The sequence below is a fragment of the Lissotriton helveticus genome, chromosome 2_2, assembly GCF_964261635.1.
Source record: "Lissotriton helveticus chromosome 2_2, aLisHel1.1, whole genome shotgun sequence".
Lineage (NCBI taxonomy): Eukaryota > Metazoa > Chordata > Amphibia > Caudata > Salamandridae > Lissotriton > Lissotriton helveticus.
Genome location: NC_136060.1, coordinates 2631943 through 2704031, shown reverse-complemented (window position 1 = coordinate 2704031; position 72089 = coordinate 2631943).

Genomic DNA, 72089 nt, shown 5'->3' with positions numbered 1-72089 from the left:
CAAAGCTCAACTCATTGAAATACATCTGCATGAAATGCAAACACATGAATAATGCATGTTGATATTACAGAGAGCTATGACTTCAAACTGCCTGACACACATACAAACACAGCCACCTGTTCTCGCTTATTATCATATGTTTTCCTTGACATTCCCTTTTTGATTGCCACTTTTTCAGTTTGAGAAAATAGGGGCACCTGGCTCATAATTTAAGAACACGAATCCCTACCGTTCTGTCACACACAATACTGCTGAAATTAATGATCATTAAAAAACAAACGTTGAGCATTTGGTAAATATGTGTAGTGGAAAACCCACTGCACAATCGTGGATGAGTGTATGAGTGTATGTTTAAATAGACCTTGAATACCTTTGTACACTTCATCTTAGTTTCGCAGTTTTGCAGTAGATGGCAGAAATGAGTGGAATATATTAACCTTCTACCCACCATTTCACCATTTTCGGGGTGGTGCTAATTTGCACCTTTGTACTTTTCATGTTTCGGCATTGTGAGTTGCAAGCACAATTAAGAGGACATATTATCGGTTGTTGAGAAGAATCCCTCTATAGGCAGTACGTGTATGAATGTCAAAATGTTGCAGGGTGGTACAAGTGTGCATATGGTCCAACAGTGGTAGTAAGATGGCACAATTATTCATCATTCAAACTCATATTCATAAGAAGTCACTGATAGATTTCATAGATGTCTTGCTGTCTGAATTGTGATAGACTTAATTGACATAAGAACAAGCCTCATAATTATTGAGAAGTGCAGCGGGAGACGACAGGAGAAAGTGCTACAGATAGGGACATCAAGCATGGAATGCATGGGTTACTTCTGTCTTCTTGGAGTTGGGCTGCAGGCAGCTGGATCGCATCCTGTCTGCTACCATATGCATGCAGTTGGAAACGTTGGTTCTGGTGGTGGTTGTCTTGTCCCTCAAGGAGAAGATGAGTTGGGTGTGATCGGCGCAGGAGATGTCGGTGAGGTGTTCTGATCGGATGATGATGGTGAGCGGTGCCATGTATATGTTGAAAACGATGTGGCCGAGAGACTATCACTGTGGGACTGTGTGGTAGATGTCCTCTCCACTGTTCTCCTCTGGATAGACTGTACTGTAATATCTGTGACATCATAGAATGCCTGGGTGTCCCTCTGGCTCACTGTGCCTTTCTATAACTGGCTGTGGCAGTTAGTCATCTGAAGCTGAGCTACTAACAACTGGCTCCTGGTGGGGTCTACTCTTGTACTTATTATCTTGGAAGGAACTTACAATAAAAAATCCTAATTAATTAAGTGGACTCTGCACCTTTCCTTTACTACAATTTGGCGACGTTTTTAAGAGGATGAACCTGCGTGTGGACTAAAGCAACTCTACAAGGAAAAGAACTTAACGGATTTTGGGATTACTTCTACAAGAAAAGAAACTAAAGACATTTTAACATAAAGATAATGCCCAGCTGACCCCACCAGTGTCCTGTTTCATCTTGGACAGCCTGCACCTGGGCATTTGATTGTGAAGGAACTAATTAAAGTGAAAGTACTCTTTATCATCTTGCAGTCATGTGGATTGTCTCCAGCAACAAAGGCGTCTGAAACTTAGTTGGCCTGATCACCCTTCTACGTTTCTTTGACTTTTTGGAGCCCTTTACAGTCCACAGTATCTGCATGGTTGGGTACCCCAAGAACATGTTATGAGCTTACTTCACAGATTTACCCAATACTAGCATTTTCCTTCACAACTGCTAGTATCTGTAAGTGTTTCGACAGTAAGTCAAGGATCATTCCTTCTGTTTGCCACGTATTTCAGCATATCACTCTGAAGGTGAGCTAATTTGTATTTTTGGTTGAAACCGGACTACATATTAACTATACATCGAGGACATTTCAGTCCCCAACCGACACCATTTACTTGTGTAGGACGTCAGCGCCAACATTTACAGAGGTTCCTAACTTGTTTCGGTGCTCACAAACTTCTCTTACCTCATTGAGCGCCGTTGACAGTTAACCGACTGTTGACCTACTGTGATCTTCTGTGTTCCTCTGCTGCCGTCCGAGTGATGACGTCTTTGGAATACTCGTGGGAGTTGGCGAAAATCTTCGTGTTCTAATTCTTTCTTCTAGTGACGTTTTCCTACAGAAACACGTCGGACACATCATTACGCCGCCTCTTCCTGGTAAACATTTTGCACTAGACGTCTTCGCCGTGAACCATCCGGTGCAAGCGTAACAACGTGCTGCCATCTTGGATCCTTCCTGTGCTATTCAAGCAATGTTTACGAGCGTGTTTGGTGTCGCAGTTCACGTCTCTATGTCAGTAGCATTCATGTGGAGTGCTACTTCCAGTGTAACGATCGTAACTGCTTCGTCTATAAGCCCTTGTGCACCAGGCTGAACAAAGGTAGACCCGTTTGAGGAATTATCAACCATGAGCAACGCGTAGAAATCATCACTTTTCCAGTGTTTCTTACAACACTGCTTTAGGGACAAAGATAGCGTACCCACTAGTGGATGGTTCCCAAAGTCAATTTCACTCAAGACCTCGGGTGAGAGATCGCTCACCGGAGCTGATTTTATCTATTATTTATTTTCACTTGTATCTCTTAACTCACGGCATACTTTGTTTTTGCCGTATGTTTGGAGTGTGCTGATGTTTTGGTTCGTGTTGGACCAAGTCGTGAAGTATTGTGTGAATTTGGTATGAAAGGTTAACACGAGTCTTACCGTTCATCTTTGTCTGCAATGCCTTCTTTCTTATGTTTTATGTGTAGAGAGAAGGTACATCCATTGAGAGAAAATTTGAGAATACTATTTCATTGTTTTCACAATGCCTTTTTGACCTCGTTTGTCAGTTAGATGTGGGAGCACTCATTGTTTGTTGTTGATTCTTATGTGGGCTGTTAGTATTCTTAGGTCACTGTTGTCCTGGTTTACCCTATTATTGGTGAGCTGACTACATGTGGGTAGTCAATACCCATGGTTGTGTCCTAGGGTCATGCAGAACCTTATGGTGTACCCTATCTAGGGGATGTAATTATTTTGAGTTCCAAGGGTGTATATCCTTAGTTGTGCTCTTATTGGATGTAGTTATGTATTTGTGAGTAGTCAACGCCCCATTTCAGTTCCCAGGTTTACAAGCCTGCGGAGTACCCTACTTAGGGGAGGTGGTGTATTTGTGTATAGTCAGTACCCATTTATGTTCCCAGGTTCATTATCCTGAAGTGTACCCTCCATAGGTGAGGTAGTGTATTTGTGGGTAGTCAATGCCCATTTCAGTTCCCAGGTTTACTATCCTGCAGTGTACCCTACATAGGGGAAGTTGTGTATTAGAAAGGTAGTGTATTTGTGGGTAGTCAATGCCCCATTCCAGTTCCCAGGTTTACTATCCTGCGGTGTACCCTATTTAGGGGAAGTTGTATTTTTGTGGGTAGTCAATGCCCGTTTCAGTTCCCAGGTTTACTATCCTGCGGTGTACCCTACGTAGGGGAAGTTCTGTATTAGGTAAGTGGTGTATTTGTGGGTAGTCAATGCCCCATTCCAGTTCCATGGTTTACTATCCTGTGGTATACCCTACTTAAGGGAAGTTGTATTTTTTGTGGGTAGTCAATTCCCTATTTCCAATCCCAAGTTAACTATCCTGTGGTATACCCTACTTAGGGGAGGTTGTGATTTTAAAGGATTAGTACCCTGTGTTATTCCTTAATCTTGTTGGAGATTGTTAAACATCATTTCTTTTTGACACTCTACTTCTGTCAAAGTCTACCTGCCTGAGATTCGTGGCCAAGGGTTTCATGTCGGTGGGACTTTGTGAGAAGTAATCACAATTTTATCTGTCAACTTGTTTTTGACAATTTGAGCTTGTAAAGTGTCTGTGTCTACGCTCGCCTTTGTTTATCAAGGTGTTCACCCTCTGGTGTACCCATTTGTGAGCGTGACCACCTTTCTTTGCTACTTTGGTCCTCTTTCATCTAAACCATGCTTTTACCCTAAGGGAAGGGGATGTGACATATAGTAGCATTTAATTGTTTTTGTTCATTTAAAGTCTAGCATGTCATTATATTTCTGTTCATGCTAATTATATCTCATGCAGTACTTGTTACCTGTGAAGTAATTTACCAATTGTTTCTTTATTCTATTCTTATTCCATAAGGGAAGAGGATGTGTAGTAGATGTCCTCTCCACTGTTCTCCTCTGGATAGACTGTACTGTAATATCTGTGACATCATAGAATGCCTGGGTGTCCCTCTGGCTCACTGTGCCTTTCTATAACTGGCTGTGGCAGTTAGTCATCTGAAGCTGAGCTACTAACAACTGGCTCCTGGTGGGGTCTAATCTTGTACTTATTATCTTGGAAGGAACTTACAATGAAAAATCCTAATTAATTAAGTGGACTCTGCACCTTTCCTTTACTACAGACTCCTCATATCAATTTTTTGGGTCTTTGATGTGAAGGGTGTCATCCTGAACTTTTTAGTTGTTCATGTGATTAAGGAATAGATCCATTTGAGAGCGCATTCTTGTCTGGCAGTCATGTGGAGTCTTATGATTATTAACATTATGGAAGACAGTGTCGAAAGCTGCAGAGAGGTCGAGCAGGATTAAGGAGGCTGTTTCTCCTCAAACCAAGATGACTTGAATATTGTTGGTGGCAGCAATGAGTGGTTTTTCGGTGCTGTGGTTCTTTCCGAATCCTGATTGCGTTTTGTCAAGAAGATGTGGAGTTTGAGGTGGGTTGCAAGTTGCTTGTTGATGTTAACTAAATCTAATTTTATTTCCTACTGGTTGTATGGTCTTTGTAGTGAGCAGTTACAATATTTCCAATGTCTAAAAAACATCTGTACTCTTCTGCAGTACAACACAAGGCCTTGAATTCAATGGATTGAAAAGGAAGTGCAAATTAAATAATAAGACTAACTCTTACAAATAAAGTCTATGAATTGATTCTGTACAAAAGGTCTGTTCAGTCTTATTCAAGTGTATAGAGGTCATATGTCTGGTGTGATTGAACTATAATTGAGGCTGGCATTGCCCAAGTTTAAGTTAAATCCTGCCTCTTTTATGACTGCGTTTCGCTTCATTTTCCATTCTACCTGGACATGACCAGGAGCAATTTTGAGTGTGTCAATCCTTGCTCATCATTCTGTGGGAATATGAAGAAATGTGGTTCCAGCCATCAAGTCCACCACCAATATTTGCTTATGACAACATCGTTTTTGAATCTTTGCTCTGGGAGAGTCTTGTGACCTGAGTCTGACTCACAGAAAATTCATGGCAATTGGACTGAGTGTGTTTACCACCAATGCTGCCTTTTAAAAGAAAAAATTGCAAAAACAACAAGTGATGGACTGAATGTGGATCAATGTCACACACTCCCCCAGTCAAAAGATCTGGGCCCAAATCCATCGTTTTTTTGCACTCCACACCACCCTGGGTTAGACAATGGCGATATGCAAATCAGCTCTGACCCTGTTGCCCCATGGGAACAGTCCAGTCCGAACTACTAAAGCCATGTCTTTCCCAGAACGGAATCAAGCATCCGAGGACCGGACCGGTTTCGAGGTAACACCTCTCTTCAGCCCGGCTAGCTTGACTCCAAGTGGTGCGGAGTGCCTGGGACCCACGTCTGGGCATCCCCAGCGCACTTAGGGCGGCAATTGCAAAAACAACAAGTGATGGACTGAATGTGGATCAATGTCACACACTCCCCCAGTCAAAAGATCTGGGCCCAAATCCATCGTTTTTTTGCACTCCACACCACCCTGGGTTAGACAATGGCGATATGCAAATCAGCTCTGACCCTGTTGCCCCATGGGAACAGTCCAGTCCGAACTACTAAAGCCATGTCTTTCCCAGAACGGAATCAAGCATCCGAGGACCGGACCGGTTTCGAGGTAACACCTCTCTTCAGCCCGGCTAGCTTGACTCCAAGTGGTGCGGAGTGCCTGGGACCCACGTCTGGGCATCCCCAGCGCACTTAGGGCGGCAATTGCAAAAACAACAAGTGATGGACTGAATGTGGATCAATGTCACACACTCCCCCAGTCAAAAGATCTGGGCCCAAATCCATCGTTTTTTTGCACTCCACACCACCCTGGGTTAGACAATGGCGATATGCAAATCAGCTCTGACCCTGTTGCCCCATGGGAACAGTCCAGTCCGAACTACTAAAGCCATGTCTTTCCCAGAACGGAATCAAGCATCCGAGGACCGGACCGGTTTCGAGGTAACACCTCTCTTCAGCCCGGCTAGCTTGACTCCAAGTGGTGCGGAGTGCCTGGGACCCACGTCTGGGCATCCCCAGCGCACTTAGGGCGGCAATTGCAAAAACAACAAGTGATGGACTGAATGTGGATCAATGTCACACACTCCCCCAGTCAAAAGATCTGGGCCCAAATCCATCGTTTTTTTGCACTCCACACCACCCTGGGTTAGACAATGGCGATATGCAAATCAGCTCTGACCCTGTTGCCCCATGGGAACAGTCCAGTCCGAACTACTAAAGCCATGTCTTTCCCAGAACGGAATCAAGCATCCGAGGACCGGACCGGTTTCGAGGTAACACCTCTCTTCAGCCCGGCTAGCTTGACTCCAAGTGGTGCGGAGTGCCTGGGACCCACGTCTGGGCATCCCCAGCGCACTTAGGGCGGCAATTGCAAAAACAACAAGTGATGGACTGAATGTGGATCAATGTCACACACTCCCCCAGTCAAAAGATCTGGGCCCAAATCCATCGTTTTTTTGCACTCCACACCACCCTGGGTTAGACAATGGCGATATGCAAATCAGCTCTGACCCTGTTGCCCCATGGGAACAGTCCAGTCCGAACTACTAAAGCCATGTCTTTCCCAGAACGGAATCAAGCATCCGAGGACCGGACCGGTTTCGAGGTAACACCTCTCTTCAGCCCGGCTAGCTTGACTCCAAGTGGTGCGGAGTGCCTGGGACCCACGTCTGGGCATCCCCAGCGCACTTAGGGCGGCAATTGCAAAAACAACAAGTGATGGACTGAATGTGGATCAATGTCACACACTCCCCCAGTCAAAAGATCTGGGCCCAAATCCATCGTTTTTTTGCACTCCACACCACCCTGGGTTAGACAATGGCGATATGCAAATCAGCTCTGACCCTGTTGCCCCATGGGAACAGTCCAGTCCGAACTACTAAAGCCATGTCTTTCCCAGAACGGAATCAAGCTTCCGAGGACCGGACCGGTTTCGAGGTAACACCTCTCTTCAGCCCGGCTAGCTTGACTCCAAGTGGTGCGGAGTGCCTGGGACCCACGTCTGGGCATCCCCAGCGCACTTAGGGCGGCAATTGCAAAAACAACAAGTGATGGACTGAATGTGGATCAATGTCACACACTCCCCCAGTCAAAAGATCTGGGCCCAAATCCATCGTTTTTTTGCACTCCACACCACCCTGGGTTAGACAATGGCGATATGCAAATCAGCTCTGACCCTGTTGCCCCATGGGAACAGTCCAGTCCGAACTACTAAAGCCATGTCTTTCCCAGAACGGAATCAAGCATCCGAGGACCGGACCGGTTTCGAGGTAACACCTCTCTTCAGCCCGGCTAGCTTGACTCCAAGTGGTGCGGAGTGCCTGGGACCCACGTCTGGGCATCCCCAGCGCACTTAGGGCGGCAATTGCAAAAACAACAAGTGATGGACTGAATGTGGATCAATGTCACACACTCCCCCAGTCAAAAGATCTGGGCCCAAATCCATCGTTTTTTTGCACTCCACACCACCCTGGGTTAGACAATGGCGATATGCAAATCAGCTCTGACCCTGTTGCCCCATGGGAACAGTCCAGTCCGAACTACTAAAGCCATGTCTTTCCCAGAACGGAATCAAGCATCCGAGGACCGGACCGGTTTCGAGGTAACACCTCTCTTCAGCCCGGCTAGCTTGACTCCAAGTGGTGCGGAGTGCCTGGGACCCACGTCTGGGCATCCCCAGCGCACTTAGGGCGGCAATTGCAAAAACAACAAGTGATGGACTGAATGTGGATCAATGTCACACACTCCCCCAGTCAAAAGATCTGGGCCCAAATCCATCGTTTTTTTGCACTCCACACCACCCTGGGTTAGACAATGGCGATATGCAAATCAGCTCTGACCCTGTTGCCCCATGGGAACAGTCCAGTCCGAACTACTAAAGCCATGTCTTTCCCAGAACGGAATCAAGCATCCGAGGACCGGACCGGTTTCGAGGTAACACCTCTCTTCAGCCCGGCTAGCTTGACTCCAAGTGGTGCGGAGTGCCTGGGACCCACGTCTGGGCATCCCCAGCGCACTTAGGGCGGCAATTGCAAAAACAACAAGTGATGGACTGAATGTGGATCAATGTCACACACTCCCCCAGTCAAAAGATCTGGGCCCAAATCCATCGTTTTTTTGCACTCCACACCACCCTGGGTTAGACAATGGCGATATGCAAATCAGCTCTGACCCTGTTGCCCCATGGGAACAGTCCAGTCCGAACTACTAAAGCCATGTCTTTCCCAGAACGGAATCAAGCATCCGAGGACCGGACCGGTTTCGAGGTAACACCTCTCTTCAGCCCGGCTAGCTTGACTCCAAGTGGTGCGGAGTGCCTGGGACCCACGTCTGGGCATCCCCAGCGCACTTAGGGCGGCAATTGCAAAAACAACAAGTGATGGACTGAATGTGGATCAATGTCACACACTCCCCCAGTCAAAAGATCTGGGCCCAAATCCATCGTTTTTTTGCACTCCACACCACCCTGGGTTAGACAATGGCGATATGCAAATCAGCTCTGACCCTGTTGCCCCATGGGAACAGTCCAGTCCGAACTACTAAAGCCATGTCTTTCCCAGAACGGAATCAAGCATCCGAGGACCGGACCGGTTTCGAGGTAACACCTCTCTTCAGCCCGGCTAGCTTGACTCCAAGTGGTGCGGAGTGCCTGGGACCCACGTCTGGGCATCCCCAGCGCACTTAGGGCGGCAATTGCAAAAACAACAAGTGATGGACTGAATGTGGATCAATGTCACACACTCCCCCAGTCAAAAGATCTGGGCCCAAATCCATCGTTTTTTTGCACTCCACACCACCCTGGGTTAGACAATGGCGATATGCAAATCAGCTCTGACCCTGTTGCCCCATGGGAACAGTCCAGTCCGAACTACTAAAGCCATGTCTTTCCCAGAACGGAATCAAGTAGTTCGGACTGGACTGTTCCCATGGGGCAACAGGGTCAGAGCTGATTTGCATATCGCCATTGTCTAACCCAGGGTGGTGTGGAGTGCAAAAAAACGATGGATTTGGGCCCAGATCTTTTGACTGGGGGAGTGTGTGACATTGATCCACATTCAGTCCATCACTTGTTGTTTTTGCAATTGCCGCCCTAAGTGCGCTGGGGATGCCCAGACGTGGGTCCCAGGCACTCCACACCACTGGAATCAAGCTAGCCGGGCTGAAGAGAGGTGTTACCTCGAAACCGGTCCGGTCCTCGGATGCTTGTTTCCGTTCTGGGAAGGACATGGCTTTTGTAGTTCGGACTGGACTGTTCCCATGGGGCAACAGGGTCAGAGCTGATTTGCATATCGCCATTGTCTAACCCAGGGTGGTGTGGAGTGCAAAAAAACGATGGATTTGGGCCCAGATCTTTTGACTGGGGGAGTGTGTGACATTGATCCACATTCAGTCCATCACTTGTTGTTTTTGCAATTGCCGCCCTAAGTGCGCTGGGGATGCCCAGACGTGGGTCCCAGGCACTCCACACCACTGGAATCAAGCTAGCCGGGCTGAAGAGAGGTGTTACCTCGAAACCGGTCCGGTCCTCGGATGCTTGTTTCCGTTCTGGGAAGGACATGGCTTTTGTAGTTCGGACTGGACTGTTCCCATGGGGCAACAGGGTCAGAGCTGATTTGCATATCGCCATTGTCTAACCCAGGGTGGTGTGGAGTGCAAAAAAACGATGGATTTGGGCCCAGATCTTTTGACTGGGGGAGTGTGTGACATTGATCCACATTCAGTCCATCACTTGTTGTTTTTGCAATTGCCGCCCTAAGTGCGCTGGGGATGCCCAGACGTGGGTCCCAGGCACTCCACACCACTGGAATCAAGCTAGCCGGGCTGAAGAGAGGTGTTACCTCGAAACCGGTCCGGTCCTCGGATGCTTGTTTCCGTTCTGGGAAGGACATGGCTTTTGTAGTTCGGACTGGACTGTTCCCATGGGGCAACAGGGTCAGAGCTGATTTGCATATCGCCATTGTCTAACCCAGGGTGGTGTGGAGTGCAAAAAAACGATGGATTTGGGCCCAGATCTTTTGACTGGGGGAGTGTGTGACATTGATCCACATTCAGTCCATCACTTGTTGTTTTTGCCTTTTAAAAGAAGGCAGCTGCAGCACGGCTATGGTAAGGATCGCTGGACTGATTCTACAAACACATTTGTGTAGGCTGTGCACACACGACTACTTTCGTGTGCAGCCCTGTAATTGCCCCCCCCAAACTTTGTACCCCATTTGAGACCCCTGGTTGTTAGTTTTCTGACTCTGAGAGTGCCCTAGGCTCTACTGGGCAGGGCAGTTCTGTGTTGAACAAACAGTGAAAACACATACATGAGGGTACACTTATAATTGGCATGATCTTGCCTATAAGTACTCTGTACACCTGAGATGTACTACCCAATACCCACTCTTTAGAAAGGCCTTAAAGACATTTTTATTCACCAAAGCCTTCCCCCAATAAATTATCGTCCATCCCCCTCCCATTTTTCTTGTCTTCGAGGACTTTGTTTATCATAGCGCCATGAAACCGTTCCGGTGAACGCGCGCTTTATAAATACTTTAAAACTCAAACTCAAACTACATAATAAGGCAGGGGGATTACAACTACATTTAAGTCCCTAGTATATAATAGGGCATGGAAGTTCAGAGGCCAGCTCCCCTTTCTGCACTTGCATGTTTGTGGTACTGAAAGTCTGATGGCATTTGAAAAGCAGCCCTGTGTAGCAGCACTGCTTTTAAATGAAAATTGTGCTCAAACTCAACTTTGGTGGTAGGGGCACTTAGAAAGTGATGCACTACAATAAGTTTGCATATTAGGTGCCCACAGGGTGTCCCACAGGTGCCCCAGGGGTGGGTGGCCTGTAATTATTAGGAGGGCCCATATAAAAAGCGATTGTATATGCTCTGGGTATACAAAATTGCACATTTCACTTCCCCATTGTAGTAAAGTACACCCCAAAATCGACTTTTTTGCTAGGAGTGCTGTGTAGTGAGGAACTACACTTTTCATGCATATTCTGGACCCCATAAAGTCTCCCCTAGGTGTCCAAGGGGTAGGAAGTCCTGTAACTATAAGCAAAGTCCAAATAAAATATGTTTTATATGCCCCGGTGTTGGAGAAATTGCACATTTCATTTTCCTCATTGTAGACCCCCAGCCACATGGGTTAACATGGCAATATTTGTTAAAACATAACTATCGCTAAGAATTCACAAAAAGTATCATTCAAGGACTTTGAAGAATGGTATTGATAAGTCCAACAATATGCTATTGTTGAAGTTATCCTAAATGATAGAGAAAACCAGTTATAAGACTTTCTTGTTTGTAAGCCAAAATTCTGCCTTCCTGTGGTCACCCCTGATTGGTCAGAGTTAACAGGATTAGCCAGGCTGCTTTGATGAAGGGAGAAGTGACTCACCCAGGGAGAGTGTATCTTAGAGAAAGCTCTGCTACACAGGAATGCAGAGCAGGGGGGAAGGGTCACAAAGCATGAGCTTTAAAGGGGTATAGGACAGGCAGAGAATACCAGGTCCATCTACCTACCCCGTCCCTCTGACCCAGCCATTTGGCAGGCTTAAGGTAGGAATTTGCAGATGGTAGGTGGAGGAAAGCTATGTAAATGAGCGATACTGGAGGTTGGTTTAACTAGTTCTTGCTCCTCTGTTGAGAATTCAGCCATACTGAATGTTGCAGAACTAGTGCTTTGCAGGAGAAAGTGGTCATGCTCTGTTGTGTTGACCTAAACCTCATTGGACAGGAGTTAAATCCTACCTAACCCCATAGAACATTGAATAAATATGTGAGAGGTTCAGTACCTCTCAGATCTGCTGCTTGAAACTAAGAGAAGAAGAAGGCTTACAAACCTGGAAACTTGATTTGCAACACCAGACCCAGCATTCTGACTGACTGCACCTGCTGCATTATCTGGAACTACAGCCCTTTTGTGTACCTTGCTTCAAGAGGAAACACAAGCATACTCTCGGCAAGGTTAACAGAGCTGTCACTACCACGAATTCCCAGTCTGCACTGGGTCCAGTGGATTTGTAAGGGTTTTGTCCAAGTTTCATTTTGGGAACTGATGTCCCAAACTTTCAAGGACCATCTTAAAGATTCCAGACCCTTAAATTGTGTTTTGGACACTTTGGACCCTCAAGAGAAACTTCAGGAAAAAGTTCCAGAAGTTTGAAGAAGTTTGGAGCAACTTTGGAAAAAAACTCAAGAGGGTGGCTCACTCAACCGCGAGCGCCAAGCTGGCGACCTTCCTGCCCTGCTAGTTTGTCCCACTGAAAAACTCTGGAAGTCCAACTTCCAGAGTTTAAATAGGAGCTCCCTGAAAATCAAGCCAATAACCCTCACTCCGTCAAGGTCGGCCTGAAACTTTGACTTTGTCCCGGACAAGTGTGACCAGATGTCTCAATATGGTGCTATAGGTTTGTAAGTGCAATATACTGCCAAATCTATAAACATTCATATCACTGGTTCCCTACATTGAATTTTTGTTGTTTTGGTGTCATTTTAAAGATACATATATATCCTATTTTTATAAATCTGTGTGGCATTTTTACTGTGTTTTGTGTCTTAATTATTTACTGAATTTGTGGTTTTAAATGCTTTATATACCTATCTCCTATGTTAAGCTTGCCTGCTAGCAGTCAATCAACCAAAGGTTAAGCATGGGAATAATTTATTGAGACCTGTACTAAGCCCTAGACTGTGTCTGTGGCCTTATTGCCAGTGGTTCATGCATTCTTACCACTGCTAATAACCCACTTTCCAACACTAGCGCAGAAGTAACACAGCAAGGAAGGTGCTGAACTGGTGTAGGCATTATATTATAAGTGGGAATTCATAGACAAGTCAGTAGGATGTATTGGAATATCTGGATTGCTGTCCCGATATTATACATATAAGTGAACTCTGCCTTTAAGTGCACTTTTGCTCCACAAAGGCCTACACCAGGAGTCTATATCTGAGTAGCTCACTTGTGTTTAGCCCAACTTATTAAATTAGTAAGCATTTGCCTGGTTGAATTATGAAATCACTAACATGGCCACGGGGAGGGAGCATTGAAATCAAGCTCCCGGGCACTGAAAATACCGCTGAAGGGTGTATCCACCACCACCCCTTCCAATGAAGAACGAATACTCACCGGATTATTCCCCGAGTCGGACAAGCCTGGATCGACCTCACACCACCACCAAGTGAAGAAGTTACAAGGATCGGCGCCGCAACACCCTCAGGATTGAGACTGACACCTCAATGGTGATCGGCGGCTTGCAGGCCTCTATTGATCCCAAGACACTTCATCTTGGACCAGCGAGAGTGCCAACAGCCCCGGACATGGACCGTTCCCCGCACCTGGACATCGCAAAGACTTTATCCAAAAATGGAGCGCAAGCTCTTCCTATGCTCCGTAACACATGACCGTAAAATGGCCACGCAATCAGGACAGCTTTGAAGAAAACTCTCGGCTAATGGGCTGCAGGCAATTCGATGACACCCTGCAGCAGGCCCGAGAGAGCCTCTACCCTCCCTGATCTCCAATCTGGCACAATGTGGGCCTCAGGCAGCTGTATTGGAGGTACTGCAGAGCTCTGCAGCTCCTGTCCATAAAATGGCCACCCCGTCAACACAGCACCGATTACCCGAACCACGGATCAACAGCTCACTCCTTAAGGACACCTCTCAGACCCGTGAGAGTTCCGATAGCCCCAGACACAGACCGTTCCCCTCACATTGGTCAACAAGAGGAGTACTATTCTGAAATCGGACCTTAAATCAGCCGCACAGTTAGGTCACTAATTGGAAAACTCCCGGGAAACTGATGGCAAGCAATTTGTTGACACGCTGCCGGGGCTCATGAGACCCTCAATCCTCTCTGACGCTCAATCTGACACTAAGGGGACCTCAGGTAGCCGTCTTTGAGCTACTGCAGAGTTCTACAGCGCCTGTCCATAAAATGGCTGCCCTGTTGACACAGCGATAACCTGAACCATTGAACAGATGGCTCACAGCTCAAGGGCACCCTACAGAGGTCCCAAGAGAGCCTAGACAGTCAAGGCCATCAAGCACCACCAGGCTGATACCAAAGAAACCTGAAAAGTGCAATACGAACTACTTAGAGCTTCACAACGTTCAGACTGCGCCGGTGAGTCCCCTTCACCCTGAATGCCCCTTGTTCCTGTGGATTCACCTCACCTTAATACAAATCTGCCCCCCCCCGACTATGAGATACCTCTTTCCACTCAGATACCGTAGCGCTACCCTTTCTTGTAAACCCCACAGAAGAGCCAATGACCAACCCCTAATAACGGTCTGGTCCACCAAAATCTGCGGCCAGGCTCATTATTCTGTAACCCAAAGTTAGCATTGCTGCGACGTTATCCCACCGCATCCTTTCCTTGCAGCTCCCTTCTATTCATTCGGCCTGACCTCCTGGAGGCTATCCCAATAAGCACTGATGTGTTACATAACTCATAATTCAACCTCTGGACAACAGAAACTAGCTCACACCCCTCCAGAAACTAAATTGACACAAGCCCCACCGCTCTTAATCTTTCCCAGCCCCCACAGACCGTGTATAAGCAGCCAACCAACCCAACCCATATAGAAGCGGTCTGAGCTAGTTAGCAGTCCTGTCCTCCACTACAACTCCCGACGCCTGTGCTAACATACCGCACCTAGCCCGAAAGGAACTAGCCCACTGCCAACTTAGATAAAATGCCGCCTACCATGTCAACCTACCCCAATCCCCTCACCTTGCCCTATGTAAAACTGCATGGCCCAAACTCCTTCCTGATCAGTCTCCCCTTCAACCTCTCACCCAAAGTGAAAAAACACCTCAAACACAAACTGATCAGGTAATACCCTGAATCACTATTTCCTGACATATATCATCACTCCTCCAAAGGCCAAGTAAAAATGGACCTTATCTTTCACACGGAAAGGCCTGACTAGTGGAATTCCATCCTTAGAGCACAACTCCACATTACCAAAACCACCATTACTCTCCATTGCTTCAAACTATAATTCTCTATCCCTAATCGCACTGCACGCTGTGGAATTATCTCTGTGACCATCTACTCCAACGGCACAGTCAATCTAACAATGTCAAACTTGAGTCATTTGATCTCCTCTTTCCCTCTCTGAGGACTAACGCCATTCACACACAGCCCCCCTGCCATCGCTCCCCTTCTACCCAGACAACCAGTCTCCCCAGCAGAACACCCACACCATTCTTGCACCCGCTATCACTAACCCCTACGCTCCACCTCAAACCACCTCCAGCACCTCTACCATCAAGAACAAGGAGCCCCTCCTGCACTGGTCCGTCCCCTCGAACAGCCCCCTGTGCATAACCTCCTTCAAGCATTACCGGTCGACCTCAATACTCACTCCAAGTCTCCCAATCACCCTCCTATACCCACCTGCAAAATAAAACAACGACCACAACATGACCCTCCTCACCCCGTGCCTAATCCCATAACCCTAACTGACAACACAACAACTCCCAAAAGAAAACACAACATTGTCAGATCTTCGCCCATCCGAGAACACCCCACCCAGAATCCACCCACTCCCCCCAAGAAGAGACGGGACGCCGGCTCTCCCTGATTGAAAGCCAAGTGGCTATTATAATACAGGGCCTGAATGACATTCTAAGAAACCTCGCTACATTCCATAAGTCCCCCTTAAACCTCCACTCTACTCCTATCATCTCCAACCACACTCACCAAAGGCTCCTCAAGGCTCCGCGACCCAGCTGGACCTCATCCCCCCGTCTCGAACCATATACCAAGACCTAATTGAACTATGGAAGCCATGTCTTCTGATGAAGCAATTGAGCTGGCCTCCTCGTACACCACCCCCTCTACTCACACCCCCCAATCCTCGATTCAGACAATCACTGGATTCAGAAGTGATCACTCCATTCCGAAACCCACTATACACCCACCCTCCCTCATCAATATCCCTACTGCCCCCCTTACAAAGGAACCAAAAAAAGAGACACCCCTTACCAACTAAAATGCTCATAAACTGCAGATTAGCCACTAAACGTGCCACAGAGCTAGCTGAGTCCATCCTCAACTATGACATTGATAAAGCATTCATCACAGAGACCTGGCTAAATGACACCTCTCCTCCAATCATGGATATGCTCGTACCCCCGGGCTTCTCTATCATCAACAAAGATAGAAAAGACCAAAAAGGTGGGGGTTTAGCAATCATTCACAACAACAACCTGACCGTGACCGAAATCGATACTTTCAACTATAACTCCTTCGAATGCCTAACCGCCAACATTAACACCAGAAACAATAAACCACTACACTGTCATCTCCTATACCATCCTCCAGGAAACACCTTCACGTTCACGGCACACCTCTCAGACCTGGTTGCTCACTGCTCTCTACGAGATAGCAACAACCTAATTCTGGGCGCTCTCAACCTGCACTGGAATGATAAAAACAGCGCACCAATACAAAACTTGAACAAGCTATTACATTCCAACAACCTAACCCAATACTGCTTAAAAGAAACTCATAGCAAAGGGGGAACCCTAGATGCCATCTTTGCCCAACATGCCGCAATCACAATAGACCACATCCTACCGGGTGATTGGTCAGACCACCACTTAATCCTATTCCGCATCTCACAACCGATCATGTGCCAACCTCTCATGCAAGACCCCCCACATGGACAAGAAACCTAACCCAGATCAACATAGCCGAATTAGAAGAAAATATAAGCACCCTCCTGCCCATCTCCCCTGACGGTCTCTCAACAACAGAACTCACATCCCACTACAACACAACTATGTCCTCCATCCTAGACCAACTAGCCCCCCTGAAACTGAAAAAATCCAGGAACATTCCCTCCAGATCCTGGTTCAGCAAGGACATTAACAATGAAAGGAGGCAACTCAGAGCCATAGAACGTCTGTGGAGAAAGAATCCCTCTTCTAGCCTCTGCGAGAAAGTCAAAACAGCAAGAAGAAAGTACAAAAAACATATCAATAATGAAAAAAACTATTTTTTCTGCACCACTCTTGACAACGTGAAAAACAGGCCAAAAGAACTCTTTAACATCATCAAGCAACAAACTTCCAAGTCCTCTGCAACCCCAGCCCAGGCCTCCAAAGACCAATGTGACAACTTCACAAACTTCTTCAACTACAAAATCATCAATATTGAGCTATCACTCGACATCATCCTCAATCCCGCCTCCAAAAACTTAGCCCCAGCAATCGGAATCACCTCTTGCTTGTGCCCCATGAAAGCCCTCATCCCACATCCTTGACCCTGTACCCACCCAAATGACCAAAAAGCTAAAACTCTCCCTTGCACCACCATGGTGTGAAATCATGAACAGCTCCTTAAAAACCGGCATCATACCAGACTGCCTCAAAGTCAGCCAAGTCGCACTACTATTCAAAAAGCCAGGCCTAGACACCGACGAGGTGAACAACTTCAGACCGGTTTCCAATCTCCCCTTTCTAGCCAAAATCCTCGAAAAATGCGTTCTCCGCCAACTGAATCAGCACATTGACAATATCAACCTGCTAGACCACCACCAATCGGGCTTCAGAAAAGACTGTAGCACCAAAACCGTGATCGTTATCATCGTTGATGACATCCTCAAGTCCCTTGACACTGACAAAGGCTGCCTGCTCATCCTCCTAGACCTTTCGGCAGCCATTGACATGGTGGATCACAATCTTCTCATCAAGGCTCTCAAAGACCGAGTAGGTGGAGATGAGGTGGTCCTTCAATGGTTCTCCTCCTTCTTTCACAATCACGCACAAAGGATAAAAATCAAATACTTTAGGTCCGACCTATTCCCCGTCAACAGAGGTGTCCCCCTAGGACTAGTACTCTCCCCTCAAGTGTTCAACATATACGTTGAACCCCTCGACACCATTCTAAAAAAAGTCAACATCCCCTTCCACCTATAGGCAGACGACACCCAGATCTACTTGGAAACCTCCTCTGTTAACGACATTATAAGACTCAACAACACTCATAAAGAAGTTCAACAATGGCTGTCAACAAACCACCTTAAACTCAATCAAGATAAAACTGAAATCCTTCTCATCTCCAACAAAGATGAAAACCCGCAAATCGTAGAGTGACTGAAAACAATCGATGCTCTCAACAGTAATCTCACCCTGGCTAACTCGGTAAAATCTCTAGGAACCACCCTCGACCAAAAACTAAGCATGACCAAACACATTAAGATCTCCGCGAAGAGTGCCTTTTTCAATCTGGACCTCAAATAAGCCACCTAATCACTTGTGTTATCTAGGCTGGACTATGGGAATGCAGTTCTCTCCGGTACAGCTCTCCCCCACTTAGCACCACTCAAAACAACTCTCAATGTTGCTGCCAGAATGGTCACCCGAGTCAAAAAATATGACCACTCAGAGAACTAAAATGGCTCCCAGTGGAAATGCGTGCCAGCTTTAGAACTGCCTGCCTCACACACAAAGCCCTGCACATAGGGAAACTGGAACACCTGGCCTCCAAACTCGAGAAAGCCGTCCAGTCAAGAAATCTCAGAAGCTCCAACACCCTCTTACTCATCCCTCTGAAAACTCGCAAGCAAAAAACTGCGTCACGTTCCTTCATAGGAAACGGACCCAAAATCTGGAACTCCATCCCTGCTGATATCAGGACTTTTCCCTCCTTCATGAAATTCAAAAGACTCCTCAAAGACCTCTACCTCAACCGTGCCTTCCCAAACTGAAATGCGAAACACACAAACCTCCACTCTGCAGCCACTAGGCAATGCTCCATCACTCTCTACCTCATCCCCGTCCCCGTCCCCTAACCCCCTCCTCGTGCATCACCTCTCGGAGGAAGACTTAGCCCAAGCCTTTGTCTACGCTTTGAGACTACCTCTGGACCTCTCTACCTCAATGCGCACCTCGGATGCACAGCACACTGGAACATTTGAACACTTATGTTTACTTTTGTCTCTTTTTTTATTTCTCTTCTATCTGCTGTAAAGCGCTCCGATACCTTTGGGTCTGGCCAGCGCTATATAAAACCTCTTAAATAAAAATAAATAAATAAATTATAGATATAGAAAAATTGGCCTGGTAGGTCACCCCCCCCGCTGCAGCTCTGCCTGCACCCATGCTGAGGTGTACTGATCGCCCAAGTCGAGGCCCTCCACCACCCGCAGGCTCCACCTGCGTCACATCCCTGGTGGCCAATGGTGGCCTTGGTTTGTTTCCACTCTGCTGTGCCCCTCTCTGCCTGTCCGCTCCTTTTCTGTGCCTCCCTGCCCCCTTCTTGCCATTCTGTTATGTTCCCCATTGCTTGATCCTGTGCCCCGTTTTTCTCCTGCTAATGCCCCCTTGACTCTGTGCCCCATGTTTCCTGCTGTTGCCCCCTTTGATTCTGTGCCCCGTTTTCTTCTGCTGTTGCCCCCTTGATTCTGTGCCCCGTGTTTTCCTGCTGTCGCCCCCGCTGATTCTGTGCCCCGCTTGCTGACTTCTGTGCCCCCTTGATCCCTGCCCCTGCCCGTCTCCTTCCTGCAGTCGCTCCGCACCGCTTTCCTGCCCCATCCCCACCGCTGCTCCCCCTGCGGCCGCCCCCTCCACGCCCATTTGCTGCCCCTGCAAACACACCTCCCTCCCCTCCCCCCCAAATATGGCGGCCGCGGCGTGCCAAAGGCACAGCTAAGGCAAGCCAGTTAGCGCCCGTCCGTGCTGGACCGCGCCCAGCACCAGAACCACGCACCAGCCACGAAGACCGCCTCCGCAATGATGCCAACACTCTCGTCACTCTCAACCCAGGAAGGACCCACACCTGCTGCAAGGGCGCCCCGAAGCGGACCCACGGTCTCTTCACCTGCCTGAACTGCAGCTTCTCCTGCCTCGAAGGCACCGAGGTACCCGCCGCGACAGAACCCAGCCGACTTAGATGCATCCTGATCAACACCCGTTTCGCATGCAAACACGCCATTGAGCTCTGGGACCTACTCAACACCGCATCCCCGGACATCGCCTTCCTGACCGAGACCTGGATAAACGAAGCCTTCTCACTAGACATCGCCATAGCCATCCCCGACGGGTACAAGGTCACTCGCAGAGACCGCACCAACGAGGCCGGCGGAGGAATCACCATCGTCCACAAAAACACCACCAGGGTCTCAACAAACGCCAACGACACCCTCAGCACCGCCTAACACATGCACTTCCAGATCCACACGGACTCCAAGACCCCCCTAAGAGGGACCCTCATCTACAGACCGCCAGGACCCTGGCCTCAATTTTGCAACTGAATCGCCGACCTCATCAGCTCACACGCACTGACCTCCACCGACTACATCCTCCTCGGAGACCTGAACAATCATCTGGAGAACAACTACAAAAACTCCTCCACCCTGATCGACAACCTCGCCGACCTCGGACTAATACAGCTCGTCACGATGCCGACCCACATCGCCGGCCACACTCTTGATGCCATCTTCTCCTCAAGCCCCCACGTCACCTTCAGCCATGCCTCCGAACTCACCTGGACAGACCACCGCTGCATCCACTTCTCCTTACGAAAACCCCCCACACACCACCGCACTCTACAGATCCCCCGCCGCTGGGCAAGGTCACTGAGGAACAACTACAGACAAGCCTCTCACTCAACCCTCCGACCAATCCCACCAACCCCGATGATGGTGCACTCACCCTCAAACACTGGATGAACGACTGCGCCAACACCGTAGCCCTCCTGAAAAAAACCACTAACAGAGACACCAGCAAAAGAGCCAGCTGGTTCACCCCGGAACTCCTCGCCTCAAAGCGCACCTGCCAGAAATTAGAGAACATATGGCATAGCGGCAAGATGCCAAACAGCCGCGCTGCCCACAAAGACGCCATCCGCAACCACCACCACCTCATCAGGGCCACCAAAAGGATCTCCTTCACAGACCGCCTTGACAACAATGCGCACCACAGCAAGGAGCTCTTCAACATCGTGAAGGAACTCTCCAACCCCAGCTCCAGCGCCAACGACATCCCGCCATCGCAAGCCAGGTGCGACTCCCTCGCCACCTTCTTTCACCAAAAAATCACCGACATCCATAACAGTTTCGAACCCAGGACAACCCCTACGGGCCACGCCACACCGGACCCACCGCACCCCACCGTCCAAGACTCCCTGACAAACTAGCCCAATGTGAGCATCGAGGACTCGATCAAGATCATGGGCACAATCCACTCTGGATCACCGTCCGACCCTCTCCCACACCACATCTTCAACAAAGCCAGCAACTCCATCGCACCCCATCTGCGCAACATCATCAACCTCTCCTTCGAGAACGCTACCTTCCCTGAGAACTGGAAGCACGCAGAGATCAATGCCCTACTGAAGAAACCCAAGGCGGACTCGAGCGACCTCAAGAACTTCCGGCCCATCTCCCTGCTTCCGTTCCCAGCAAAGGTCATCAAGAAGATAGTTAACATCCAGCTCACCCATCACCTCGAAGACAACAACATCCTTGACCCCTCCCAATCAGGATCACGCAGCAACCACAGCACCGAAACCGCCCTCATCGCCTCCACAGATGACATCAGGATATTTCTAGACAACGGTGAGACAGCGGCCCTCATTTTCCTAGATCTCTCCGCCGCCTTCGACACCGTCTGCCACCACACAATACGTACGCACCTCCAAGACGCAGGGATCCGGGAGAAGGCCTTGGACTGGAACACCTCCTTACTATCCAGCAGAACTCAGAGAGTCCGCCTCCCCCCGTTCCGGTCTGAGGCCTACGAGATCATCTGCGGCATCCCACTGGGATCCTCCCTCATCCCCACGCTGTTCAACATTTACATGGCACCACTAGCCTGCATCACCCGACAGCACGACCTCAACATGATCTCCTGCTCCGACAACACGCAGCTGATCCTCTCCCTTACCAAGGACTCTCTCACAGCCAAATCCCACCTCCACCAAGGAATGAAGGCCGTCGCTGACTGGATGAAGGAAAGCTGACTTAAGCTGAACTCAAACAAGACGGAGATCTTCATCCTTGGGTCCAACCCCTCAGCATGGAACGACTCCTGGTGACCAGCATCACTGGGGACCCCCGGCCCCTAACGACCACGCACGCAACCTGGGAGTCAATCTCGACTCAAAACTCACCATGACCAAGCAAATCAACGTAGTCTCCCCCACCTGCTTTAACACCCTCCGCATGCTCCGCAAGATCTGCAGATGGATTCCAATAAACACGAGGAAAACAGTGACCCAGGCCCTAGTCAGTAGCAGACTTGACTACGGAAACGCCCTCTACGCCGGAGCCTCGTCCAAGCTCATCAACAGACTATAAAGAATCCGGAACGCCTCTGCACACCTGATCCTCGACGTCCCGCGCCGTGACCATATCACCCCCCACCTGAGGAACCTACACTGGCTCCCCATCGACAGAAGGATCTCCTTCAAACTCCTGATCGACGCACACAAGGCTCTTCACAAAATCCGCCCAGCCTACCTCAACAGCTGACTCTCCTCCTACGTACCCAACAGGAATCTCCGCTCTACTGACCACGCCCTGGCAACGGTCCCGCGGATCCACAAAACCACCTCCGGAGGCAGATCCTTCTCCCACCGCACCGCCAAGACCTGGAACACCCTCCCCCTCTACCTACGACAAACCAAAGACCTACTGACCTTCAGGAGACAACTCAAGACCTGGCTTTTCGACCAGTAGCAGCATCAACCCCCCCCCCCCCAGCGCCTTGAAACCCTTGCAGGTAAGTAGCGCGCTTTACAAATCAACTGATAATATTAGTAGCTCTCAATGCATTTCATTGAACATAAGTAACTCTCAATACAGAAAAGGTTGGAGACCCCTGGCCTACATAGTTGATTAAGATAGCCAAACTAGGATAAAACATACATGCAGAGTTTGATTTTGGAGTTAACTAGACAGATAATCAGCATCTTACTGTACTTCAAGAATTGTTATATTTCTCTGGCTCAGCTCATAATCAGATTCCAGACTTCTAACTCTACTACTGGTCCATGTTAATTATCCTACTCCACAGCTGAGGTGACTAAAGCCTACCCAGACAAAATGAGCAATTACCAGTGATTGACCCAGATCCCTGTAGAGTAAAAAGGGGCCTGGGGAAAATTAGCATCTGATACTTAGTTTGTCACACTGTGCAAGTTTTTATATTGTGGTACCAGACTATCATTGTAAGAAGATTGTAATGCAGGAAAACATTGTCAAGAGTTATAGCACATGTAAGAATATTTACTTTAGGCAAATATTTTGTATCATTGTTAAATATATTGCTGTAAAAACCTATTATCAGTAATATAATTTTTCTTAATATTTTTGTTATTGTTTTGTGTATTTTTTGATGCATGTTAAAATATGTTTGTGTTTTAAAGGTTTTTCAAATCCATTTTTACATCTTTTATATTCATGTAAAACCTAATGTTTTTGTTTAGAAAAAAAGAAAAGATACGTTAATATAGTTTTTTTAGATAGCAGAATGTTGGGTTTATAGGGATAAAAGTGAGAGTGATTTTATAAATATTGGTCTTTTTAATTAGAGTATATTTGTTACTTTAATATTACATTTTCATGGTTAATATTGTTTTTTTATTGTTATATTTTACCGAATTATTATTTGTTTATAGATTATTTTTAACATTTTATAAATGTATATTTAAAATATTAAATAGAATTTATGGTTTGCTTACAAATGTTGATCATTTTAATATACAGATGTCAATATATTTCATTATATTTGTTTCATACTTAATTTTGCATCATTTTTTGCTTTATGACATTAATTTAAAGATAGTAAAGTGCATTTATGATATCCTTTATCTTTATGGAATCAAAAATTCAGGTAAAAATATGAACATAAATTGATAATTTTTTTTAGGTAGCATTATGTTGGGTTTATGGAGATAAAAGTTGGAGGGATTTTATACATTTTGGCCATTTTTTATCAAAGTATATTATTATGTTTAAAAATTCATTTTCATGGTGTTAATATAGTATTTATTATTGTTATATATGACAATTGTTTATAGATGGATACTTTTTTACATTATATAAATGTATATTTATATATATAATTTACGGTTTATTGCTAACAAATAATTATATTTTTAGTATAACAATTTCAATAATTTGTATTATATGTCTTTTCTTTCTTTCACAATAATATTGTCAATTATTTATTGCTTAAAGTAATTTAAAATTAGTGAAGTTATAGTTGAATTGTGTTACCCTACTAAAAAATATTGTGTTGCAATCTAAAAAAAGATATTGGTTATTTAGTGAATAATATTTTTTTTGCTGTAATAACAATGATATTTTGGATTGTGTGTGCTTTTTAACTGTATTACATATTTATTAATGGGTGCCTTTATTATACTAGGACTTTGTTACAGTTGGTAGTATTTTTTATAATGATTTTGTACAGTTATGTGTTGGGTTAAATGTTCTTGTAGAGTGGGAATGGAAAACACGAGTCCCAGGATGGTTTAGTTTGTAGTGGGTATAATCATTCTGATTTCTGCAGCAGTATATTATATTTATTCAGTTTTTTCAGGATCCATGTTATATTGTAGTGGTTTAGGTTTATCACAGTTAGTTTGTGTTTTGTTTATTGTGATATTTAAGCTATCTATGTAGTTGTATTTTATAATTGAAGTGTTTTACTATAGTAGCAGTTGTAGTGTTGTGTAATTAAAAAAAATTCTTAAAATATTTTAAATATTTTTGGCCTACGCTTTCATAGTTGATGTAATACATATACATTTGTTATAGAAGAAAAAATACATGTTATTTCATTTTTGTAGCTTTGTACACAGATATATACCTTTAATAGTTATAAATATTTCAGAATGCATTTTTTATTTCTACAGATATTTTAATTTCTTTAACACGTTACATAGGGGCTGATAGTGATGGCACTTAGATGAGCATCCAACCGCCATCCTGTCAAGAATGGGAACGGCTGACAGAGAGCCAGCGGTCCTGCCAGGGAAATTATGACGGTGGTTGGAAATATGCCTCCTAGTATTGATGCTTGTAAGGTGGCCCGAAAAAAAGGCCTGTACCACAAGCCTCACTGCTAAGAGGTATGTTTGTTAACTTCCCTGAACCATGTGGCAGGCACGATGCAGTGCCAGCCACACAGTGCACTGATGTTTAGGGGCACCTTAAGTGCCCCCCCAGACACCATACAGGGAAGGCAAGAGGGCAATGAGTGGCTCGCTGGGGCCACAAAAGTCACTTTTCATGGCAGGTTACCCACCATTAAACGGCTGGTGGAAAGAAACATTGTAATCCCTACAGCAGTGCCTGAGCAGGCACCGCCACTAGGGATTGTAGCAATTGCAGTCCCTCCGATGGCCATATACATGGTGGTCGGACTCTACGCTAGTCCACCATCCGCCAACCATCGTTATGTTACGGGCGGTCCTGCAGGGTCCAATGCTGGTGGGACTGCAACTGACTGCCTGACAGTGGAATCCCTACCGCTATCATAATCAGGCCCATAGTTATTTCTTCATATATGCATTTTTCTCAAGTACATTGTAGGAAAACATTGTGTTAATGGTATTTACATTTATTTTATATATATTGATTAGAACTATTCTTAAATGTGTATTTTCATAGTACTCGTTCAACATATATTACTTCTACTTTGGTTTGGTGCTTTACATGTTTACATATATTATACATTTTTAACATATTTTAACATGGCCAACCCCCGGGAAGACCTATTGTATCAGGGTGCAGGCATACCTACGTGACACAATCCAAACAATTAATTTGGTTGATGGACGGCCTTTTGACCCCACACGACAACTACTAGTCACATGCGACATTGTGTCGCTCTACACCAATATCCCGAAACTAGATGCCTTAGAGGTCAATGAGAGAGCCTTCAACAAAAGAACTGCTCCCTTACCGGGCCCAACTGATTTTTTCATTGACCTTCTAAAAATCGCAATGATGAAGAATTTTTTTGTTTCAGAATGATTTTTTTCTTCAAACAAAGGGAGTGGTGATGGGGGCAACCTTCGCCCCAGATCTGGCGATTATCTTCATTGATGATTTTGAGAGGAGGTTCATCTTTAGTGATCAAAATCCATACAGTGGCAATCTGGACCTATGGGTCAGATATATAGACGATGTCCTCTGTGTATGCGATGGAAATACAACCGATCTTGAATGTTTCCACACCTGGCTGAACCCAAGGAGTACAGATATCCAGTTACTGAGAACAACTTACTTCAAACAACTCTATACAGGAAGCCAGAGGAATGCAACTCTCTTCTGCAATACAACAGCCACCACCCAAGGGGAATAAGAGCTAATTTACCTGTGGGGCAGTTTCTGCGTATTAGCAGGAATTGCTCGAAGAAACAAGATTACATGACAGAGTCCCAAGACCTTGCCGATTGCCTTCTGGAACGGGGTTACCCAGCTAGATTCATCAAACGAGCACGTAAAAGAGCATGGTATAACCACTGTGAGAGCCTCCTACAACCACGGGACAGAAATAAATCAAGCCTTGAACGCATGATGTGTGTGACAACTTTTTCGACATGAAGTAACGTTATTAAAAAGATCATCAACAAATATTGGGGCCTGATAGCAGATGACATCCAGCAGAATGCCCTGCCTTTACACTCCTACAGAAGAGCAAAGAACATTCGGGACATGGTAGTCCACTCTTTCCTTGAATCAGCAAAACCACCAACCATACTGTCTACTTTTGATTCAATTAACAATGGTTTGAATGAATTGGACAGCAGCCATGCCCAACTGGCAACACTGGGTCGATAGTTCTCATATAACTATCTATCGCCACTACCCTGATCTAAAGTTGAGTCTGGTTATATTTCCTATTTGAAGTTACCCAGTTAAACTATCTTGCTGGGGTGTCTACACTATGCCTTTCCTGATTCATAGATACTACACCTGTTTTGACCAGCATTTCCGAATGTATCCTTAGTAACACATCTATATTAACTTTCTGCCCTGATAAATTGATGATTTTACCACCATTTTTTCATTGATCCCTTTGGGAAGTCTGTGTAACGCGTTCACCCTCTTGTTAGAGAGGTGCGCAGCATTTATATCATTATTGTTATAATCTTGCAGTCGGGGATGTAATGTATGCCTTTCTTTTGTCCTATTAGACATGTGCTGGACGCTGTTACAATGATGTTCGCTGTAAAGCCATTTTTTCATGTTTAGACTATCTGATTGTGCCCGATATTTGAAACACAAGTACACTGACACACCCAACGCCTTCACCCTCATTTCAGAGAAGTGCGCGTTGTTGCTGTTTTCAATTATGTACGGGGCTGAACTTTTTTAATTTACAATGAGCCACTTAGGCTTTTCACTATGGAACCTCACGCATTGCGCGGGTAGACCACGTCAGCGCGCGGCGGCTCTTAACGCTTTCAGGCGGCGGCCGAGGGTAACTGCTGATGAATCGGCTTTGGTGGACAACCCGTGACGATTTCCCGGGTGGTGTCTTTCGACAAGTAGGTCACTTCTGACGTTTATCCCCCGGCTCAACTAAGCTAGTACTTATCCTTCTAAAGCTTAGACGGCCTTATATATTACAATCGGTCTGCACTTTACTTTTCGGAATCATCAGACCGCGGCTCTTTTCTCTTACGTACGGTGTCGATGATGCCGGCTTGCGATGTGAGTAAATCACTTTGACAAACTGTTGTATTTCTCACTGGTGCCTCATTATATTCTCTGCTCCATAGCTATAAAACTTGCTCTCTGTGTATCCCATCTAGTAATTTGGTGACCTTGATGGCGGTTTCACTTATGATGGGATTCAAGCACTCCTGAACAAGATCCCACCCTAAACTTAAGTGAGTCTCCACTTCTATACCACAACGCCTATTATGCAATTAAGTTGCACGAATGGGTATTTACACTATACCCACCCTGTCCCCACAGGTTACCTTGTGTCCTTCATGCCATTTTGGAGTTGGCGGGCCCAAGTTTTCATGCGATTTTCCATGGTAAATTCATTTTGGCGCAGCAAGCGCCTCTCAGTTTTTAGTCTGTTTTGTACTCTGTTTATTACTCTGTCAATTTTAAAATATTCACAACACTTCATTATTACAGAACAACCTGCCCAACCACATCCCTCACGTCCTGATGAATACCCCGTCTTAAGGTCCCATGTTTACCTAACTTTATGTTTGGGGTCGAAACATCGACAGACACAACACCGCACCAGCTAGCGCGACCAGTATCCAGGATATTAACACAATCGCTGACAGCATGGTTTCAAACTGAATTAAGCTATGAACATTGACTGTTTGTCTTTGTAAACTGGCTCTTTGATGAGGCCAGGGTGAAATTAGTTGATGTACTTTCATGTTTTAGACTTACTTTTTAAACTGTGTTCAATCTTGCACATGCCTTTGTCTCACCTAACACTCCATCACACCCTTCCTATCCCTGGGGCACTAATGTATTTGCATTATGAGAAAGCAAGGTATGTATTCGAAGTCACATTGTGATTAAACAACAGTGTGCAAATTTGACATATATTTTTTGCATTTGTTACTATATTTGTGTTAAGCTTTGTTGTAACTAGACGCTACGTACTGGGACCACTCTCTTTATGTATCACATAGCTCCCAGGTCCCAGCGACTTTAATGGGTATACCCCCTTCTTTTATAGCAGGCCCACTAGTAGCATTTGGATTACCAGCCCTGGCACACTCAGTGCCCTTTACTAGGGACCTACTAGTAAACCAAATATACCAATCATGAATAACCAACCACAATACCAATTTTCACAGGGAGCACTTGCACGTTGGCACTGATCAGCAGTGTGAAAGTGCCCAAAGCATCTAAACCAACACAAACGAAATCCAACACAGTGTCAAAAATACAGAAGGTAGAGGCAAAAAGTCAGAGGAAACCACGCCAAGGATGCCAGGTCTAACAGGCACTGAGGAAAAACTGTTTGAATTCTATGAGTACATGAACACTAACAAATGGAACATCACATTTACACACCATCATAGTAGGACACACATCATTTGCTTAGACATGGAACTCTACATTAGAGATGGACATCTTCACAGCAAATTTTATCGACTTGTAATGCTATTTTGCATGCTGCCAGCTCTCATCCACCCCATTTTATTAGGGCCATTCCCTATGGACAATTTACCAGAGCAAGGAGGTACAGCAGTAAAGACACAGAGTTTATCTCATGTTTGACCACAATGAAATCAAGATTCAACGCGAGGGGTTACAACCCATCACACATAGGAAAAGCTGAACAGCGAGTGCTCAAATTATCAAGGAGAGAGACACTAAAGCAAAAGAGCAGAATGAACACATCCAAGCAACCAGTCAGACTAGTTACCAACTACAATGAAATAACAAACATCTGAGTAAAAAGCCTGAATAAGCATTGGAACATTCTGAGAGCAGACAAATTACTAGAGGTTTTTACTACTCATAGACCCCAAATCACATACAGAAGAGGGAGGACTCTGAGAACTATTCTTAGTCCCACCATCCGTAATGACGAAAGAGACCTGAATTGGCTTACCCAACACTCACTGGGTATCCAAAAATGTGGATCATGTGGAGTTTGTAGGTGGGCGTCGGACAATATGGCTGGTCAACCGTACAGGATTAAAGAAGATATTACAATTACTACCACACTTTTCTGATGTTGAATTGATACATGTGTTCTTGATTTCTATGAAAAGTATATACTATATCGAAAGGGGTATCTGTACTATTGTAACATGTGCACAGGCTTGCTGCAATTAGATTGAGGTGGAGTGGGTTAGATTGATTTGAGTGCGGTGGATTGGATGGGTTGGATTGGACTGGAGTGGGGTTGATTGAAATGGGGTTAGGTGCATTGATTTGGGGTGTATAGGGGTGGGGTGGATTAGATTGGTTTGGGGTGTGGTGGATTGTATTGGGGAAGAGTGGATTGGATTAGAGTATGATGGTTTAGAGTGGGGTGAAATACAGTGGAATGAAGAGGTGGGTTTGACTGGACTATAGGTGGTGGATTGAAGTGGAATTGATTGGATTGGATTGGGTTGGAATGGGGTGAATTGGACTGGAGTGGGTGGGTTGGTATGGAGTGGGTGGATTGGAGTGTGGTGGGCTTGGTGGATTGGATTGTGTATAGTGGGGGTGGATTGGAGTAGAGTTGGGTGGATTGGAGTGGGGTGGGTTAGACTAGATCGAAATGGGGTGGATTAAAGTGGGGAGGGGTGGATTGGTTTGGATTTGAGTGGGGTAGGGTGGAATGGACTGGAGTGAGGTGAGGTGGAACGGGTCAGGTGGACTGGGGTGGGGTGGAATAGAGTAGGGTGAATTGAATTGGCATGTTGTGGGGTGCATTGGAGTGGAATGGATTGGATTGAGGTGGTTTGGATTGGGGTGGGGTGAACCGGATTGTGATTAGGTGCATTGGATTGAGGTGGATTTGATTAGGGTGCTGTGGTGTGGTGGATTGGGTTAGGTGGATTGAAGTGGGATATATTGGATTTGGCTGAATTGAGGTATATTGGATTGGGGTGGGGTGGATTTAATTGGAGTGGGATGGATTGGTTTGGGGTAAGGTGTACTGGACTGAGGTGAGGTGAACTGGATTGGAGTGGAGTGGGGCAGATAGTTCTGGACTGGTCTGGGGCAGGTTGTTTTGGATTGGACTGGGGCAGATTGTTTGTAATTGGAGCGTGACTGATTGGAGTGGGGAACATTGTTTTGGATTGGAGTGGGGCTGATTTGATTGGGATGCATTGCTTTGGATTGGATTGGGGAAGATTGTTTTGGATTGGAGTGGGGCAGTTGTTTTGGACTGCACAGGACTCATATGGGTGGATCAGATTGCTTTAGATTGAGTGGAGCAGATTGTTTTGGATTGAGTGTGGCAGATAGTTTTGAATTAAAGTGGGGCAGATTGTTTAAGATTGGGGCGGGGCAGATTGTTTTGGACTTGAGTGGGGCAGATTGTAGAGGGTCAGACAGTTTTGGATTGGTGTGGCGTAAATTGTTTTGGATTGGAGTGGGGGCAGATTTTTGGACTAGCGTGGAACAGATTGTTTTAAATTGGGGCTGATTGTTTTGGATTGGAGTGGGGCAGATTGTTTTAGACGGGAGTGGGTCAGATTGGAGTGAGGCAGACTGTTTTGGAGTGGGGTAGATTGTTTTGGATTAGAGTGAGGGACATTGTTTTGAATTGGAATGGGGCGGTTTGGAGTGGGGTGAGTTTGGAGGATTAGAGTGTGGTGTACTAAAGTGCATTGATTGGAGTCGGGTGCATTAGGGGGTACTGCATGGTTATGTGGGAAATCTTTTTTTCAGAATTTACAAATAAGAAATAAAGAATGTTGCTTTGCAATAAGATAATCCTCATCTTTTAAGAACAAAGCACACAAGCAAAAACAAAAGAAAACACGATTGCAAAGTCAGAAAAGACTTGGCAAAATATCTTTCCAATTTTATTTGTCCTGCTCTACATGTTTTTGCCTGTCACATGCTTTCTGTTTGCAGGGCACTAAAGGTTAAACAGAACAAAATAGTACCTTAATCACATCAGCAGTGATGGAAGGGCACTTAATACGTTAAATCAATCAGTGCCTGGTCCCTGCTCTACAGAGAGGAATAGAAATAATGTTATGCCTGCCGTGACAAATTCTGAGTCTGTAAAGAAGACTGTCATGCAAGCCAACGAATGGCAAGCGATGGGCGTGCCTCAAGTCTTTTTTTAATACAAGAGTGTCTCACAAGCGAGACAGGTGCTGGTGCTCTCACAGGTCCAACCCCAAGAAAGATCCTCCTTTAGTCCAGAAATATGACTAGTTTCCTGAATTATCTATCCTGAAAATCTCACAAGGATCTTGCACTCCACAAAATACAGCAGTCACTGGTCTTCTACCTTGCTCCCATTTTATTTGATAATAATATTGTGAAATTTGACAGCTCGCAACTAACTGCCTTTACTTTTAAAAAAAGAAAAAAACTGCCAGATTCAGGCAAAATCTTTTCGCACCTGAATGTGCAAACAATTCCTGCCCTGATGCTGCAGTCATTTTCCTGTTAGTGTGTTGTGCCATGAGCAGTAACCTTGTTTAGCCTGCGCCATACTCTTTCTCTGTTCCCCGATTCCCAGAGTAAATCTGAAGGAATTCTGTACTACCCCAAGAAGTCCACTGTCTGAAAGGACATCAGGCTTCATCTCACTTATGAAGCACAACAATGCTGAAACTTCTCAGGTTGCGTCTGTTTCCATCCCATAGGACCTTGTCTGGCAGTTTAGTCTGGATTGCCCCTTGTGTGGCAGGCCAGGCCTGATTTGCATATTGTTGGCCTCTGTCAGTCTTGGCACAGATTGGATGAAAACTATGGGGCATATTATCAAGAACGGTGTTAAAATTATCGCCTTTTTAGTGACAGGAAAGTGCAGCTAAAGCAGCGATAATGCTCCTGATAATATGCCCTTGGGAATTCCTGTAGAAGCCCATGTTCACACCAGGACATGGGCTTCTATGGGAATTCTCTAGGGCATATTATCAAGCCCATTACCGCCGCTTTAGCTGCAGTTTCCTGCCGCTAAAGCGGCGAAACTTTTAACGGCGTTTCTTGATAATATGCCCCTAAGTGATTACCAGTGATTGAGATTATTTCAAGCATCCTGTCCACCACTCTCTGTGCTTTTCAATTGTAGGAGTATGAATATAAACCAGGAATGCCAACATAGCTTAACCCTTGATTTTACATAAAGCAGACCGTTTGGGCTACTATGAAATAGTAACTGTTAAAATGTGCTTGGCCCACGTTGTTTATTGGATCGACACATTTATGGATTTGACTTTATATTGATGTAAATCTATAATCATGTTTATCTTGTAGTACCAAGCTGCAGATCTGAACATATGTTCTTCTAAGGTATCTTCTTTCCAATTAAGTCTTGAGCGAGAGGTGGTATAAAGCAAACATTTAGAATTATGACTTTTAGTAGTGCCAGATACCCGATGCAGCGTTAGACGCTATATCTTGCACTTCATATATCACCGTCGCTTGTCAGGCATTTTAACTAATCCATAGTGATCTTACCTGGTTTCTTCTTATTTTATTGATCATGACTACTTCCTCCTAATCTCCTAGGGAGTTTACGTCCTTCAGTTTGTTATTCTTCTATAATTGTATGTATGTCATATCTGCATTATATTACTGTGCCTTTATTGGTTATTCACTCCTCCCCACTGCAAAGCACTCTGTTCGCGCTATATAAAACTTTATAAATAAATAGTTTTGTGCATCACGGACAAAAAAGCAGTACTCACTTTGTGACTTATTAGAATAAATAGGATTAAAATAAACCCAGATGATACCAAAGGAAATGGTCAGTAGACCGATTCACCTACCGCCATCAGTACATTTTTTAGCTCTACTGTGATGAGTTATGTTCTAATTTATCACCCTCAGCTCATAAACTATTAAGTTAATGGAAGATATGTGTTACCTTTTTTATGTCTACAGTTTCCTACTCAGTCAGCAATAGATCATTCCAAAACCAAAAGTTTATTTTACAATCATGCTAACATTAAAAAAACTTCTCGCTTTAATGAGTGTTCTGCTTTATGTCCTCCTGTGAAACTGTCAGCAGAAAGTGTTAAATGTAGCATAATTACAGTGGTATGCAAATCCCATATGCCCAGCATCTTGACAGAATAGAGTGAGATTACTAGATATCTTTTATAAATTTGAGCACCCCATTATTTTAAACCAAGAAATATTTAATTTAAAAAATGCAAGTTTGACAACACTCTGTCTTTCTCATTCATTAACACGCACTTTGCTTTCTCCCTTTCTGATTTATAGATCTATTATAATTTGCTATGGTTATTCTTCTCGCGGATGTCTTTAATCACTGTCACAACACAAAGCAGGTGCTCTGCTGCAAATGAAATACTTGACAGAAAAAAGGGAGAAAGAACCTGTTTTACATTCTTCGTTCTGGCAATTTTCCTTATCTACTTAGTCGGCAATGCTACTGAAAAGTCATATAAAGATGCGGAACCGCGATAGACAGGTAGAGAGAAAAGTGAGAGAGTAGTATATGTGTCATGGATTTTAACCCTTAACATAATAAACCGTAGAGTAATGTTGCCATTACAACCGTCTTGCATATTACCTTAGGCCATTGTTTACTGTGATTTACTATTTTAACGCCAGATATAGCAATTAGTGTGTGGCACCCCAGTCGAGATAATCTTAAACCGATCTAATTCTGTCTATTTATGGGTCAGGTCGATGTAGTGGTAGTCACTGCGGTAGCCATTCAAACCAATGCGGGTGCAACAGGCAATTTGATTGAAGGATACCCAAAATTAAACTGGCACGATGAATTCAATGCCCGTAATCTCACCCTTAATGAAACAGATGTAATTCCAAATGTTGTAAATCATCTTACTCATAAAATTAAATATCTCATTAACCATACCAGAAAATATAGATTGTCCCCGAGCACAGTCAAACAGTATCTTGTCAATTTCTTAAGAGAAAAGATAAACCAAATCAGATTCAATTCTGTTTCAGAGTTCATTAGATCAGTTTCTCTTTATTTTATTTTCTTTTCTCTTAATACATCCAGTGTTCTTCATCATCATAGTCCATAGAAATCACACAATCTATATTTTCTTGTATTCTCTGTTTTCAGAGGAGCTTTTGGGGACGCAGGTGGCAGTTTTTCCCATGTTCCCTTGGGCCATTGACTTGAGGAACACTGGACGACCTGTGGTTGCGCAAGGATTACCCAGCCACTAATTTGTAAAAATTCTCATTAACCATACCACTTTGTCAGAGACTATTATGAATTTAAAATCATTTATTCCCTTGAATAGGTTTTAAATAGGTATATTTAGCTTTTGGTTGTGGTTATTTTTTTGGTACATATAATGGGAGGTTATAAGCATTGCATTTGGTGTGCAAGTTATGTTCTGCATGGCTGTTCTGTGAAATATTGATTGTGGTCCTCATCATAAATTGACAATTTCAGTGGTTTTTCGTTTTTAATTTGTAACCATACCTGTACATTAAATGCATTCTTTAGGTAATATTCTGAGTTTTTAAAAGAATGCAATAGGTTGTTATAACAAAGCCAACCATCACTTAATTGTCATCTTTGTTTTTTGTGTCATTTATTTTTAATAGAAACCACATCCAAGAGGCCCATACACCCAACCTCTTGTGGGTAATCCACCCCCAATTGCGCAGGATCTTTGGCTTTGAGCAGCGGTTTGCTGCAAAACATTGCCTGTGACCATTCTTGCTTCTATCTGCTGTGGGCCACTACAGGGTCAAATTTATGGGCCAGTGTTATAACTGGATTACTGGTTGGCTGAGATATGCACCCAAGCCAGACAGGAACTACCACTCTAGTAAGGGTAACTTAAGTACACCCTAAAAGATAGCCTGTGCTCACCCTCTGGTAACTTGGCACAGAGCAGTCAGGCTTATCTAAAGAGGCAACAAGTAAAGTATTTGTGCAACACACTCAAACAGTAACACAATGAATACACCACAAAAAGACCCCCCACAGGTTTAGAAAAACAGAATATTACATTCTGACCAAACAAGACAAAACTTGCAAAAATCCAATGTATATAAGTTGCTTTATTGAATATCTAACGAATAAGCAAAATAAAAAGGACTTAGAACCAAATATCGCTTTAGGGGTTACTTGAGGTCGTGCTGGACTGTGGCAAAGTCAAAGTTCAGGCTGCCTGTGAGGGAGGGCTGCCTGCCTACTTGACCCATGCAGAACATGGTGACTAAAGTACCTTTCCTGGTCCTAGCAGTGAGATGCATCATGAGATGTGTCGATGCAGGTCCGGCAAGTCGAGGTTGCGTTGATGGCGATACATTGGTTTTCTCCATGTGCTGATGTTAATGCGTTGGTTCCGTAGAAAGATTCCAAAGTCGAGAGGTGTCAAGCAAAGCGCCGGGTTTCTCCATTCAGTCAAGGGGATATGTCAATCTGTCTTAGCTGCAGCAGTGGCAATACTCTGTCCGATGCATTGATCTCAGGAGGTAAAGTGCTGGTTCTGATGCGCACACCAAACGTAGTGAGACAGGCACAGTAACAGGGGTTAGACTTTGATATCCCTAAGTTTCAAGCAACAGGAGACTAGTCAACAAGCTCTAGGAGTGCAGTTGGTGTGAATGCAGAGTTCAACTCTCCTACAGCAAAGTCAGAGAGCTGAGGCAGCAAGGCAACAAGCAGAAAAAGCAAGCCTTCCAGATCAGCAGTACAGTTTAGTTCTTTGAGCTGCACAGCAGTTCTTCTGATTGAGTTTCAGTTACAAGTTGAGTAGTGTCTAAATTTAAGGGTTGAGAGTCCGAGCACTTATATCCAAAAATGCCTTTGATGTAGGGGGTGACTTCAAAGCTGCTCCTTGAAGTGCAAAGGTCCTCATTTCAATCAAGCTCTGCCTGCCATGCTATCTATGGGTGGTACATCAGCCCTTTGTATGGGGAGAGGGAGTGAAGTGTTAGCCCTTCCATCCATCCTGCCCAGGCAGAGCCATCAGATTGCAGATGTATGTGGATGGGTACTCATTCACACCTATCCTTCCTGTGTTTGTGGCTGTCCAGAGGAAATGGACAAAGTGTAGCTGTCACTCACCCCATATGTGTATTTGAGACAGGCTGCAAGGCAAACAGAGCAGTAAGTACAGAGAAATATCCATGTTAGAACTGGGGTTTCTGGTTGGCAGAGGAATGCACCTGGTCCAAGCAAGAACCATCCCTCTAGTGATGGTAAGCTAGCTACACACTAAAAGTTAACCTGTGCTCACCCTATGGTAGCTTCACACAGTGCTATCATGCTTTTTTAAAAAGGCAATGTGTAAAGTGTTTGTGCAACACACACACAGTAACGCAATGAAAACACCTCAAAAAGACTCCACACAGATTTAGAGAAATTGAGGATATTTGCCTCAGTACATCAATACCAAAACAGCAAAAATTCAATAAGAAGAACCAACGTTTTTAGGAAAATAATGCTAAAAGGTTAAATGTGTTCATGCTAGACCGGGCCAACAATGTTGGAGGTCAGGCATGCTACAAGACTCAAGCAGGTACCACTGACAAAGTACCTCGGATGGAGCAAAGCGTGGTCATCGAGAGTCAGATCCATCAGTTTGATTCATGCAGTCAAGTCGATGCTTTAAAGTCGAAACTCATTGTCGGGACCTCAGATTAGTGTTGCAAAGAAGTCAAACCTCACACTCATAGTCCTTGGATCTGCGCTATGCCATCATCAAGTCGCACAAAGATGTATTTTTTTCAGCACTGCATCATCGTCAAAGGGCGCTGCGTTGGATTTGATTGGCGCTGTGGTGATGATGCAGTGGTTTTGTAGCAAAAGAGTTGCAGAACCCATTTCTGAGGCCCACATTTGGAAGGGGCACCTCATGCAGGGAGAGGACTCACAGATGGCAGAGTCCAGCAGCACCAGTAGAGTTGCAAAAAGTATTTTATGACCCTGAGACATCAGAAAACATGAGGCAAGCCAGCAAGTCCTAAATGTGACTCTGGGCTCAAGTGAGATCTGTCCAGTCCTTGCCCTCATCAAGGTAGAGATCCACAAGCAGCAGGGCCGCTCAGCACAGTAGTTCGTTAGAACAGTCAATCAAGCAGAGTGGCAAACCTTGTAGCACAATAACCCTTACTCCTTACAGAGTTCTTAACAGGTCCAGTACTGTAGTGGTAGGGTCAGAGCCCCAGTACTTATACCCAAATGTGTCTTTGAAGTGGGAAGTGAATTCAAAGCAGCTCCTTGAAGTGCACAGATCCCTTTCATCCCAGCCTGTCTGCCAGGGTATCTGGCTGCATAGAGGGAATGCAAAAAGTATAGATGCCCCCAAGCCCAGACGTGTATTGGAGATAGGATGCAAGGCACATAGAGCAGTAAGAGCAGAGAAAATGGTCTACTTTCTAAAAGTGGCAATTTAAAAATAGTAACCGTTACAGAGGATTTATAATTACAAAGAGATGAAACATGATGCAGCTACTCCTTTCGATCAGGAATTACAGTTTAAAGGTGTTTTATGGAATTCTCAATGCTAACTTATGAGAGGAGTAGGCCTCACAATAGTGAAAAACAAATGTAGCTGTTTGTTACTACCAGGTCATGGAAAAATTAAATGGGCATGTCCTACCTTTAAGAAAGACATCAACCTGCCCTTAATGCTGCCTAGGGCCTAACTCAGGGGTGACGTGTATAGAATAATAAAAGGGGAGTTGAAGGCTTGGCATCTTGCTTTAAATGGTGAGTCAGAGTGACAGTAAATTGCACACAGGCCCCGCAATGGCATGCCTGAGAAAGGCTTAAAAGGCTACCTGAGTGGGTGGGCAAATCAGTGCTGAGGGCCCATTAGTAGCATTTATATTACAGACCCTGGGTATATGGCATACCACTTTACAAGGGACTTACTGGTAGCCTAAACATGCCAATCAGGTATACACAAATATTACCAGTTTTAGGGGAGAAGCATATGCATTTTGGCACTGGTTAGCATTGGTAAAGTGCTCAAAGTTTTAAGGCCAGAAAAAAGTGGAAGTAAGCAGGCAAAATGTTGGGGTAAGACCACACTAAGGAGTACAGTCATAACAGTCCACATTCTAAAAGTGGAAGTTCTAAAACAATAATATCAAATCCAACTTATCCAGTAAGGAGGATTTATGCTCACCAATCTAAAGATATAGAACACTATAGAACACAATACTTTTACACACATTCACAAAGGAGATGGGGTCCCTTGGGGACCCCTTTTCATTTGCGGTTGGGTTACCACCTACTTCAAATAGGTGGTAAAATGTGAATGTTTTACGACCACATATCGGTCGCAAACATTCATACATACTGATGCAATTCAGTATTAGAAAGGGGTGCCCTAAGCACGCTCTTTCCTAATAGCGAATCGCAAACCCATTTTGCGTTTCGGTAACATGTTACTGAATCGCAAAATAGGGTTTGCTACATCTGAAAAGCATTTTTTGCATTCACAAATGGGCCAATTCCGAGAATCAGTCCTTTTGCAAATGCTTGATACATATGGCCCTAAGTTCATATTGCATTTGCAGCATAATTCTGGGCTAATTGGAATATTTGTATACAAAGCATTTGATTACTTACATGTTTAACTTGTGATCAAGGCTCGAGTATGGGGCTGAAACAGGTTGGGAAAATGCAGTGAACATGTACATTGCCATTGGTATTGTATGAATTAAACTGAAAAAAGCAAAGGATGTTGCCTCAGCATTCTTTGAATTTTGGTATGGGCACTCTGTTCCCTCTTTTCCACTATATGCCACTCCACTCTTCTACACTCCACTATACAATATTCCACTGTGTGCTACTCTACTTTACGGTGATCTACTGTACGCCACTTCCAGTGTATGACACTCTCCTCCACTCTATATAAGTAGATTCTATAAAAAAATTACAACACTGCATGTCACTTTTCAGCAGTCTATAATACTCTATCTCCATACATTCCACTGTCCAACTTCTATACTACACTCTATACATACACTCCAATGTACATCACTATTTTCCACTATATAACACTTTTCTACATGGAACTCCACTCTACTGTACGAGCCCCCCACTCCAATTTATAACAGTGTACTACCTACACTACACAAGTACACTCCACTCCATGGCACTCTACGACACATCAATGCACTCTATCGTACTTTACTCCACACTACGTTACACCACTCCATTCTACTCCACTGTACTAGACTTTACCTCCCTATACGCTCCCATACAATAATCCAGTCTATGGAGCCCCACTGTTTCACACAACACTGTACTCTATGCAACTCCACTCTACAACACTCTACTACACTGTGTGCCACTTTCCAACACTGTACTCCTTTCTCTACTCCTTCACTTCACTGTTCAACACTGTACCATGCTGTGTGCCTCTGTACAGCACTCCACACTGAAGGACATGACCCGATTACAGCCACCCGGGTCACTCATAACCACCTCTCAGCCTTCCATACCAAATGAACAGTCAGTCTGACAGTAGTCTGACAGTAGATAATACAAACCAATAGTAGTTTATTCAAAGTACACTCAGAGCGGTGCCCTGTCTGCCCAGTCACTAGGAGTGCTGCAGAGAGGCTGACATCATCAAGCATTACGATACATCATGTACATTTTCGAAACCAACGTAAGCACGCCCACCATGGAAATTTCTAGGAAGATGCAGCTGGACCGTAAATTACAAAGAAGTTTAAATTCTGGGACGGGGCGCACACTATCTACCTGTCAATGGCATTCTGCCAGTGCCAGCTACTAGACAAGTGGGAGAAGGCCTACATCTAAAAGGAAAGGTATGTACTAATAAGAACAGTGCATTCATTAGTGTAGCAAAACTCACCTCTGAAGAAACGTAACTTAGAGAATGCCATTCCTCGGAATAGGCGAAAGATTGGTTTTGTTTATAATACAAAATGGCGCCTGTACACAAAATGGCGGCGTAAATACTAACTTACATAAAACAAGACGACCCTCCTTTTAGCATGAGCTAAGTAATTTTGTGTTATGATAAAAAGATATGCAATTCAATAAGCCATGAATAAACTGTCTTAGGGGCACTTCATATCTTCGGCTTCAGGAAGGGAAGTAGTAAGGAGGGAAGAAGTCTCAAAAATACCCTCATCTATTTGCATGAGTTTGCAAATTTCCTTCAGAATCATCCTTGTTGCATTAGTATCATACATTTATGTTTTCTTGGGGGCAGGAAGAGTGGTCCAATAAGAGCAACATAAGGGGAGGCACTGGACTAGAACACAACAGGAAATCAGGATCACAATTAAATAAATCACTTTTTCAAAAATCCAGTCTCACCCACCATTCCTTTAACATTTTCTAGGACGTCTAAAATATGTTGGGTAATGTTATTTTCTAAATTAGTGTTCCCGACTACACACTGGTCTTCTACTACAGCGTACACACCACCACTCTTAGCTAGAATGAAATCGACAGCATATCTAATTTGCTCGGAATATATCTGTATACTTTCCAATTGGGTGGTGATGCAATGCAGGGCTGCTACTGTAGAGTTACACGGTATCTGTAGCTTACATCCAAAAGATTATCTGCCACTTTCACCCTTGGCCATTGCAGTGCCAACATAGGTAATAAAGGAAGAAAGAATATACCCAAAGGTGATACGATTGCTGTAATTATTGACTGCAAATCAGTTACTCCATCGCAAAACTCTGCTGTCAATGTTCTTTTCATCCATCTTATACTAGGCTTACTGTACTTACAGGGTACGCCTAGGGGGAGCACCATTCCTAAAGCAACATCATCTGTGCCATTATGAACATTTGAGTACATACCATTGGACAAGAGATAACATTCTGGATGCTCATATAGGGGGCCTTGATAATCTACAGGGGCATATCTAGTATTCATTCCAGAGGTTTTTTGATCCTTCTTTTTCGCTAAAGAGATTGTATTCTTAAACAGAATTAATTTAGGACAGTTAACATACAAAATGCTTCAGTACTATTAATTATTGGGTAACATGCAGGTTAATATCCAGCTTTTCGAGTAACCATTAATTCTTGGTAATGCCAGCCAACTAGGGTGATATTCTGCTTTTCATATACAAGTAATCATAATACGTGGTATCATCACACCTGGGGTACCCCTTTCCTTGTGGCTTTCTGTAATACAAGGGCCAGCATATCCCATACCAAACTCACCCCTTACCTCTATGAAGTGGGCTGGGCGAGTATAAACGTAATTAACAAGTGGCAATGGGTAAGCAGTCCACAAACTCGTAACAGATTCAGTAGAATACCAAGCTTTACCTGCCCCAAAAAGTTGTTTATGCGTGTTCAAAAATATATTACTTGGGGTTGTTCTTTGTGTGCGGATTTGAGAAATAGCCTTGTTCTCAACATTTAAGGGAGCAGTTTGATCTTTTTCAAGGACCCAGAACACCCCACCTAAAACCAATAGCAGTAAAATCACAGAAATAATACATAGCATTTGTCTCTTGGTTACCAAAATACATACGTAAAAACAGGGGAGATCACTGGCTGCTCTACATCAGCAAGCATTCTGCCAAAGGGATGCATAGCAAATAGTAATACACAAGTTCCCAGTGTCCGTCAGAGCCTCACTGGTACAGGTTCCTATTGTCCTTCAAAAAGATGGCACTCTTGAGCACCGGCAAAGGAGCTTGCTCTGTCCTAAGCTTGGTTTCCCACATCGATCAGGATAATGTACCCCCAAAGGGATACCACCAACAGATCCTGTCTAAGTATGGGTGAATTTTGCGGATCTGCAGTCCGCCAAATCGCAAAAAAATACGCAAATTCATTGATTTCCCCGCGAACTCGTGGATTTTTTTGTGATTTGCACTGGAGTACTTTCTACTGGCTGATCCAGTAAGTGCTACCTCGTTGGGTAAATGTATAGTGCTTTTCCTACTCTGCAGCTGCGTAAAGAGCCAGATGATTTGTCTCCACTGACCATGTGTGCCTGTAACTTTGCCACCGCACCAAAAGGCGCCGAGGTCCCTTGAGTGAGCTGTCCATCATAGTTGGGAAAGGGTGGGAAGACGTTCGATAACGCTAGTGTGTGGTGCGTGGCCAAACGGGCGGGGCTTCTATGCGTGTCAACATGCCTTTCGTGTATAAAGGGTCAGGAAGCAAGCAGGGCAGCAGGTGAGGAGAAAGCAGCGTCCTGGTCACAGGAACTATGCGGGGATTGCGCTCTAGAAACTCATGGATTCAAAGACCTCCCTCGAGTATTACAGCTAATTTTCGACGGCAGATATGGGGTTTAAGCACACTTGCCCAGCCTCGACCGTGCTCACTAATGTTTTGGGCTGATTAAAACGTTACTGAATTTGAGCTTCAACTCGGGCACCTGCTTTATTTACATCTGTAAGTGCTTCCTGTTGAGGTTTAATTTTTATGACAGGAGCCTTGTGCCAGAATGAATCCTGCCCTGCATAGTTATCCACGAAGATGCCACCGTTTTGTGCAATACCTCTACTCAACTGGAGTACTTTCTACTGGCTAATCAGTAAGTGCTACCTCGTTGGGTAAATGTATAGTGCTTTTTCTACACTGCAGCTGCGTAAAGGGCCAGAAGATTTGCCTCCAGTGACTGTATGTGCCTGTAACTTTGGTCCCTTGAGTGAGCTGGCCATAATAAAAAAAAGAAATCCTCCCGGGAGCGAATTTGCAAATTTTGCGGCAATTTCGCGAGACTCGCGGATTGCGAAATTGCCGAAAATCCACAAATTTCGCGAGCAGAACGGATTTTTGGCCCATACTTAATCCTGTCCAATGTTCGAACAGTGCACAAGTCTCACTTCACCCTAAACTACTTCCGATGGTACTATAGCAAAGTACATCCTACTTACACAGTCTATCCCTACCCAATCTGTTTATCTGCCAAGGTCGCATATTGTACCTAGTGACTCCAGCCACAGAAGGATCAATGAAAAGGAGCTCCTGGATTGCCCGTATTTCAAGCGGAACTACTGCATTTAGCAGTTCATCATTTTCCTCATCTGTTTTGGTCCAGGTCAGTCTAGCATCACCTAAGGGGACAAACTTGGACACTGCCTCTCACTCGGAGTCCCCTTCTCCATCCTCCGTCCATTGATCTTTGGGCAGAGGAAGTGGGCGCCTGCGACAATGGGTCGTGTGGATACAGTTCTTACGGACGGCAACCTTGACTGCAGTACGTGTTGATAAGAGGACCTGTTCCGGTCCCCTCCATTGTGGCTCCAAAGTCTTCATTTGCTGAAAATTGCATATTAAACTTAATCCCTAGGCTGGACCTCTGGTGTAGTGGACCTCTTGGACTCTCGGACCTGTTTGTGAATAGAACACACATTTTCAGTTAACTGGCAAAGGTAATCGTTTAATAATGGATACTCAATATCTGAAAACTGTCAAGGGCCGGGACGTCCCACACATTTGCCGGGCGTCCAAACACAACCTTGTACGGTGACAATCCTGTCCTAGAATGTGCAGTTGTTCTCATTGACAAAGGAGCTAATGGTAAAGCATCTGGCCACTGTAACCCTAAGTCTCCTACATTTTTTCAAGCTTCAGTTTGAGAGTACTATTGTACTTCTCAACCAAACCTGCTAACTGTGGATGATTGGCAGCATGAAAATTGTGCTTGAAACTCAATCCGTCACAAATCAATTGGATTACCCTGGCATTGAAATTACTTCCGTTACCACTCCAGATCAAATGGTGCAAACGGAAACGAGGAAAGAACTCCTTCAAGAGTACCTTTGCAGTCGTTATGGCTGTATTATCTTTAGTGGGATAAGCCTCAACCTATGTACTGAAGGTGCAAACCACCACCAAAGCATACTTCAAACAATTGCACCTATCTAGCTCAATATAGTCCATCTGGGGAACCTCAAAAGGGAGAGTGGGTGGTGCAAAATTACCGGGTGGTGTAGGGGTACCCTTTCCAAGATTGTGCATTATGCACAGCATGCAATACTTCGCTAAATGTGAAGCTGTCTTCGAAATGTTATCATTTTGCCATACAGGGTCTAATAACTTGCAAATACCCTTAGAAGTAATATGAGCTGGAACATGGGCCATCGTGACTACAGGAAGAACATATGCATCTGGCAACATCCACCTTTGCTCCTCTGACTTATCAATCCAATGCCCCACATTGTTCAATTGTCATGTACTTTCTCGCAAAATTGCTAATTCCTCCATTGTAGTCTCACTTTGTATCTCCTTCACATTCTCAAGGATATCCTCAAATGTGGTAACTTTAGGCACCCATATAGCGGGCCAGCAACAAACAATCTTCTCATTTTAGCTCCGGCTGTTTCCTTAGCTGTCTGATTGGCAAACGCATTTTCCCTACCTACATTGGCAGTGATTTTCTGAAGAGCATTACACTTTACTTTTTCCAATCTCTTAGGGAACGTCAAAGCAGACAAAAGCCTCAATATGAGGTGCCCATGCTGTATCTTGGTGCCATGCGAAATATGCGACTCCAAAGGCATACTGGCTGTCAGTATAGATATTGACAAACGGTCCCTCACTCAATTTCCAAGCTCATATTAAGGCAACAAGCTCAGCAGCTTGGGCCGATTGACAGGGAACTTGTGATGTCTCGAATACTGTACAAAGCATGGTAATAGCATACGCAGCAGTTGTGGTGCCATCTGGTAATTTAAAACCAGAGCCATTGACATATAGTTCCCCTTGTGGGTCAGATAAGGGAACATCAGTCAAGTCTACCCGTCCTTTTGTCTCTTCTTCCATCCGGAAGATACAGTCATGTTTATTATTCTCATCACTCTCAGAAGGGAGGGGCAGTAAAGTGGCTGGGTTCAGAGTGGCACATCTTTTGATTGTGATATTTTTAGCAATGTTAATTCATATCCACAGAACAATTACCAAATGCACACCAATATACAGTACAGAAAGAGATGTCTCAATGGGCATAATATAGTACAAATGACCAAGTTCAGAACAGAAAGAGGGAAGCGAAGTTGTGCGGTTCCTCTTTAATTGTATGGATGGCCAGCCGACACGTGTTTCGTCGTCAAGCGGTAACAATGCTTGAACGACTCATCAGGGCTGGGGAAGATACAAAATACATGATGGAATAGGTAGTCCACACAACAAAATGAAGTTTTTCTACAGCAACTAGTGATCGTGTCTAGTTCTTGGTGCGCGTGAGAGTGCAGGTGAAAGTTGTGACAGTAATAACTTAGTATAAGTCCAACAGATTTCGTAGTGGTAGCACACAGTGCCAAACACGGTGAAGGCGAAAAAACCGTAACGACGGGTGTCAGGAGTGATTGAATGTAGGTGCGTGGAAAGGTGCGGGTGTGGGTAGTGCTGGTCGTCAGGTGCCTATGGTAACTGGGTTGTCCCCTATTGAGAGTAGACGGATGAAGGTGAGTATTCTGTGATCGTAACATGGGTGGTGGTGCCAACTGTGGTGGTTCTAGAGAAAAGAGGATTGGTAGTCCTCCGAAGGTGTTGCTAGAGCATGCAAACACACTACGCGGGTAGATTCAAAATGTAAAACAAGAGGGGGGGGGAGGAAATGGTTTAAAAGTGCACGCGCACGTCATCAATGTGGGAAGTGAGACCGAATTGGCTGAGTACTTCCTACCTGTAACGCGATGAAATAGGACCATAGGTCTATGGAGATGAAGAATGAAAGAGGGAACAAAAATGGTGAGACAAAGTATCAGGCTCAATGGAAATTGAAGAATAATAATAACGAGGAGCACTGTACATTTAAGTAAGGTCCCATGCGTAGATATTGTCACAAACCAAAAAAATGAGTAATGGGCAGACATGAAAGACTCACCGCTAAGCCGGTGATACTTCCGACCCGGCCCCTGCTCGAGACCAGGTTAATGCTTGTCGGTGATTGATGCTCCAAATTTCGAGAGTTATGCAGTTAGGGCACGCTGTTATGAAATACAATAGAAATATTGTATTTGTGAGACCCACAAGTAGTACATAAGTAAAGTTAAAACAAGGCCCCAAACTAAGGAACGGGGCGCGGTTAAGGTAACAGAATCATTCATAGCGATTGAGTCCCAAAGTGAAAGTGAGGGTCTCACCTTTGTGTTTCAGAAACAGTGCTCCAGGCGATTATGGTGGATACGAAGCCACAAATGAAATACAGCAAAGCCTCTGTTTTCGTGGTGCTTGAATGTCTGGGTTGGACGATCCGTAGTGATGGTCCAAGGTTCTAGTACTCGCACAAGTGTGTGCGTTCTGTATGGGACAAGAAAGGAGAGCGCGAGCGTAAGTGAGCTCGTTTGCACAAGACCGGAAAACGCGGTCTTGTCATCAAGAACGTGGGGATCGGACTGAAATACTCCGTGCGAGGGAGCATAACGAAAGGATAAATAGATACAATGAAAAGGGGGGCTTACCAGAGATTAGAGCGAGCTGCTGATGGCACGGTCTGCGGGATGTGTAACTCCTCACAGCGGTTCCGGGTACGGACACGTGATTCCGACCCGGAAATGAATTTATAGCTTTTCGGCGGAACTGCCCGTATGCGGACAGCTAGAGCGCTAACACCTCCGGTTTGGTTTTTGTATTGAAAGGAGCGTGAAGCATGTTTCAGGAGGTGCGCAAAAAGGGCCAGGGCGACCCAATCCGTCAGATCGTGGTAATGGCATGTTTCAGAGGTGTCAAGACAGTGTTGTCTGTAGTCATATAATACGTGGCGGGATATTGTGAGGCTTGACAGTTTACAGCCAGTATGTATGAAAATGGATAAGATACCAATTACTGTGTAGATAAGTCCCGCGACAAGACAAAAAATAGTGTCAGCGAAAAAGTAGAGTGATACTATATACAAAAAATATAATCATCATGCAAAAAAGGTGGTCATGCATCCGATCCACGACGTGTAGAGGTGATCAGTGACACATTAACATGGACGTAAAAAGCACATAATACATCACATCGGTCATATCAACTCAATTAGGACGACATGTAAAGGTAAAAAGGTAGCTGATCAACACATCTTATCCCAATTAATTGTGGAAAATTATGCAGATGATCCAGATTGGGCACAAAAGTACATGATAACACAGTTGAATGGAAATGCCTGCAGGTTGATGGTGTTGCGTGTCCATTATGACACGAAATGAGTGACATGGGTATCGCAGTAACATTTGTGGCATGAAATTAACATACATGTGTTGCAACGATGCAGAGATAAACAATAGTGTCATAACCAATAGGGGCCTCATGGACACTTCACTGCGAGACACTGCCGCAAGGGCAGTGGCGGAGCAAAGTACAGTAAGGTCTGGTATAATGTTCCCTACAGAAATGACAAGATTATAGCATGTAGAGAATCGCAAGCAGGAAATGAACAAAGGGGTTGGAAATGTACACAGGGATTCAATCCCCTAGAAAGAATTGCATCTCCTGGTCATAATTGAGCCCCTGGGTCACGGTGCGAAGGCGGAGAATCCATGTTGCCTCTAGGCGTCTTAGCTTGAGTTCTCTGTTACCGCCTCGTGCACCAATGGGGACAGTGTCAATCCCATAGAACGAAACTTGTTTGTCCAAAGACTGATCGCCACACGCGGCCGCGTGTAGGGCAACTGGATATCTAGGATCCTGTTTGTGTAGCGCCCTTATATGTTCCGCTATTCTCTCTTTTAACGGGCGGATGGTACTCCCCACGTAAATTTTCTTGCATCTGCATTCAATTATGTAGACCACATAGCGTGTGGTACAATTAATGTTAGTTCTGATGCAGTAGGTTTCTCCCTTGGTATCCTGAAATTCAGTAGTTCTGTGTTTGGCCCACCGGCACATGGAGCAGAACCCACATTTGTAGAAGCCAATGTTACGCTTGGTCAGCCAATTGTCCTCCATGCTGCTTCGAGGTATTGTGGGACTTAGTCTGTTCTTCAGCGTTCTGCCTCGCCTGTAGGTGATCTGGGGGTATTCTCCTATGTAATTCGAGATGTTTTTGTCTTTCTTCAGGATGTTCCAGTGTTTGCTAAGGGTCCTGCGCAGTGCCTGGTGGTGGTTGCTGAAGTCAGTAATCATGCGAATAGTACCAGGGTCGTCTGTCTTCTTGTTGGGTCTCTTTTTCAGAGTGTCTTGTCTTTGAATTTTCATGATCCTAGATGTCGCTTTATTTAGTAGGTTGTCTGAGTAGCCTCTTCTCTTAAAACGTTCCTGCATGCTAACCAAAGTGTTCTTGAAATCTTGGTCGTTACTGCAGTTTCTGCGAGCTCTTAGGAATTCTCCAAAGGGAATGCTGCTAATCTGGTGGGATGGGTGAGCGCTGCCAGCGTGCAGAATCGCATTACAAGCAGTATCCTTTCTAAAGAGTCTGCTGTTCAGTTTGTCGTCCAGGACATAAATCTCCAGGTCTAGAAACTCAATCCTATCTAGACTCGCCATCATGGTGAACCTCATGTCCCACGTGTTGTTGTTGAGATGCTTGTAGAAATCCATCAGGTGTTCATGTGTGCCAGACCAAATCAGGAAACAATCATCTATATAGCGCCCCCAGTATACTATTGAGTCAATGAAGGTCGCTCCTATGGGGCCCCATATAAGATCATTCTCAAGGGCTCCCATGAATAGATTGGCAAATGATGGGGAAAATTTCGAGCCCATGGCGACTCCTTTTGTTTGTCTGTACCATGAATTGTTGAACATGAACGAGTTGTTATTCAATATGAGGTCCATCATGGAGATGAGCATGTTGGTGTGTTGCCACATGGTGGCTGGACGCTTCTGTAGTAATTTGGTGACGACTTCGAGTCCCAGATCTGGTTTGATGCTGGTGTACAGCGCTACCACATCCATGGTGACCAAAAAGTTGCCAGATTGCCATTGAAGATCAGAGAGAATACTCAATATGTGTTTGGTGTCCTGTATGAAGGACGGTTGGTTACGTACCAGAGGCCCCAGGAACAGGTCGACATATTCCGCAATTCTTTCTGTGGGGCCCCCAATCCCGGAAATAATGGGACGTCCGGGCGGGAAGGGTTGATTTTTGTGCACCTTGGGAAGAGTGTACAGCCAAGGGTACGATGGTTTAATAACCTTCATGTACAGAAATTCATCCTCATTAATCAGGCCACTCTCTTTCCAAGTGATAAGAGATCGGTTAATGTGGGTCGTGAGTGGTGCCATGGGATTGTGGTCCAGAAGCAGATAGCACGTGTTGTCCTGTAGCTGACTGAGGATTTCTTGGTCATAATCCTTTTTATTCATAATGACAACGTTCCCTCCCTTGTCCGCTTCCCTAATGATGATCTCATGATCCTTGATGAGGCTGTTCATGGCTGCTCGTTCTCCTGGAGTAAGATTGTCTTTGTATCTAAAGGTTCGTTTGGTGTCTTTCAGTTCAAGTTTATCAATGTCCTCCAAGACTCTTTTGTGGCTGTACACTCTTCCCAAGGTGCACAAAAATCAACCCTTCCCGCCCGGACGTCCCATTATTTCCGGGATTGGGGGCCCCACAGAAAGAATTGCGGAATATGTCGACCTGTTCCTGGGGCCTCTGGTACGTAACCAACCGTCCTTCATACAGGACACCAAACACATATTGAGTATTCTCTCTGATCTTCAATGGCAATCTGGCAACTTTTTGGTCACCATGGATGTGGTAGCGCTGTACACCAGCATCAAACCAGATCTGGGACTCGAAGTCGTCACCAAATTACTACAGAAGCGTCCAGCCACCATGTGGCAACACACCAACATGCTCATCTCCATGATGGACCTCATATTGAATAACAACTCGTTCATGTTCAACAATTCATGGTACAGACAAACAAAAGGAGTCGCCATGGGCTCGAAATTTTCCCCATCATTTGCCAATCTATTCATGGGCGCCCTTGAGAATGATCTTATATGGGGCCCCATAGGAGCGACCTTCATTGACTCAATAGTATACTGGGGGCGCTATATAGATGATTGTTTCCTGATTTGGTCTGGCACACATGAACACCTGATGGATTTCTACAAGCATCTCAACAACAACACGTGGGACATGAGGTTCACCATGATGGCGAGTCTAGATAGGATTGAGTTTCTAGACCTGGAGATTTATGTCCTGGACGACAAACTGAACAGCAGACTCTTTAGAAAGGATACTGCTTGTAATGCGATTCTGCACGCTGGCAGCGCTCACCCATCCCACCAGATTAGCAGCATTCCCTTTGGAGAATTCCTAAGAGCTCGCAGAAACTGCAGTAACGACCAAGATTTCAAGAACACTTTGGTTAGCATGCAGGAACGTTTTAAGAGAAGAGGCTACTCAGACAACCTACTAAATAAAGCGACATCTAGGATCATGAAAATTCAAAGACAAGACACTCTGAAAAAGAGACCCAACAAGAAGACAGACGACCCTGGTACTATTCGCATGATTACTGACTTCAGCAACCACCACCAGGCACTGCGCAGGACCCTTAGCAAACACTGGAACATCCTGAAGAAAGACAAAAACATCTCGAATTACATAGGAGAATACCCCCAGATCACCTACAGGCGAGGCAGAACGCTGAAGAACAGACTAAGTCCCACAATACCTCGAAGCAGCACGGAGGACAATTGGCTGACCAAGCGTAACATTGGCTTCTACAAATGTGGGTTCTGCTCCATGTGCCGGTGGGCCAAACACAGAACTACTGAATTTCAGGATACCAAGGGAGAAACCTACTGCATCAGAACTAACATTAATTGTACCACACGCTATGTGGTCTACATAATTGAATGCAGATGCAAGAAAATTTACGTGGGGAGTACCATCCGCCCGTTAAAAGAGAGAATAGCGGAACATATAAGGGCGCTACACAAACAGGATCCTAGATATCCAGTTGCCCTACACGCGGCCGCGTGTGGCGATCAGTCTTTGGACAAACAAGTTTCGTTCTATGGGATTGACACTGTCCCCATTGGTGCACGAGGCGGTAACAGAGAACTCAAGCTAAGACGCCTAGAGGCAACATGGATTCTCCGCCTTCGCACCGTGACCCAGGGGCTCAATTATGACCAGGAGATGCAATTCTTTCTAGGGGATTGAATCCCTGTGTACATTTCCAACCCCTTTGTTCATTTCCTGCTTGCGATTCTCTACATGCTATAATCTTGTCATTTCTGTAGGGAACATTATACCAGACCTTACTGTACTTTGCTCCGCCACTGCCCTTGCGGCAGTGTCTCGCAGTGAAGTGTCCATGAGGCCACTATTGGTTATGACACTATTGTTTATCTCTGCATCGTTGCAACACATGTATGTTAATTTCATGCCACAAATGTTACTGCGATACCCATGTCACTCATTTCGTGTCATAATGGACACGCAACACCATCAACCTGCAGGCATTTCCATTCAACTGTGTTATCATGTACTTTTGTGCCCAATCTGGATCATCTGCATAATTTTCCACAATTAATTGGGATAAGATGTGTTGATCAGCTACCTTTTTACCTTTACATGTCGTCCTAATTGAGTTGATATGACCGATGTGATGTATTATGTGCTTTTTACGTCCATGTTAATGTGTCACTGATCACCTCTACACGTCGTGGATCGGATGCATGACCACCTTTTTTGCATGATGATTATATTTTTTGTATATAGTATCACTCTACTTTTTCGGTGACACTATTTTTTGTCTTGTCGCGGGACTTATCTACACAGTAATTGGTATCTTATCCATTTTCATACATACTGGCTGTAAACTGTCAAGCCTCACAATATCCCGCCACGTATTATATGACTACAGACAACACTGTCTTGACACCTCTGAAACATGCCATTACCACGATCTGACGGATTGGGTCGCCCTGGCCCTTTTTGCGCACCTCCTGAAACATGCTTCACGCTCCTTTCAATACAAAAACCAAACCGGAGGTGTTAGCGCTCTAGCTGTCCGCATACGGGCAGTTCCGCCGAAAAGCTATAAATTCATTTCCGGGTCGGAATCACGTGTCCGTACCCGGAACCGCTGTGAGGAGTTACACATCCCGCAGACCGTGCCATCAGCAGCTCGCTCTAATCTCTGGTAAGCCCCCCTTTTCATTTTATCTATTTATCCTTTCGTTATGCTCCCTCGCACGGAGTATTTCAGTCCGATCCCCACGTTCTTGATGACAAGACCGCGTTTTCCGGTCTTGTGCAAACGAGCTCACTTACGCTCGCGCTCTCCTTTCTTGTCCCATACAGAACGCACACACTTGTGCGAGTACTAGAACCTTGGACCATCACTACGGATCGTCCAACCCAGACATTCAAGCACCACGAAAACAGAGGCTTTGCTGTATTTCATTTGTGGCTTCGTATCCACCATAATCGCCTGGAGCACTGTTTCTGAAACACAAAGGTGAGACCCTCACTTTCACTTTGGGACTCAATCGCTATGAATGATTCTGTTACCTTAACCGCGCCCCGTTCCTTAGTTTGGGGCCTTGTTTTAACTTTACTTATGTACTACTTGTGGGTCTCACAAATACAATATTTCTATTGTATTTCATAACAGCGTGCCCTAACTGCATAACTCTCGAAATTTGGAGCATCAATCACCGACAAACATTAACCTGGTCTCGAGCAGGGGCCGGGTCGGAAGTATCACCGGCTTAGCGGTGAGTCTTTCATGTCTGCCCATTACTCATTTTTTTGGTTTGTGACAATATCTACGCATGGGACCTTACTTAAATGTACAGTGCTCCTCGTTATTATTATTCTTCAATTTCCATTGAGCCTGATACTTTGTCTCGCCATTTTTGTTCCCTCTTTCATTCTTCATCTCCATAGACCTATGGTCCTATTTCATCGCGTTACAGGTAGGAAGTACTCAGCCAATTCGGTCTCACTTCCCACATTGATGACGTGCGCGTGCACTTTTAAACCATTTCCTCCCCCCCCCCTCTTGTTTTACATTTTGAATCTACCCGCGTAGTGTGTTTGCATGCTCTAGCAACACCTTCGGAGGACTACCAATCCTCTTTTCTCTAGAACCACCACAGTTGGCACCACCACCCATGTTACGATCACAGAATACTCACCTTCATCCGTCTACTCTCAATAGGGGACAACCCAGTTACCATAGGCACCTGACGACCGGCACTACCCACACCCGCACCTTTCCACGCACCTACATTCAATCACTCCTGACACCCGTCGTTACGGTTTTTTCGCCTTCACCGTGTTTGGCACTGTGTGCTACCACTACGAAATCTGTTGGACTTATACTAAGTTATTACTGTCACAACTTTCACCTGCACTCTCACGCGCACCAAGAACTAGACACGATCACTAGTTGCTGTAGAAAAACTTCATTTTGTTGTGTGGACTACCTATTCCATCATGTATTTTGTATCTTCCCCAGCCCTGATGAGTCGTACAAGCATTGTTACCGCTTGACGACGAAACACGTGTCGGCTGGCCATCCATACAATTAAAGAGGAACCGCACAACTTCGCTTCCCTCTTTCTGTTCTGAACTTGGTCATTTGTACTATATTATGCCCATTGAGACATCTCTTTCTGTACTGTATATTGGTGTGCATTTGGTAATTGTTCTGTATTTGTTGAGCGTGTGCCCTGCACACTCTTTAGAGGGGTTTAGGGCCTTTTTTCCCCTCACCTTCTTGCACCCAGACCTAACCATTCTCTACACTTACGTAAGCTGTGCGCCCAGTATTTCCCTGAACTTCTAAAAAACCCGAGTTCCCCATAGCTTTAAAGTTAATTCATATCCAGTCAGACAAGCACTGGTGAGGTGCTGTGTCTTTGTTTTATTCAAAAGTGTATCCGTAGCATGGGGTACCATGACTGTGAGATCAGTATCAAGTACTAGTCCAGCTGATTGTCTTTTTGATACGGCCACAGCCAGTACTGCTCTCAGACAACTCAGGAGGGCTCGTGCGACAGGGTCAAGAACAGCAAAGAAATAAGCACACTGCCATTGCTTATCTCCAAATTTCGGTGTAGAAAACAGAAAGCGTGCAACCAGCCATCTCATGGATGTACAACACAAACAAGTTGTTATAGTCGGGAGTGCCGAGTACTGGAGCCGAACAAAGTGCAGTTTTCAATTTCTCAAAAAACTGCTGACATTCAGGCGTGCAAGGCAGGGGCTCATGCACGTCTATAGTGGTTAGTGCAAGCAAAGGTTTAATTAGCAAGGAGTAGTTAGGTTCTGAGTCTGTGTGATGGACATTTTAACAATAGTACTGATGCCCTCCAGGGTCAATCTCCTACCCTCCTTCAACAGAAAATGACCTAAGTAGGTGACCTTATGTCAACAATATTGAAATTTAGAACGAGACACCTTATATTCATGGTGAGCCAAATGCAATAAGAGCTTAACAGTACTATCGTTACAACCCTGCTCAGAATCAGAAGTGAAAAGGAGGTCATCAGCATACTGCACAATCACATTACCTGTGGGAAGCGAAAGGGAATCCAACTGACCTTTCAGGGCCTGATTATAAATGCTCCGACTCTCTGTATAGCCCTGAGGAGCTCGACAGAACCTAAAGCTCCTACCAGCTAGGGTGAACCCTAACAGATATCTGCTATTTTGGTGAATAGGAATACTGAAGAACACATTTTTCATATCAATGATAGAAAAGAATGTAGCAGAAGAAGATATCATTGTCAAAAGAGTGGTAATATAAGGGACCACTGGAAACCGGGGAACCACAATTTTATTAACTTCACGCAAATCAATCACAAAATGATAAACATCATGTTCATCAAGAGAACCTGAAGGGGTCCGTTTAAGAATTTGGAGAATAGGGCTATTACAAATATTAGCTGTTGTCTCATCAACCACTCCTTTCTTAATCATGTCCTTTATAATTTGGAATAAGGCTCGCTCACCTGCCTGCGGTATTATATACTGAGGGATACGAGGCAAAATAGTGCCGTCCTTAACTTGTATTGAGACTGGTGGTATCTGCAACAGTACTACGTCTGTATCACCTGTCACACACAAAGTGGGTGGCACGTCTTTAAATTAAAAAAAAAGGGGCACATCTTTGGATAAACACTGTTTAGCATGTATTACATCTTGACCCATTGTCATATAGACACCTGCCAGAGAACAATAAATCGTAGCATGCAATTTCAAACCGATCAAATTTTCACCACAATTAGATGTCAGCAAGAATGGTGAATCCACAGTAAAATGACCAATGGTCAACGCAAGGGGTCTTGACATGGGGCGTACAACCGGTATACCAGAAAAACCTACCAACACATTATTGCGGCAAGACAGAGCAGCCTCAGGGACCATCTTTCGAGAAACAGAACTTTTCATCGCACCTGTGTCCACCAAAAATGTCTTAGTTGAACCTTGCAGTTCTGCTGTTACATAAGGACAATGCTGGTCTATAGGTATCTTAACTGATCCCCCACTCTGTCCCTGGCTGGCCTAGCTATAAGACATTCCTGTCACTTCATCCATATCATATTCATCATGTTCGTACTGTCCATGCCGAAGGTCATCAAAATAATTATTATCAGACAGACCCTGTGAGGCTGCAGCGCTCTGAGCCCTCTCAGCCCCACCAAATCCACAACCTTTTCCAGGACAACCCCATCCTCTAGGGACTGCCACCCTCTGCAAAAGCACAGGGCACTTGCTAGAACAGTGACCCTCTTCTTTACAATACACACACTGATTTGGCCCCAGGGGCATCGTATTCAGCTGCCTACTTGCATGTGGAAGCTGTCGGGCAGGACAACCTCATCCTCTGCCATTTCCCCTAAAAGCCTGCTGTAACAAAACCTTTGTCTTTAAATCCTTTTACCTTCTCTCTGTGCTCTCTTTTTCCTCATTATCTCTATGTTCATAGTACTGTGCCATATGCAAAATAACAGAAGGGGAAGAGGTAGACCAAGTACTTTCAGAGGCCTACAAATGAGTCACAATTTCAAGAAGCAAATTAGAAACAAATCTATTAACAAACAACTGAACAACTCCCTCAATAGGCAAATCATGCCCACTGTAACCTAAAAATGTACCTTCAAACAGCGTGAAAAAATCAGAGACACTCTTGTCTTTCTTTTGTCGACAAGCTGATAATAGATCCCAATACACTTTTCTCAGCAGAATAAGGGAATGCATATAGGTAAGAATGTGGCCTGGCAATGCCAAAATGTCCACCCCTGGCTTGTCAACTGGCTTTCTCTCCCAATCCCATGCTTTAATTTGATCCCATGTACCTCCCAATTCAACAACACGATCTTGCAAGTGCACCCGCTTCCAAATATCAACCGGAACCAATAAACCAAAGAACATATCAATATCAGCAAGTCATTACAGTGGAGGAAGCAGCTTCAGTCAATTCTTTATAACACACTGAAGGATTTTTTCTACGGTCAGGTAAAGGAGTCTTAAGAGACAATACATCACTTATTTTCCACGGAGTATACACCCATTGATCCTGAAACCTGCACACCACTGCCACTCGAGTAATGTTGCTGCGACCATCTGTTAATTCTGGTATCTTGGAGTGATATATGGGATGAACCTCTCTCATAGGAAACTGAGACACTGACCTGTGACTATTCTCATGTAATCTTCCCCTATACGCTATTATTGTCACAACAATAGTAAACAACTTTCCTGGCCCCAATTCACTGATATACACCTGATCTCTAATATCATATCAAATTTGGGGCACTTCCACTTCAAAACACTGCTACCAAAGACCAATTAAGTTTACACACATTTGTTTAGGGCATGCTGTTGTATGAAAGTCTCAAAATCTCTCATAGTCGCCCAAACATCTTTTATATTATAAATGAGGTAACAGGCCCAGTGGGCAGCCTGATTAGCTATTACCTGTTTCTCGTCATCTCCTACTTCAGATCGCACTAACGGTCCCGTACGCTCCTTAAATTTTGTCCAGTCCCTATCCTCAAATCCACGTAACGGTGTCCCACTACATAACAATGTAGGGGATGTAAAACCATGGTAGGGGAAGCAACAGACGTTACAGGCACTAAAGTCCCCAATGGTTGTGTCGCAAGAGAAAGAGCTAGCTAAAGGGAAGCTGAGGCAATAGGGGTAGCAGGGATTCTTACAGTCATAGTTGCCACATATGGCAAAGAAACAGAAGGGAGAGGAGGAAGAGGAGGAGAAGGAGCCAAAGCCACAGCAGTTAAAACAACAACAGTAGATACAGGGGCAGAAACAGTAGATGCAACTGTAACGGTAGGTGGAGGGGACCGGAACAGTGGGATATATTCTTTGTGGGGCATATGGAGGCAGGGGTCGAGTGTCTAGCAATTCTTCCATAAAAATCTCATCTTCTTGCTGAACCACATATGATTGATCAATTTGTAATCAATATCTTCTATCTTCACATTGAAAACCTTTTTCCTGTTTCTCCCTATCATAGGCAACTGCTTTCTGAGATAATGTCTGCATTCTTCCTTTCTGAGCTTCCTTCTCTGCCTTTGTGGAAACTAGCACATATTGCAGTCAGCATGAGCTGAAGCCATGTTGTTTGTGGCAGCCATTTTAGTTAGCCATGTGCTTAAAATGTGCTTTTCCCGTCTTCACTGTTGCCTGCCCTTGTATTTCGTCTGAGTCATCAATATAGTGAACTCCTTCAGTACTGAGTCAGAGCACTGCACATGCTCAGAAAGGCCTGTAGCTGTAGGAATGGACCTGGTCCAAAGTTAACTGTCAGGCTATTCTAACTGTTCTCAGCAACTATCTAACCACTCCCACTCTGTTTACTAAGTGATTCTCATGTACCCTTATATGTGAATAGTTATTTTTATGTAAATTTGTACTGCCTCTTTTTGAACTTCCCTGCTTACACTGCAACTATCACAGTATATAAGCACCATGGTTTCTGTACTCCATGTGCTGCCTCATACATTGCCTGAGGGTTATGTATCGACATAGTTCCACTCATGAGGTTTAATAAACTATTTGTTTATTATTACAGCTTCAGTGCCAATCTCTATTTTGTCAGTTTAAAGGACCAGTGCGCAAAGAAGGGCGAAACCCTGCACCGGTGAATCTGCGAAAGATTCACCCCCACAAATTGGCGCCCAACGTGGAGCTCATTGACGACTCGTTTGCCTGAAAGTGTGGTCTCGACGGAGGTTTAGAATCTCGCTAAGAATGTACACTGCTCGAGGAGACCCTTGTCTTTACAGACCGAAGTGCTTTTCCGATTTTCCCGATTTGACCCTCAAGGTGGTGCCGGTCTTCGACTGAGATCCCTTTTGGCGTTCGTCTTGCAGTGACCATTTGGTCGAATCAGAACTTGGCAGTTGGAGGATGGAGATTTTGGTTTAGTAAGGTCGTTAGATGCGACACTTCTTGATTTGTTTGGTCAAAGATTCTGGTTTGATTTGGGTATATATAAATTGCGATTTATATGGGCAGGCAATGAAGACATTTTTCTCTACTTTGTGAATTCTTGAACAGTACTATATTTGCGATAAGTACTATTTTGTTATAATATTATATTTACTACAATATTTTTGGCATGCCTGTTTCAAGCACGCTCAGAAGGATGTGTTGCTTCTTGGAGGTGCCAATATGGATTTAGAACAAAATCAGCCGGCTCCTCCCGAGGGGACACTAAATAGGTATATGTACATTAAAAACTGTATTTCTTCTATAATGTATAGTGCACTATGGAATAAATACACTTAGAAGGATCCTGATTTACGACGGCCAATACATGGTTCATTTGATATTAGAAAAATTCAGTATGTGGAACAATGTGTGTTTAAGTGCATAAGTAGACAAGATATGTTTTGACTGTGTACGAATGTGGTTGAAAGAAGTGCATGAGAGAGTGAGGAAAGAACAAGCACTAGCAGAAAAAGAACAGCGCAAAACTATTTATGCGAGAGCTCTGGAGATGAAAAATAAAGAAATTAAGCAAATAAAAGAAAAAGAGGATAGGACGCGTCGTCTACAGGTAAATGACCAATTCCCTGTCCGGCAACCCCTTTTATCCTCTACTTTCTCAACCTCAGGATGATTCAATTCTATTAGCTCGATCTCCACCTCCATATACTTTTCCCTCTGCCCCTAAGGATGAATCTGATGATGACAAATCTCCCTCAGGTCAGAAAGGGACAGAATTAGACGCTAAATGACAGACTCGCTCTACTTTGACTGCTGACCTTGCGGCCACTCTCAGATCTGCTCCTCGTAAAGCAGCTTGTGGTGACACTTCTGCTCTGGCATAAGTTCAGGACCCTCTCTAACGTTAATTTATGAACAGGGAAAAGAGAGGACAACATCTACAATAACACAATAAAGTTCCCCCATGGCCTTACCATACTTATTCATAAGACATAGCTCATATAATTAATCAATAAACCTTCAGATTAATACAGGTACACAATTGTTTTTATATATTTTTTGGTATTTTATTCATTTTTTCTGTAGAGTATCAAAAAATACATTTTTTCTATTTTTACTATTTTGCCATATGTATTCAACAGTTAATCAATGGTACATATGATCATATCAACATTAAAATGTAGTCCATAATTCCTTTGTCGCTACAGTTCAATATATATATTAAAAAAAAATTGTAATTAGAAGACACAGATATTAATCGTGAATCTCCACGCCAGGTCTGACCTGGCGTGGAGATTCACGATTAATATCTGTGTTACCTCAGCCTCAGAAATTGTTTGGGGTAGAAAAAGTGTGTGTAATTGTATGAATGAGCAGGTATGAATGTTGAGAAGTGTGTAGTAGACAGGGTGCACGTTTTCTTTTAACAAAATTCTTTTTATGTATATATTGAACTGTAGCGACAAAGGAATTATGTACTAAATTTTAATGTTTATATGATCATATGTACCATTGATTAACTGTTGAATACATATGGCAAAATAGTAAAAATAGGAAAAAAACATTTTTTGATACACTACAGAAAAAATGAATAAAATACCAAACAATATAAAAAAAACAATTGTGTACCTGTGTTAATCTGAAGGTTTATTGATTTATTATATGAGCTATGTCTTATGAATAAGTATGGTAAGGCCATGGGGGAACTTTATTGTGTTATTGTAGACACTTCTGCTCTGGACATTATAGCAAATGTTCAGCAATGGCCAGAGTTAGAGCAGTTATATTTTGTAGAGTCTTTTACTGGAGAAGTAATTGACAATTTCATGAAACATTCCAACGAATTAGAGCCTGTTGTTATAAAAATGTATCATGCACAATTTAGTGACAGTATTTTTCTCCATTCCCAGGTGGCTGATTTAATTAAACGTGTGGTTAAACTATGAACTGATGTGTTCTGTTTGTGAGAGGAGAAAAAGGCAGCTGCTACGCCTGAACAAACAGTTCACACCCCCATGTCGCAGGAGGCAGACCCAGGGACAGATAAGGATAATGTGGTTCATGGGAAACCAATGCATGAAGCTGGGTGCGGAAATGGATGACAGTAAAGATTCAGCTGATGCGAAGGGATATTTTGTGTACAATTGGGTATATACTCCTTGGAGTAGGGCGGATGTCATGGCTCTTAAAGTTGCTTTGACTGACCCGTGGAAAAATCCGGCTGCTTTTTATGAAGAAGTTGAACAAGCTATTAGTTCTTGCACTATGACTTTGCCTGATATTGACATGTTTTTGGGCTTATCTTTCCCCCTGATATGTGGAGATCTATTTGTAGAGTAGACAATCATAACACTTTTGGAGATATTTGGAAGGAAATAGAGAGAAAAGATGCAGAAAGAAAGCCAGCACAGAAACTGCAACATGAGAAATTAGACCTTCCAAAGGCTATCATAACTAAATTAAAAACCCTTATACCTCCTAAAAAGATAGATTGGACTATGTTAGCATCCTGCAGGCGGATGAGTCAGTTTCTGATTTCGTTACACGTTTTCAGGAGACATTCCATGACTTTAGTGGGCAGTCATTGGCAGATGACATGGGAAAGCATCTGTTCGTCGACAAATTTGTCACGAACATGTTGCCAGGAATAGCCAGTCCCCTAAAGGCCAGCAAGAGCTCATGGACTACGTCTTCCCCGTTTCTCTTTTGACAATGGCCCAGTACTATGAACGTCAGGAATTAGAAGAAAAAGGCAAGGAGGATAAAAAGGATAAGGATTTAAAAACAAAAGTTATGTTAGCTCAGGTTTATGGTCCACCTTATAGAGGTGATGGTAGAGGTGGACATGCGATGTTTTGTCCTAGCGCACCCTCTTTCTCTCAAGCTACTTTGTCTTCTGATCAATGTGCTTATTGTAAGGAGATTGGACATTGGTGTGTTGACTGTCCACTTCTGCGAGGTCAGCAGTATCAGTGTGGTAGAGGACAAATGAGAAGCCCCTTAAAAAGGCCCACGCATTCACTAACCCATGATCAGCCGTTAATGCCTGTAATGCTTTAAACACATGCGGTTTCCTGCCAGTATACCTCAACTGTTCGTTATTTAGGATAGTAGGTGCTAAATTTATGTTAAAGTCCCCACATAGGATCAATGGTGTGGGACAAGTTGCTAATTCAATGTTCAAAAACTCAAGAGTAGTTGCTTCATCTAAATTTGCCCCATATACTACACTAATCGTAAATTTAATGTGTCCCACAAGACATTCTGCGATTGCCCATTGACCTAATCCATCAGATAATATCCTACCAGTATTGGCTATATGTTTTTTGGCAAGAATTGCTACTCCTCTCGCGGCACCGGAGTATTTAGTACAGGTAATTAAATTAAATCCTAGTTCTTCTATTATTAGTCTCTTTGACCATACTATGTGAGTCTCTTGCAGACATACTATATCACATTGGAGAGCTCTTAATTCCTGTGCGACCCGTCGTCGTTTCTCCAGTGAGTTCATCCCCCTCACATTCAACGTGCCTACCCTAATCCCCTACCTGCCATCTAGCCAAAACTGATTTTTTTCCATTTGTCCACAATTTAATCAAAAAAACATTACTGACTGCTCTATCAAAAAGACTCTTTCCCGACCTAGCTTCATGTATTATTTTCTTTTTCCTACCCAATTCCCTCCCACTACCCCCACTCTCCTACCCCTACAAACCCTTCCCCTTCCCCCCACCCCTACACCACCCACAATGAGGCTTAAGGACCATGTCCTCTGCGATGTGGGCGTGCCTACACCCATGCCCCTCTGTTTGACTCCCCAGACCCCCCCTCTGGCTCTCTACCAGCTCTTCCCAATCATAAGCCTTACATCAGGCACTCTATCACTTAGAAACTCTGTTCCCCTTTACATATCTTTACATATATCAATCTCGAATACTCTCGCATAACTAAAAGAAACACACCCTGAAAAATAACCAAAAAACGAGAAAAACATTTTTGGAAAACAGAAAAATGAGTCCTATGGGAAAGAGAGAGAGCCCCCATAATATATTTGTATCATCACATTGCAATCCCGGCACGTGTAGAACCCAACAATCCAAAAATCTATTTTCAAATATTAATAGAGCCCTTCTATTTCAACACCATTTCCATTAATTATTCTTTGTAGTACTCGAATTTGGACTTTTTGATTGTTTATCCATTTCTTTTAAATATGCCTGAGCCTCTGAGCAAGAAGTGAAACATCGGGTTTGGCCTTTACAAATCGTCTTCAGTTTTGCCCCATTGAGCAAGAAGCATTGAGCCTCCTTTGCTTGAAAAGGTGCAATTAACTTCCGCAATTGCCATCGCTCATGCACCGTCATAGGGAAGAAATCAGGAGGCACAAAGAATTCGCATCTAGCACCTTTCCGTTTTCGCTCAGGTCGGGCCAAGTCATATAGTGCCTCTCTAAATAGGTAGTTATTGAGGCAGATTAAGATTGCCCTAGGATATACATTCTGATCATTACCACATTGCCGTATCACAAATGGGAACCTGTGTGCCCTAATGACTTCGATATCCCAGTTCCAGGCATTAAGTCAGGGAAGGCTTCTTTAAATAACTGAATGATCATTTGCGTGAATATGAGCCTTCCTTTCCTTCAGCAATACCTAATATGCGCAAATTATTGCACCTTGCCCGGTTCTCTAAATCCGTGAGCTTCCAGTCCACATCTGACTTGGATTTTTGCAGGTTTTCAATATCTGTCTGTTGTTTGGCCAAGGTGTCTTCTGCTGTGGAAATGCGTTCTTCGACTTCTACCACCCGTGTAGTAACCTCCGCACAAGTTTTCACCAGACGTCTAACGGTATTCTGGAGCTTTCTCACTGCTCCTTGCGTACACAAGCCCTCAGCTCTGGTCTCGTTCCGATGCGCCATTATACTTTTATAAACCATTCCTAGAGTTATTGAGTCCTCCTCCAGATCCTCCTCGTCCAAGTTAAGCTGGGCCACTGATGGGCCTTGATCATGCCCTGAGTTTTCTTCAGTCTCTTCCGTCTCTATGGCTCTCCTTACTGTTCCATGAGACAATGTATATCCAAGCTCCTCCTGATCTTCTTCACCAGGCGTGTCCCCCCAATCACCTGGATTGCTAAGGCAATCTTCATCGTTTTCTTTATCAGATGCCATTGTTAAATCCGACATGGAATAGAACTTGCCGTCTGAGCCAGTATACTAAGAATCACTACCAATCTCGGTTGCTGGACAGTTAGCGAATTCTATATTACCAACCTCTTCCATTATAACTCCATTATTTTCCGCTAGTGATTCACTTAGAGAGTTATCTCCCCCTACTCCCCTTACTTGGCCCACTGAAGCCACCTGCATTAAGTGTTCGGTAGAGGGGTTCGCGCTCTCAACTATTGACGGTACATGCTGGACAACCGCAGTCACTTGAGCATTTTGGGACTCCGCACTTACTCCGGGTTTGGATTTAACTCCCTTTTTATTAAATATTGCCGGTACAACCCGTTGTTTCAATATAGCTTCTTGAGGTGGTTGAGATGGTCGAATTTGGCCCCCCTTCTGAGCCTGATGCGCGCTCCGCCCTTTAGAATTCAGTGTTTCAGCTGGTTGCGATGCTTTACATCTCCTATCGGCAGTTGCAGTACTATCCGGGGGGGTACTCCCGAGATTAATGCCTTCACCACCCCCAGCACTCTCGTGCTCCACTACAACAGTCATTACTATCCCCTCAGTGGGAGTACTCACGGAGGCGGACACAGCTGCTCCACCGCGGTTTCTCGAGGCTCCTCTCCCCCTTGCCATTGTCAAAAGTCTGACGGCTGCAAATATTCATTTCCGACCGGGGACCAAAGGAAATAATCACGTCCAAGCAACTCTCAAGCTCCTCTCCTCTCCGGACACTCCACCAGCCTCCACACCCAAGTCCCGATACTGCTAAACGGCTCTCCCTGTGCGAAACACAGCCGTGCCTCAATGAGCCTGAGCGAGCCGCCGCAGCTGTAACTCGTTACAGGCTTCCGACGAATCGGTCAGTGTGAGGAGCCAGCCGGCCAGCCAACCGCCACAGTACGCCACTGCTAAGGGATGCCAGGAATTGTATTGCACGGTAAGCACCCGCGCTCTCCCCCGCAAATTACTATCGCGTCAGGAACATTTCACTCCAAGAACGGGAAAAGCCAGAGGAGTTGTTGAGGGTCTATTGAAGAGTCGAACGGAGCAGAGTTTCGCGCACCTCACATGGCCACTGCTGCGGTCGCCATCTTGCCTCCTTTCCAGCCGGCGAATATTCCTGGATCATTTAGGCCCATCTCGCTTTTAAATGCAGATGGGAAAATATATTCAAAGATTTTAGCCAATAGACTCTCCTTAGCCATTTCGGGATTGGTTTCGACAACACAGCATGGGTTTATTCCTCAACGCGGTACAACAAACCACGTAAATCGTGTGATTACTTTTCTTGACTATGTGAAAGTCACTTGAGAACCATTTTGTTTAATTGTATTAGATGCCGAAGGAAAAAAAAAAAGAAATAAAAGTAGCATTGCAGATTTGGTTTCTTGTTGAAGATATAGGGAAGTGGTCAACATTACAATTAGGAATTGTCATTTAAAAAACCTTTGAAATTCACTGAAAAAAAACCATAGGTTTCAGGCAGGTTATAGTTAGGAATTATCATTTAAAAAACCTTTGAAATTCACTGAAAAAAACAGAGGTTTCAGGGGTGTTAGTTAGCTGGACATTTCACTCATACAAAACCTTTGAAATTTCTCCGTTATAGTTAGTTGTACTAACTGTAACTCTCGCACGCGCAATACAATGGTGATGATATCACATATTACATCATTCATGACATGGTCAGTGACATCACTGATGGCATCACTGCTGACAGCTCAAATAACATCACTGATTACATCATCCACGTGACAATCAGATACACCTCATCATACACTAGTATAACCTTTTATCACTCACTGTAAAACACAGAGTACCATATTTGAATCCATTGACACAGCAATACAAGTATCTACAAACCCACTTAGTGATTCCTAGAGCTACACACACATCTAATCACTTACCTATAGATTCACTCATATATGCTCTCAATGATCAATAGAATACTATCAAATATACTTAAACACCTATATTGACATTATACACCAGCACACATCCTATTCACTTATGCAGTCATCCTACTCTTTTATGCAAACAATGGATTATACTTACATTTAGTCAGCTGCACACTTATAGAAACACCACTTCATTTATTCATATAGATAGTAACTCATACTTATTGTGTTATAAAATCACTATTACAAGTATATAGTTATCTATATAGTCACTCATGCAATCAATGAGTTTTACGTATACTTATTCATATACAACAACTATCACATACACCTCTTTTCATTTTTTTCTACTTTGTTGGACATATACCATTGAGAAATATATATGCACATCACCTCACCCATAAAGATATTCACTCACCCAAACAACTATTATAACATGTAGTCTTAACGTCATATACCTACTGAATTAACTATTCACATATCTTTGGGCAATCACATATCCCCCACCGATTCACACACACATTCACTCTCCCATACAAATAGTCAGTTAACTAATCAATAACTAATATAGTCTTTTACATAGCTAGTAACCAACTGGTGCAGTGGTTTACACAACAGCTGACGAAGTAATATAAATATTCATACAGTTTAGTGACTATCTAATATATTTAGTGAGACACTATAAATTAGTCAAGAAAACAGCCAATCACACTGCTACTCAATCCTCCATCCAGATATTTATGTATCCACTCATTCTTCAATGCAGATTGGTGTATATATAATACATATTTAAGTAACGAATCATACCACATTCACTGGAAGATGTCATCAGTGATGTCATCAGTGATGTCATTTGAGATGTCATCAGTGATATCTCTGACCATGTCTTGAAAGATGTAATATGTGACATCATCACCAGTGGATTGTGGGCGCAAGAGTTATAGTTAGTACAACTAACTATAACGGAGGAATGTCAATGGTTTTGTATGAGTGAAATGTCCCGCTAACTATAACACCCCTGAAACCATGTCGTTTTTTCAGTGAATATATATATATATATATATATATATATATATATATATATATATTAAGTTTCACAGTTACCCATATGCAGGATGCACTCACTGTGAGCAAACTCCAGTTTGGGGAGGAGACCCATGTTCCCAGCATCAGCAGAGCCTGACGCGTTTCAGGACAACTCCCTTTCTCAAAGGCTTTCTGCAATTGAAATGACTGCCAGCTACGTGAACATCAGCATTTGTCCCTCTTTTATTTTGATGACACAATCATACTCAGGTGAGTTATACATCATTGTTGCATTCTGGGGCTGATAGTTCGTAGTTGTGGGCAAACTGTGAACCTGAAAAGAGACGGCCGTGAGGCGCACCGCCACTTATGAGAGCGGTTCCACTGATGTTCGTTGGATGGCGGAGCGGATCAAACAGGCGAGCGGCTGAATGTGGAAAGGTGCTGGGGGCTCACCGATGATATTTTTGGGATATTTGCCGCACTTGGGAACTATTGAATACTAGGACTCCCAGTCCCATAATGCACTGTGTTGTTACTCACCTGAGTTGCATTGCCAGTAATCAATAAAGGGAGAACACTGGAAGCCTAGCATGCTGGTATTTCTTTTGGCAGCAGCACAAACCTCAGAAGAAGGGCGTTGGCCCGAAACGCGTCAGGTAGCTGCAGACGCCGGTTTGCCTGTCACCTTTCCTGACCCTACACACGCCGACTGGGAAGGCGCCTCGCCTTGTGGGCAAACTGTGAACCTGAATATATATATATATATATATATATATATATTCACTGAAAAAACCATAGGTTATAGACCATATATAGTTAGGAATTAGCATTTAGAAAACCTTATTTTACTCACACAAAACCATTGAAATTCCATATATAGTTAGTTGCACTAACTATATATCGCGCACCCGCAATCCACTGCTGATGATGTCACATATTACATCATTCATGACATGGTCAGTGACATCACTGATGACATCACTGATGACATCTCAAATGACATCACTGATGACATCACTGATGATATCTCATTTGACATCAATGGTCACATCAATGATGATATCATTAATGTGACAATACAATGCATCTCCTCACACTTTAATATAACCTCTGTTACACCCAGTGTTAAATACAGAGTATAATTTTTGAAACCATTGACACACCAATACTAGTTACTACATACGCACTCACTGATTCCTACGTCTACACACACATTCACTCATTCACCCATACAATCATTCATACATACAATCACTCATCTTTACAACACTATCATATGCACTCATACACCTATACAGACACTCACACTCTGCCACTCATCCATGGAGTTACTCACACACCTAGTCAGTCCTGTAAAGAATCAATCACACTTCCATTTTCTAATCTATACAGTTAAACATAGAGTACCTTACATTTTCAAACATATACTAACACATACTTACTCTCTTATACAATCATTGATACAAGTACACATTGATCTGCACAGAGTCACACATCTCCCAGCCAGCCACACATACACTCAGTCTCCCATACAAATACTTGGACAATCAATTAATAACCCATATAGTTACTCATATAGCTACTGATCAACACATGCAGCAGTTTACAGAACAGACATAATAATGCACAAATTAAGACAGTTTAGTCACTAACCCATGCACTCAGTGAGACACATTTTTTCACTCACTCATACAGTCAGTCACCCACCTACTAAATGCTTCATCCAGACACTTATACATCTACTCATTCTTCAACATGTAAAACATATTTAAACTTTACAGAAACACACAGTCACTGGATGATGTCATCAGTGATGTCATCAGTGATGTCATTTGAGATGTCATCAGTGATGTCATCAGTGATGTCACTGACCATGTCATGAATGATGTAATATGTGACATCATCAGCAGTGGATTGCGGGTGCGCGATATATAGTTAGTGCAACTAACTATATATGGAATTTCAATGGTTTTGTGTGAGTAAAATAAGGTTTTCTAAATGCTAATTCCTAACTATATATGGTCTATAACCTATGGTTTTTTCAGTGAATTTTCAAGGTTTTGTAAATGCTAATTCCTAACTATATATGGTCTATAACCTATGGTTTTTTCTGTGAATTTCATTGGTTTTTTAACAGCTAATATCTGTAGCTGTAAAATGTATTCTTCTTTAAATCCAAAAATATATTTTATATGTTTATGAATAATTTTTTTTTAAAATATTTTTTTTTCTTCGTTCCCGCTTCGCGAATCGGGAAGCTTCCCGTTAGCTGACCTTGATGCCGCGAAATAGACCGCGAGCCGGTAAACGTTTCTTTACCGCAAGTGCCGCGTTAGAAAACAACATCGTGACGCCTCCCGTCCGCATGACGTTTCACGTTGTCGCGTGATACGTCATATGACGTGCTACGTTAGCGAACTGGTACGCGAAGCGAGTCGCAAAGCGCAGGTTTCTGGAAGCAAACCGGGAGGCCCTGCAAAGCGCTTAACGTAAACACAGCAAGTCATGTGACTTGGTAATAACACTTTTCATTGGTTCATTTCACTTTTGGTTTCCTAATGATGTAAGACTAGGTCATATAATCTAAAATGAACACTTTTGATTGGTTGAGAACTCTTGTTTTTCCCAAATGATGAAAATCCCTCCTTCTTTCCTCACTCTGACTTTCATCATTGTGAGAGAAAGACCCTTTGTGATCACTGAGCAATGGCTTCTTTAGTAGCTTCAGCTGGTGCTTCCCCACCACCTCCACCACATCCAAGGAAGAGTGGACCACCTGCTCAAGTTATAATTCAACAAGAAGAAGAAGAAGAGGAACAGGACGACGAGCACGAAGAGAGGCAGTTTTTGCCTGAGCAGCCCAGGACGTCTCACCGGAAAGAAAACTTCATTTGGCAATTTTTTAAAATTCCCAAAGGTCAGAAAAAAGTAAATGCAAGATACGTAACTTGCCTTATCTGTCAAGATAGACTGTCCAGAGGAACCGAGAAAAAATACAGTTTCGGAAACTACACAATGCATCGCCATATGACTAGGTGGCATCCTAACAACTACAGTGCTGCACAGTTTCGGAACGACCTAGATAATCTCCCTATTATGGCCAGAAGATCTGTTGTACCGGAAGTAACGGGACCAGAGGGCAGGGAGATGGTGCCAAATATACAAATGAAATTTGGTGAAGTAAAACACATCTGCGTATTTTGCGATGGATTCATTTCCTACGGAGAAAAAAGCATCACTCTGATCAACAGAGCTATTGACTATCATATGCAAGTTTGTACGAAACGCCCAAAATAATAAATACTTCTTTTTTTGTTTTGTTGCTCCTGTTGAGCCCTTTACAATGAATCGTTTTCATTGCCCCCTCCAAGAAAAACCCAAAAAAATATAAAACTGTTCAGAAAAATTCAAAAAAAGTAAACAAATGTTCCGAAAAATAATAAAAAAAATATAAAACAACAAAAACAATTAAAAAAAAAGTTCTTTTCAGAACTACCTCCCCGTTATTAAAAAATTGGTACAATATTTGGAACTGTGCCAACCTCTATTTCTCTTAGTTCGCTTCCCAGTTCGCTCGCCGGTACGCGAACCAGAAGCGAACCAAAAACAGTAAGTATAAGGGAAGGAAACAGACACTTATGTTAAAAGAAAGACAGCTATAGGGGAGTAAACTAGAGATACTATTACCCGTAATCCACTGCTGATGATGTCACATATTACATCATTCATGACATGCTCAGTGACATCATCAGCAGAGGATTGCGGGTTTTTTGGCAACGTGCCTTATCCACGGTTTAATAACGCTGCCTTTTGCTTTATATAAGTTTTCAAATTGTATGAAATATATACCAATAGGTCGTTATGAACCTTTAGGTAGTGCTTTTCTTCATGAGGTCTGGTCGCTTCCATACACATACAGATGTTTCAAAGATGATCAAGAAGTTTATCTGAATGGAGAGGAATGCACTGAGACGCCAGATCATTCACTAATGTGTAGGCACATACAGTTACACGGTTCATGCAACAAACACCGACCAAATATGGCTTGCGTGTTGCAAGGCACCCCAGTTCCTGCTATCATCCCCACGTTCAAGTTGTTGGAAAATGGTAGTTATTTGATGCTCAATAATGAAGATTGTTCTGAGTTAATTAAAAGTATTCCTTTTATCGTAACAGTAAGTGAACGGGTTATTTGCTGCAGAAATGTTCTATTTCCTCCCACACATGAACATAGGGAGTTTTCAATCTGGCCACAAATACCAACCTTGGGACAGATTTCAACGGCATGGCAAGAATAAGAGCTCTTTTGTCTCAGAGAGAGGTGGCCTTGAGTTCGGCCCGTGAAACTTTCGTGCTTCACATAGCGAACACCCGTACAGAGGTGCAGACCCTTTTCAATTCAGATTTGCCTTTCAATTTCAGCAAGATGGTTCCGACTATCTTTAACCCATCCTCCACAAAGACCCTGGCGCACTTTTTTAAAGTTGTTACCAGTGGTCTCGTGACTTCATTTGAGAAAATCTTTGGAGTCATCCCTGCTTCCTTTCATTCTATTTTCTCCACTCTGGTTCGTGGATTGGCATTTTTACTTGCATTACCAGCGGACGCTCTTGTGCTTTTTTACATTTTTAAATATGGATGTCCCTCCTATGCAACCTCCCACCCTGCAGCTGCTGACACTGTTCCGCAATCGCATGCTAGAATATTATGGCACAATGCCGTTGGCGATATTAAGCACGGCATATGGATTATCTTTTCGATTCTCCTACTTCACCTGTGTCCAGCCTGT